Here is a 59414-nt window from a genome sequence, read left to right on the forward strand (position 1 = left end):
CTCTTTTTTTTTTGTTTTGTTCGGTTTGTACTTCATGAATTTTTGCACTTGTTGTGTTGTTTTTGTTTGTTTTCATTATATTTGGATGTAATTGTTGGTTTACATGATATCCATTAAATATGTTGAAGGGGGCAGGAAAATATAAGATTTTTCTTCATCCTGCTCCTTCACAGGCATTGGTGTGTAATTGAATAATTGATGTATAATTGTCTATGATCAAAGATACACATCAATGAAGGAGATAAATACAAAAATGAAATGAAATGAAATAGAGCTCTGCTAGGCCGCCATTTTGGATCATATTTAGACTTGTGAATATTCTCAAATATCTAAGTCATTGTAAAAAAATACAAATAAATATAATGTATAAGTACATCCACGACAAATTATTTAAAAGGAATAATAATAATAAATGTACCTTGTTGCAGCACGCCTTGAGTATTGCAATTAGCTTCCAGTAGTTGTCGTTGTCGCGCGTTCTCCTCTCTCGTTCGAGAAAGTTCCTCTTCGTACGACGCTATGGTTTTCTCAAATATTCCGGATATGTCATCAGAAGCCATGGACATTTGCTCCATTACAAACTCTTTGGTAAACGACATTCTGTTCAATGCCATTTTGATGTTGCCAATCCGTGACCAAACGCCATCAAACGGGCGCTTTTGTCTTCGACCCCGTTTCCGACTTCCGTCTTCACGCCTTCGATGCGCGCTTTACGGCACTTTAACGGCAGCGTGACGTCACACCGCCTCCATCTTGTGGTGGTGATAACAAAAAATCAACTGCTCAAGATGAGAGCTGAGGAAGAAAGAAGATGCTGAACAAACTATTTTCACGATTTTTGTCCATTACCACTAATAATATTTAAAAAACAGTAATAATGATGATTGTTGTTTTTTTTTCAATAAAGTTTTATTAAAAGAATAACTTTTACTACTACCTGAAGGTTTTTTCTTCCGTAAGTGTTAAATGCAAATGGCGTTTCCTGTTGAGCTTTTATTTTGAAGGTGGTGGCAGGGTTGCAACCACGTGATCTTGGGGCACTTCGTCTTCAAGATATACAAAATCAAACCCAGTTAAATTGGCACGTTGTGTAATTCGCAGAGGTGGGACCAAGTTATTGCTTTGCAAGTCACAAGTAAGTCTCAAGTCTTTGCCCTCAAGTCTCGAGTCAAGTCCCGAGTCAAGACAGGCAAGTCCCGAGTCAAGTCCAAAGTCAAGATTGGAAAGTCTCAAGTTAAGTCCCAAGTCCTGCATTTTGAGTTTCGAGTCCTTTCAAGTCCTTTTAACCACAGACTAATATATTTACACAGATTGTGTATGCTTTTAAAACGCTGTATTTATTTATTATAACAAGTGCATTTGAAATTGCAGGAACAAAAATAGTGCTGACATTGCACTTCATAATAGCACTATTAAACAGTAATTTTTGTTCCTTTACAGAACACATTTAAAAAAACAAGTGCAACTGTACTTATTTGTACAAAAGTGTTAACATTGTATTTCCATGGCATATTGCATTGTAACTAGTTCCACAGCAGTTTCTATTCTGTTCTTACCTTATCTCATACTGTATGTGTGTTGATGTGTGCGTACACATGAAAAACATTAATACATGAACATAACAATGAACAGAGTTGTACTTTTTAGATGTCAGGGCCCTATGCAATATGTACACATATTCTTAATATAGTATACATTTTAACTGACCTTTATTTGACTATGTTTGTTTTTTTGTAGGTGGCTAAAATACATGGTGCTGCTGACCGCCGTCTAACGTTACGTTACTGTGTGTGATACATTGACTAACATAACGTTAAGTCTAGGTACCTCATGCAACCCTGCTTAAAAAAAATCGCATGACAAAAAGTATGAATAAGGTAGCGAACTGCAGTAGACGCAACAGATTGCCGTGTTTGCAATGACGTTATAACTATAGACATCTTATAAGTAGACGCATCATTGGCAATTTGGCCGCCATCTTGAAGTGGTGATGAGGAGTCGGCGAGCAGCCTAAACTGACAGTTGACAGGTAGAAAACAAAGATGCCTGGCTGGTGTTCAGCGTTTTCCTACTCAAATGAGCGGACTGTTGAAAATAGGAATCGGGGGATTACTTTTCACAAGTAAGATTTAACATTAACGTACTATTGGTTGTATTTTGTGAAAATAATATTACCACAGAGTTGAGAAGGAGCAAAGATCTTCAATATTTGTATGTGAAAATCACAAATAAATCTTCTGGGGGAGGATGACGCCCCTACAGGGGTTTGGTTTACAAACTTTCAGCCCCACCTAAAACAAAATTCACCATCCGCCACTGATTATGATGCATTCTCATTTTTGGCAAAGTATAAGACAATACTTTCTTAACAGTATAATTGTAACCAGGAATAAGTCTTCAAGTAACAATATTCAAATACTAACATTGTTGGGTAAGACAGAATTTGGTTTTATTCTGAATCCAGTGAAACAGATCGGTGGTTTTAGCTGATATAAAGACTGTAAGGTGTTTATATATGTTTAAGTATTTGGCAGACGCTTTTATCCAAAGCGACATACATCAAAAATACATATATAACAATCAGTGTAAACATTATCATTTAAGGGAAGAATGTAATACAAAATATCAATACAAAGTGTCAAGACAGAATAAACTCTCTGCTGCTGCAGCAACAGAGATACAGTCTATAAGATATATAGATATCTAATGTATTCATACATTGTTTATGTAGGATATACGCATGTATATATAACCTAATCATATTGTTTCTTCAATTTAAAAATAGCTGACCATTTTTCCCCCCTTCTCTGGGATTATATTCCCAGTTTTGATCTCGGACGTCTGGTCACTTATAGCGTATAAGAATATTATATTACTGTTAAGCAAACTATGAATAATAAAACATGCCAAAACATGTGTCCGTTATCATAGCTACACGTATGACAAAAAAGCGCGTGGAAATCAGTGGTATTCAGTGAGGTAAAATGAATTAAATGCGCTGACAGTTCATTGCTCCTGCCAAATGAATTGCACTGAGTGGAGTGGATCACCACTCCAAGATGGCGGCCCCGCGTCTCGTCTGCGCCAGTAGGCAGTAGCGCTCCATGCTGAGTCTACTTATAAGATGTCTATGATTATAACGTTAGCAGTGAGTTTACAGCCTCACTCATTTAACTACACAGCAAATAAAAGTTAAGTTACTTAGCCAATAAACGTTATCTTACATTCAAAACTTACCCTTCTTTGTGCAACTTCAAATGTCGAACGAAGTTGGAAGTTGTTGCGTCTTCGTCTGTAATATTCGAACTGCGTGATTTGCATACGGCAATTCGTTTTTTGTTGACCAAGTCGTAGTTTTTATACCCGAACGAAACCAACTTTGGCATAATTTTTTCTCACTAGCGCGTTGTTTGACAACTCGTCTCATTGGTTCTCCTGCAATTTGATTGGATGAATGCTGTGTGATGAAAACAACGTATAACTAATTTGATTGGCTGTTGTACTGACAGCACACCAGCTGACAGGAACAACACGCTGATAGACACAGACGAAGGAAATGAAAAATACGGAGCGCTCCTAAATAACTTTTTAAGCTTTGGGTTTTGGGGAAAGTAGCAAGTCATGTCAAGTCAAAAGGCTCAAGTCCAAGTGAAGTCACAAGTCATTGATGTTAAAGTCTAAGTCGAGTTGCAAGTCTCTTTACATTTTGTCAAGTCGAGTCTAAAGTCATCAAATTCATGACTCGAGTCTGACTCGAGTCCAAGTCATGTGACTCGAGTCCACACCTATGGTAATTCGTAAATAAAAACAGAATAAAATGATATGCAAATCCTTTTCAACTTATATTCAATTGAATAGACTGCAAAGACAAGACATTTAATGTTCGAACTGAGAAACTTTTTTTTGTGTGTGTTTAAATAATCATTAACTTAGAATTTAATGGCAGCAACACATTGCAAAAAAGTTGGCACAGGGGCATTTTTACCACTGTGTTACATGGCCTTTCCTTTTAACAACACTCAGTAAACGTTTGGGAACTGAGGAGACACATTTTTGAAGCTTCTCAGGTGGAATTCTTTCCCATTCTTGCTTGATGTACAGCTTAAGTTGTTCAACAGTCCGGGGGTCTCCCTTGTGCTATTTTAGGCTTCATAATGTGCCACACATTTTCAATAGGAGACAGGTCTGGACTACAGGCAGGCCAGTCTAGTACCCACACTCTTTTACTATGAAGCCACGTTGATGTAACACGTGGCTCGGCATTGTCTTGCTGAAATAAGCAGGGGCGTCCATGGTAACGTTGCTTGGATGGCAACATATGTTGCTCCAAAACCTGTATGTACCTTTCAGCATTAATGGCGCCTTCACAGATGTGTAAGTTACCCATGTCTTGGGCACTAATACACCCCCATACCATCACACATGCTGGCTTTTCAACTTTGCGCCTATAACAATCCGGATGGTTCTTTTCCTCTTTGGTCCGGAGGACACGACGTCCACAGTTTCCAAAAACAATTTGAAATGTGGACTCGTCAGACCACAGAACACTTTTCCACTTTGTATCAGTCCATCTTAGATGAGCTCAGGCCCAGCGAAGCAGACGGCGTTTCTGGGTGTTGTTGATAAACGGTTTTCGCCTTGCATAGGAGAGTTTTAACTTGCACTTACAGATGTAGCGACCAACTGTGGTTACTGACAGTGGGTTTCTGAAGTGTTCCTGAGCCCCTGTGGTGATATCCTTTACACACTGGTGACGCTTTTTCATGCAGTACCGCCTGAGGGATCGAAGGTCCGTAATATCATCGCTTATGTGCAGTGATTTCTCCAGATTCTCTGAACCTTTTGATGATATTACGGACCGTAGATGGTGAAATCAATAGCTTGTTGAGAAATGTTGTTCTTAAACTGTTCGACAATTTGCTCACGCATTTGTTCACAAACTGTTGATCCTCGCCCCATCCTTGTTTGTGAAAGACTGAGCATTTCATGGAAGCTGCTTTTATACCCAATCATGGCACCCACCTGTTCCCAATTAGCCTGTTCACCTGTGGGATGTTCCAAATAAGTGTTTGATGAGCATTCCTCAACTTTCTCAGTCTTTTTTGCCACTTGTGCCAGCTTTTTTGAAACATCAAAATTCCACATGAGCTAATATTTGCAAAAAATAACAAAGGTTTCCAGGTCAAACGTTAAATATCTTGTCTTTGCAGTTTATTCAATTGAATATAGTTTGAAAAGGATTTGCACATCATTGTATTCTGTTTTTATTGACCATTTACACAACGTGCCAACTTCACTGGTTTTGGGTTTTTGTATTAAAAATCCAGAAACAAATGCAGCATAGTACAAAATATGTCAGTTTTAGTATAATTGTCACAAACGGTAGACCACCATGCGTGAGACTAATCAGAGTTCTTCCAAAAAAATGTCTATCCTCATGACAAATTTAACATCAAAAAGGTTTTTCTCTGACAGTAAGTTTGCCTTTCAAGACCTTTTCTGACCACTGTCTGTGCAGCTGTACAAAAGTTTCTCTCCAGTGTGCGTCCTCATGTGTGACAGCATGTTGGTCTTCCAGGAGAATCTCCGATCGCAAACGGAGCAGCTGAAGGGTTTTTCGCCCGTGTGCGTCCTCATGTGCCGCACCAAAGTGGACCTCTGGGCGAACGTCTTGGCGCAGACGGAGCACCCGAACGGTCTCTCCCCGGTGTGCGTTCTCATGTGTATCGACATGTGTGACTTCTCCGAGAACCCTTTGCCGCAAAGTGAACAACGGAACGGTTTTTCCCCCGTGTGCGTTCTCATGTGTCGGGTCATATCCTTGTTGTAAGGAAAGCTTTTATCGCAAACTGCGCAGGTCAAACATTTTTTAGCCGTCTCCCTTTGGTAGCAGTAAGAATAATCCATGCTGCTGCTCAAAGGTTCTTGGGTGTCTTCATCCTCAGGAGGGTGTGACGTGGTGTCCTCACTATTTGACGGGTGAGCTAGGAGGTTGTCCACTTGTGGTTTGTCTTCTGTCTTCTCAGAGACACCAGTCAGGGGCATCTTGGCGAGATCGGCCTCTTCTGGCCCGGCCTGAGTGATCCACAGCTCCTCAGCTTCCTCTTTAATGTGGGGGGGCTGTGGATCCTCCTCCTTTGAAGTAGAGTTCCCCCCCTGCGGTTGAGGGGAACTTTCTTCTCGATGACCAATAAGCTGCTGGACGTCTGCGGGACGCAAACAACACAAACACTTTAAAGGCACCTGTGATATGTTACTCATACTCGTTTGATATAGAGATGTCCGATAATGGCTTTTTTGCCGATATCCGATATTCCGATATTTCCCAACTCTTAAATACCGATTCCGATATCAACCGATACCGATATATACAGTCGTGAAATTAACACATTATTATGCGGGTGGACTACGAGATATAATGACTGATGAACACCTTCGTTGGATAATGAAGGTTGCCTCAGCTCAAAGCCTGAGCCCCGACATTAATGAACTAGCATCCAAGAAAAGATGGCAGCTATCTGGCTTGGGCACATCAGATTAGATCAGTGTGTTGCAAATTGAGCAGTTTAAAGCCCTGAATGGTTGGTTTATTCATTGTTATTTTATTTTCAAATGTATTAGCCTGTGGAAAAAGTTAATGTTGATATTTACCTCAGAAGGCTGCAAATAAAAAAGAGGCATTCAATTTTTATTGCTATTTTTTTAATTATTAGGGACCGCAATGTCCCTTTGGGACAGAGGACCCTATTGTATTTTGTGCGTTTTATTCTTTATTATTATACCGCCGCCTCTTTGAGCTGTAGTTTGACCCCCTTAACATGCTTCAAAACTCACCATATTTGACACACACACATCAGGGCGAAAATTGCGATCTAATCAAAAAACCAAACCCCATAACTCAAAATTGCGCTCTAGCGCCCCCTAGGAAAAAACACAGACAAAACTGCTTGTAACCTCCGATAGGAATGTCGTAGAGACATGAAACAAAAACCTCTATGTAGGTCTCACTTAGACCTAGATTTCATACATTGACATCCATCAGCAAAAATCAACAGGAAGTTAGCAATTCCCCCTTCAAAACAAAAGTTTACTAAAAACAGTCACTTTTGCCTCTTTGAGCTGTAATTTGACCCCCTTAACATGCTTCAAAACTCACCAAACTGGGGACACACATCAGGACTGGCAGAAATTGCGATCTAATAAAAAAAAAAACAACCCCAAAACTCAAAATTGGGCTTTAGCGCCCCCCTAAGAAGAAAACACAGACACAACTGCTCCTAGGAAGAAAACTCAGACAAAACTGCCTGTAACTTCCAGTAGGAATGTCATTTAGACATGAAACAAAAACCTCTACGTAGGTCTCACTTAGACCTACATTTCATTCATTGACAGCCCCCAGCAAAAATCAACAGGAAGTTTGACATTCCCCCTTCAAAACTAATGTTTTGTAAAAACCGGTCACCTTTTTTCAAACATTATCTCCTCTGAGCGCGTTTGTCGTGTCGGCTTCAAACTAGCACAGGGGAGAGATTGAACCCTTCTGATTAAAAGTTGACCAAAGAGTTGTAATTACTGCTCTGGTTTGGATTTTATGTGCCGTCAAAGTCGGTCCCGTCCATCGCTGCTTGCAGCTTTAATTATTATTATTATTTGAAACTCGATATTGCATGTCACTATAAAGTTATATAAGCCTTGCTTGTGCAATATTCAATGCAAAACTTGTTTGGGTCCCTATTAAAAGGTTCATTTGTTCAACCTTGGCCCGCTTCAGTTCAGTTTAAAATTTTGGCCCACTCTGTATTTGAGTTTGACACCCCTGATAAGTCTGTAATGATGTGCTGTACATGGAGTATCATTGTTGTGTATTTTAAATATGTAGTAGGTTAGTAGACATGTAAACATTAAAGATGTAGTAGGTTAGTAGACATGTAAACATTAAAGATGTAGTAGGTTAGTAGACATGTAAACATTAAAGATGTAGTAGGTTAGTAAACATGTAAACATTAAAGATGTAGTAGGTTAGTAGACATGTAAACATTAAAGATGTAGTAGGTTAGTAAACATGTAAACATTAAAGATGTAGTAGGTTAGTAGACATGTAAACATTAAAGATGTAGTAGGTTAGTAGACATTTAAACGTTAAACATGTAGTAGGTTAGTAGACATGTAAACGTTAAAGATGTAGTAGGTTAGTGGACATGTAAACGTTAAAGATGTAGTAGGTTAGTAGACATGTAAACATTAAAGATGTAGTAGGTTGGTAGACATGTAAACGTTAAAGATGTAGTAGGTTAGTAGACATGTAAACATTAAAGATGTAGTAGGTTGGTAGACATGTAAACATTAAAGATGTAGTAGGTTAGTAGACATGTAAACATTAAAGATGTAGTAGGTTGGTAGACATGTAAACGTTAAAGATGTAGTAGGTTAGTAGACATGTAAACATTAAAGATGTAGTAGGTTGGTAGACATGAAAACGTTAAAGATGTAGTAGGTTAGTAGACATGTAAACGTTAAAGATGTAGTAGGTTAGTAGACATGTAAACGTTAAAGATGTAGTAGGTTGGTAGACATGTAAACATTAAAGATGTAGTAGGTTGGTAGACATGTAAACGTTAAAGATGTAGTAGGTTAGTAGACATGTAAACATTAAATATGTAGTAGGTTAGTAGACATGTAAACATTAAAGATGTAGTAGGTTAGTAGACATGTAAACATTAAAGATGTAGTAGGTTAGTAGACATGTAAACATACCTTTAGTAGACATGAAAACATACCTTTAGTAGACATGTAAACACACCTTTAGTAGACATGTAAATATACCTTTAGTAGACATGTAAACATACCTTTAGTAGACATGTAAACATACCTTTAGTAGACATGTAAACACACCTTTAGTAGACATGTAAACATACCTTTAGTAGACATGTAAACATACCTTTAGTAGACATGTAAACACACCTTTAGTAGACATGTAAACATACCTTTAGTAGACATGTAAACATACCTTTAGTAGACATGTAAACACACCTTTAGTAGACATGTAAACACACCTTTAGTAGACATGTAAACACACCTTTAGTAGACATGTAAACACACCTTTAGTAGACATGTAAACACACCTTTAGTAGACATGTAAACATACCTTCAATGCGCAACACTATTTGGGTCTTGCCAACAGCTTCCAGACGTTGTCGATATCGCTCCTTCTCCTCTCTTGTTCGACAAAGTTCCCCCTCGTACGACGCTATCGTTCTTTCAAACAGCGCGAATATTTCATCGGCTGCCACCATTAGTCGCTCCTTCACCAATTCTTTCAACATTCTGAATGTTTTAGTCGATAAATTCCGAAAAGTGGGCGATTTGTCACGGGTCCTTTTTCCTAACTTCCGCCTTATCGGTTTAATCATTTGGCGTAACTTCCGGAACTTGACCGCAGTTTTTACAAAATAAAGGCATTTTTTTTAACAACGGTTCGCAATTTTTTTTACTGATAACCTTAAATAATCAACAACTACATTTTGAAACGTTAAAATATTTCTTATTTATTCACGTCGTTCACTACTCAAATAATTGAAGTGCTCTTATTTTCGCCATCCAAATACTTGGACTGCAATTACGTTGCTGTTATTTTGGTAACACTTTTTACGACTCTTTACGACAGCAATGTGTTGTTTACGTAAAACGGGTTTGCGGGTTTTGTACTGATCTTCGTCTCTCGGACGCCATTTGATTTGTGTTATTGTTATTATTTGCATTTAATATTTTTTTTTATAATGAATTCAAAATAAATGAATTAAAAAAAATCCATATAGTAAATCGGGAAGACGCGCCTTTTTATTTTACGAATATACGCCGAAGCGTTCACGACGTTCCAATGCTGCCATCTTGTGGCGGTATTGAAAACCGCTCAAAATGAGGGCATTTAATGAAGCATGTTAAGGGCGTGAAATTACAGCTCAACGAGGCAAAGGTGACTATTTTTACGAAACTTTTGTTTTGAAGGGGGAATTGCCAACTTCCTGTTTTTTGCTGAAGGATGTCAGTGTATGAAATCTAGGTCTAAGTGAGACCTACATAGTGGTTTTTGTTTCATGTCTCTACGACATTCCTACTGGAAGTTACAGGCAGTTTTGTCTGTATTTTCTTCCTAGGAGCAGTTTTGTCTGCGTTTTATTCCTAGAGGGCGCTACAGCGCAATTTTGAGTTTGGGTTGTTGTTGTTTTTATTAGATCGCAATTTTCCCCAGTCCTGATGTATGTGTCCAGTTTGGTGAGTTTTGAAGCATGTTAAGGGCGTCAAATTACAGCTCAACGAGGCAAAGGTGACTCTTTTTACGAAACTTTTGTTTTGAAGGGAGAATTGCCAACTTCCTGTTTTTTGCTGAAGGATGTCAGTGTATGAAATCTAGGTCTAAGTGAGACCTACATAGTGGTTTTTGTTTCATGTGTCTGCGACATTCCTACTGGAAGTTACAGGCAGTTTTGTCTGTATTTTCTTCCTAGGAGCAGTTTTGTCTGCGTTTTATTCCTAGAGGGCGCTACAGCGCAATTTTGAGTTTGGGTTGTTGTTGTTTTTATTAGATCGCAATTTTCCCCAGTCCTGATGTATGTGTCCAGTTTGGTGAGTTTTGAAGCATGTTAAGGGCGTCAAATTACAGCTCAACGAGGCAAAGGTGACTCTTTTTACGAAACTTTTGTTTTGAAGGGAGAATTGCCAACTTCCTGTTTTTTGCTGAAGGATGTCAGTGTATGAAATCTAGGTCTAAGTGAGACCTACATAGTGGTTTTTGTTTCATGTGTCTGCGACATTCCTACTGGAAGTTACAGGCAGTTTTGTCTGTATTTTCTTCCTAGGAGCAGTTTTGTCTGCATTTTATTCCTAGGGGGCGCTAGAGCGCAATGTTGAGTTTTGGGGTTGGCTTTTTTTTATTAGATCGCAATTGTCGCCAGTCCTGATGTGTGTGTCCAGTTTGGTGAGTTTTGAAGCATGTTCAGGGCGTCAAATTACAGCTCAACGAGGCAAAGGTGACTGTTTTTAATGAAACTTTTGTTTTGAAGGGGGAATTGCCAACTTCCTGTTGATTTTTGCTGAAGGATGTCAGTGTATGAAATCTAGGTCTAAGTGAGACCTACATAGTGGTTTTTGTTTCATGTCTCTGCGACATTCCTACTGGAAGTTACGGGCAGTTTTGTCTGTATTTTCTTCCTAGGAGCAGTTTTGTCTGCATTTTATTCCTAGGGGGCGCTAGAGCGCAATGTTGAGTTTTGGGGTTGGCTTTTTTTTATTAGATCGCAATTTTCGCCAGTCCTGATGTGTGTGTCCAGTTTGGTGAGTTTTGAAGCATGTTAAGGGCGTCAAATTACAGCTCAACGAGGCAAAGGTGACTGTTTTTAACGAAACTTTTGTTTTGAAGGGGGAATTGCCAACTTCCTGTTGATTTTTGCTGAAGGATGTCAGTGTATGAAATCTAGGTCTAAGTGAGACCTACATAGTGGTTTTTGTTTCATGTCTCTGCGACATTCCTACTGGAAGTTACAGGCAGTTTTGTCTGTATTTTCTTCCTAGGAGCAGTTTTGTCTGCATTTTATTCCTAGGGGGCGCTAGAGCGCAATGTTGAGTTTTGGGGTTGGCTTTTTTTTATTAGATCGCAATTGTCGCCAGTCCTGATGTGTGTGTCCAGTTTGGTGAGTTTTGAAGCATGTTAAGGGCGTCAAATTACAGCTCAACGAGGCAAAGGTGACTGTTTTTAACGAAACTTTTGTTTTGAAGGGGGAATTGCCAACTTCCTGTTGATTTTTGCTGAAGGATGTCAGTGTATGAAATCTAGGTCTAAGTGAGACCTACATAGAGGTTTCATGTCGCTACGACATTCCTACTGGAAGTTACAAGCAGTTTTGTTTGTGTTTTTTCCTAGGGGGCGCTAGAGCGCAATTTTGAGTTTTGGGGTTTAGTTTTTTTTATTAAAGATGGCAATTTGCGCCAGTCCTGATGTGTGTGTCAAATATGGTGAGTTTTGAAGCATGTTAAGGGGGTCAAATTACAGCTCAAAGAGGCGGCGGTATAATAATAATAATAAAGAATAATAATAAAACCTTACAAATACAATAGGGTCCTCTGTCCCAAAGGGACACTGCGGTCCCTAATTATTAGTTAATCTACAGAACTAAAGGTTTAAGCCTCCCCCAGTCTTTAAAAAAAACTAGTGACACTCTGTTTGGAACTCTAACCAGGTGTTCCTTGAACGCACCACCGTTGTGTGCAATGAGAGGCAAAGGTGAAATGCAAACATAACTTGGTCTGATGTAGCCACAAATAGATTTATGATATTTTTTTTTACCGTTCTTCCATCACCTCATCTTTGTTCCCAAATATTGCGTGCGAATGCATAAACGCGAGCTTTGATGACGTAATGTATTTTGTATTTGCAGCGTTCCATTCTGGGCATTCTGTCTTTTTTTTGTGTGTGACACATAATTTGATTCGAGCAACTTTATTATTGAACATTAAAAGCACCAATTCTATATATAACTCAACTGTTATGACGTCGTATTTTCTAATTTAGTAATAGTAGTAAAGACAATATAACATACATCCATAAACGTGGATGCATGTGCAAAAGTGCAATATTTTTATCTGTACAGTAATCTATTTATTTATATCTGCACCTTATTGCTTTTTTTATCCTGCACTACCATGAGCTAATGCAACGAAATTTCCTTCTTATCCGTACTGTAAAGTTCAAATTTGAATGACAATAAAAAGGACGTCTAAGTCTATTTAAATGAAAGAAAACAACCTTTACAAGGCCTTGAACATGTGATTGTGGTCCTAAATACACACAACGAGAATACCTATTAATAACAACACAAAACCATACATACTGTCCATAGATACTAATTGAAGACATCTCACAACAATAAATATTCTAAATTATTATTAAATATAACTTCACAAAACAATTTACTGCTTTGTTTTGTTCCTGCAAGTTCTTCCTCGTCCAGGTGGTGGCAGTAATGCACCCCACGTTGCTTCTCCAGCGTCATAAACCAAAGAAGAAGAAGTAAACACTCGGCACTACCTGCAGTGTTGGTATTTTACTGAGAAAACGCGCGGATTAACGCTTACAAATATCCATTATAGACATTTTTGATTTATTTTTGGTGCGAATTTAGGTTGCAAAATGACTTGTGTACCGCCATTGAGGTTCTATAAAGACTTACCCGTGTGGATAGTGGAGGACCACCACAATGTAAGCACATGCTTTTTTTCCCCCTGTTTGAGACATTCGTGGTGTGGTTCTTCAATTACATCTCACTAAACGTTTTATTTCACTAAACTTGTCCCGTTAAGCATATAAAGTACGTGCATTGCCGATAAGCTTACGTCCGAGCGTTGTATTGTGTGTGTGTTAGCCATTTTCCCCTTTTGTTAGCGCAGCTGGGCCGGATGTGACGGGTAGCGCTTTTATTGTGAAACCGGAAATGTGTTATTGATTCAAGAGAATGTGCCTTGACGGTTGGAAGACACTCGAGAGGCACGCCCCTTGAAACAATCGCACGCTTCCTGCTTCACAATAAGAGCGCGGCGTCTCACATCCGGTCCATGGACATTCAAAGTACCATTTTTCCACATTCAACAAATTTCCAGGAATTCCCGTTTTTTGGTAACCTATTTCCACCCTTAAGTTCCACTACTCCTTTCACATTTTTCAATCCATTTCATCCGTTCCACCGTCAAAACACTCCTCATGTTCAGGACAAAAAACAAGTTGGTTAAGTAAGTAGGAAAATTCCCGGTTTTACCGACATTCCAGGAATTACTCCATTAAAAACTGTTACTAATTCAACATTTTTTGACCGATTTAAACAATTCCAACACCAACAAATTCAGCTCATTCAGGCCATCCATGCTCCTAATCATTTTCAAAAAAATCCTGCTTTTCCCCAAATTTCCAGGAAGTTCCCATTGAAATGAATGGGACATTTTTCAATCTTCCACCATTTCCACATTTTTCAATAGATTCAAACCATTCCACCTTCAACACATTCCACCATCCTGGAAATTTAAACTACCTTTTTTCCCCAAGTTCAAAAAAATTCCAGGTATTTCCAGAATTCCTGTTTTTTCCAAAGCCCTATTTCCACCCTTTTTTCTGGCGACTACTCCTTCTACATTTTTCAACCCACTTCAACCGTTCCACCGTCAAAACATTTCTCTTAATCAGCACAAAACATTAAGTTGTTTTTTTAACTGGAAAAGTTCATGGTTTTCACGAAATTCCAGGAATTCCGTAATACAATTTCTCAAGTCACCATGTTACTACTTCAACATTTCTCGACCGATTTGGAGACCTTTTAAGGTTTTTACAATTTTCCCCAAAATTCCTGCTTTTCCCGAAATTCCCAATTTTTCTGAAATTCCCATTGAAATCAATTGGTACCAATTTGGTAACCTATTTCCACCCTTAAGTTCCACTACTCCTTTCACATTTTTCAATCCATTTCATCCGTTCCACCGTCACAACACTCCTCATGTTCAGGACAAAAACCAAGTTGGTTAAGGAAGTAGAAAAATTCCCGGTTTTCCCGAAATTCCAGGAATTACTCCATTAAAAACTGTTACTAATTCAACATTTTTTGACCGATTTAAACAATTCCAACACCAACAAATTCAGCTCATTCAGGCCATTCATGCTCCTAATCATTTTTTTTTTTTTTAATTCTGCTTTTCCCAAAATATCCAAATTTCCAGGAAGTTCCCATTGGAATGAATGGGACATTTTTCAATCTTCCACCATTTCCACATTTTTCAACCGATTCAAACCATTCCACCTTCAACACATTCCACCATCCTGGAAATTCAAACTACCTTTTTTCCCAAGTTAAAAAAAATTCCAGGATTTTCCAGAATTCCTGTTTTTTCCAAAGCCGTATTTCCACCCTTTTTTCTGGCGACTACTCCTTCTACATTTTTCAACCCACTTCAACCGTTCCACCCTCAAAACATTTCTCTTAATCAGGACTAAAGACTAAGTTGTCTTTTGAACTGGAAAAATTCCTTGTTTTCACGAAATTCCAGGAATTCGGTAATACAATTTCTCAAGTCACCATGTTACTACTTCAACATTTCTCGACCGATTTGGAGACCATTCAAGTTTTTTACCATTTTCCCAAAAATTTCCGCTTTTCCCGAAATTCCCAATTTTTCTGAAATTCCCATTAAAATCAATTGGTACCAATTTGGTAACCTATTTCCACCCTTAAGTTCCACTACTCCTTTCACATTTTCAACCCATTTCATCCGTTCCACCGTCACAACACTCCTCATGTTCAGGACAAAAACCAAGTTGGTTAAGGAAGTAGGAAAATTCCCGGTTTTACCGAAATTCCAGGAATTACTCCATTAAAAACTGTTACTAATTCAACATTTTTTGACCGATTTAAACAATTCCAACACCAACAAATTCAGCTCATTCAGGCCATTCATGCTCCTAACCATTTTTTTTTTAAAATCCTGCTTTTCCAAAATATCCAAATTTCCAGGAAGTTCCCATTGAAATGAATGGGACGTTTTTCAATCTTCCACCATTTCCAAATTTTTTAACCGATTCAAACCATTCCACCTTCAACACATTCCACCATCCTGGAAATTTAAACTACCTTTTTTCCCAAGTTCAAAACAATTCCAGGATTTTCCAGAGTTCCTGTTTTTTCCAAAGCCCTATTTCCACCCTTTTTTCTGGCGACTACTCCTTCTACATTTTTCAACCCACTTCAACCGTTCCACCCTCAAAATATTTCTCTTAATCAGGACAAAACATTAAGTTGTTTTTTGAACTGGAAAAATTCCTTGTTTTCACGAAATTCCAGGAATTCCGTAATACAATTTCTCAAGTCACCATGTTGCTACTTCAACATTTCTCGACCGATTTGGAGACCATTCAAGTTTTTGACCATTTTCCCAAAAATTCCTGCTTTTCCCGAAATTCCCAATTTTTCTGAAATTCCCATTGAAATCAATTGGTACCAATTTGGTAACCTATTTCCACCCTTAAGTTCCACTACTCCTTTCACATTTTTCAACCCATTTCAACCGTTCCACCGTCACAACACTCCTCGTGTTCAGGACAAAAACCAAGTTGGTTAAGGAAGTAGGAAAATTCCCGGTTTTACCAAAATTCCAGGAATTACTCCATTAAAAACTGTTGCTATTTCAACATTTTTGACGGATTTAAACAATTCAAACACCAACAAATTCGGCTCATTCATGCTCCTAATCATTTTCAAAAAAATCCTGCTTTTCCCCAAATTCCCAAATTTCCAGGAAGTTCCCATTGAAATGAATGGGACATTTTTCCAAGTTGCACAATTCCCACATTTTTCAACCTATTCAAACCATTCTACCTTCAATACATTCAACTCATCCTGGACATTCAAACTACCATTTTTCCACATTCAACAAATTTCCAGGAATTCCCATTTTTTTGGTAACCTATTTCCACCCTTAAGTTCGACTAGTCCTTTCACATTCTCAACCCATTTCATCCGTTCCACCGTCACAACACTCCTCATATTCAGGACAAAAACCAAGTTGGTTAAAGAAGTAGAAAAATTCCCGGTTTTCCCGAAATTCCAGGAATTACTCCATTAAAAACATTTACTAATTCAACATTTCTTGACCGATTTAAACAATTCCAACACCAACCAACTCAGCTCATTCAGGCCATTCATGCTCCTAATAATTTTCCCCAAATCCCCAAATTTCCAGGAAGTTCCCATCGAAATGAATGGGACATTTTTCCAAGTTGCACAATTCCCACATTTTTCAACCCATTCAAACCATTCTACCTTCAACACATTCAACTCATCCTGGACATTCAAACTACAATTTTTCCACATTCAACAAATTTCCAGGAATTTCCATTTTTTTGGTAGCCTATTTCCACCCTTAAGTTCGACTACTCCTTTCACATTCTCAACCCATTTCAACCGTTCCACCGTCACAACACTCCTCATATTCAGGACAAAAACCAAGTTGGTTAAAGAAGTAGAAAAATTCCCGGTTTTCCCGAAATTCCAGGAATTACTCCATTAAAAACGTTTACTAATTCAAAATTTCTTGACCGATTTAAACAATTCCAACACCAACCAATTCAGCTCATTCAGGCCATTCATGCTCCTAATAATTTTCCCCAAATCCCCAAATTTCCAGGAAGTTCCCATTGAAATGAATGGGACATTTTTCCAAGTTGCACAATTCCCACATTTTTCAACCTATTCAAACCATTCTACCTTGAACACATTCAACTCATCCTGGACATTCAAACTACGATTTTTCCACTTTCAACAAATTTCCAGGAATTCCTATTTTTTTGGTAACCTATTTCCACCCTTAAGTTCGACTACACCTTTCACATTCTCAACCCTTTTCGACCGTTCCACCGTCACAACACTCCTTATATTCAGGACAAAAACCAAGTTGGTTAAAGAAGTAGAAAAATTCCCGGTTTTCCCGAAATTCCAGGAATTACTCCATTAACAACTGTTACTAATTCAACATTTTTTGACCGATTTAAACAATTCCAACACCAACAAATCCAGCTCATTCAGGCCATTCATGCTCCTAATCATTTTCAAAAAAATCCTGCTTTTCCCCAAATATCCAGGAAGTTCCCATTGAAATGAATGGGACATTTTTCCAAGTTGCACAATTCCCACATTTTTCAACCTATTCAAACCATTCTACCTTCAACACATTCAACTCATCCTGGACATTCAAACTACAATTTTTCCACATTCAACAAATTTCCAGGAATTCCCATTTTTTGGTAACCTATTTCCACCCTCAGGTTCGACTACACCTTTCACATTCTCAACCCATTTCGACCGTTCCACCGTCACAACACTCCTTATATTCAGGACAAAAACCAAGTTGGTTAAGGAAGTAGAAAAATTCCCGGTTTTCACATAATTCCAGGAATTACTCCATTAAAAACGTTTACTAATTCAACATTTCTTGACCGATTTAAACAATTCCAACACCAACAAATTCAGCTCATTCAGGCCATTCATGCTCCTAATCATTTTCAAAAAAATCCTGCTTTTCCCCAAATTTCCAGGAAGTTCCCATTGAAATAAATGGGACATTTGTCCAAGTTGCACAATTCCCACATTTTTCAACCTATTCAAACCATTCCACCTTCAACACATTCCACTCATCCTGGACATTCAAACTAACGCTTTCCCAAGTTCCAAACCAAATTCCGATTTTTCCTGGAAATTCAAACTCTTCAACATTCAAACCATTCCAACATTCAAACTACCGTATTTCCTTGAATTGGCGCAGGGAATATAGTATTCGCACGTCTAGAATTACTGCCGGGTCAAACTCGTTTTTCAAAATAATTAACGCATGCTTGGCCTTATCGCCGGTTTATTATTGAAGCTGGATCAAATTCGTTTCGCAAAATATTAATTTTATTATCGCATGTCTATAATTTTCGCCGGGTCTAACTCGTTTCGCAAAATATTTAACATATGGCTAGAACTTCCACCGGGTCAAATTCGTTACGTCACGAGTGACGCATCTGTCCTCATTTTCAAAATGGAGGAAGCTGCTTTCAGATTGAGTGAGCCTATGGCTTTGCACTTTGTTTATATTATAAATATGTTTTTTTGCATTCTATTTTAGTTACTTTGAATTTATAACCCCCTGGTGCTGCTTTGTATTCTTTTTGTACTGTTTTGTACTACTTTTGTACTTATTTGATTGTTGAAATGTTGAAATGTATAAATAAAACTTTAAAAAAAAAAAAAAAAAAAAAAAGGAAGCTGCTTTCAGTAGTTTACAATCGCACAAAGGAAAAAAGATAAAGAGCTTTTCAGTAGGATTTAAGGTCCAAGCTATTGAATACCGGTACAGTATGCTAAAGAGAACAGTAAGCAGCTATGTTTTATTAATATACCGTAGCTGCGTGTGTAAAATACTGTATAAGTCATTAAATGACTCCCGCCTCCTGGTGGTAGAGGGCGCTGCCGCGCTAGTGATCCTTCTTGTGACTTCCGGTACTGCAGAAGAAGTGAACACACGCAGCAAGAGATTTTTTTTCTTTTAACAAGGATTACATACCGGTATCTAAAATAAAACAGTTTTCTAAACTGGACTTTCAATCGAAGCAGGATGTAATAATTAAAGGAATATCTCCATCAAAACAGAGACTTTTAAAACTGAAGAAAGAAAATAAGGAAGACTTCTATAAACAAGTTATCGATGCTTTTGGTCAGAAGGAGCTGCAAATGGACTCCATTTATGAGTACAGGTAAGACCATAATAACGTTTTTTTAATTAAATGTGCTTTTCATGATGGTATGCTTACATCACACTCAAAGCGCACGCCTAAATTTTATGGATTCCTTTTGGTAAACGCCGGAGTGAGAAGAGGTTTTAAAATAATTACCGCATGCACGGCCATCCCGCCGGTTTCCGGTAAACGCAGGTGTGACAGGAGGTTTTAAATTAATTAACGCCCCTGCGGCTATTCAAGGAAATACGGTATTCTTACATTCATTCTACATTCTGTCAGCATTTCAGTTCAACGTCAGCATTGGAGCATTCACACGCTATTCCTTCACGACATTCCTCATCTCGTTTACATTTACTATTCCTTTTTAAGTGCACCTTCTCTTGTCTCCACTAGGTGGTTTGTCATATCTACCGCGCCATTGCGTCGCGACATCTCCCCATGAAGAACATTAAGCTTGTTCATTTGGACTCCCACCCAGATATGTTGATCCCTGTCAACATGTGTGCTGACACCGTATTCCATAAGGACAAGTTGTTTAGGTATGTGGATTGTATTGACATTTATAATAAAGTTCGCTAAAATGTGCCAAACATGGATAAGTATGGAGAGTGTTTAGCATTTTTTCCCATGCATTGTAATGGATTTAAATGGGTGTACTTTCGAATTATGTGTTGTGTTTGGACATTTATTTTATTTTACAATAATATCCACAAAGTTCAGTGGTCAGGTTGTGTTATGTGTGGCCGAATGTGTTGACAAGTGTAGTTTTACTTGAGGAAACCGCTTTTTAACGACTGATAGTTACGTGAAAATCGGATGCCAGCCGACAACAGAACAAAATTCCGGGCCCCTGTACACAAGACTCTCAAAGGCCCCCTATCCTAGGAAAAACACAAAACATTTGTTGTGTGGAATGTAGAAATGTAGTGTGGTACGTCAAGTGAAATTGATTCAAGGAGTTGACTGATGCGGACACATTCGTTACTGGATACGTTCTAATACACTTCTGCCTTGGATACTTTGTATGTGTAAGTAATATTCAACTATAATTATTTGATACTTGTTTAAATTGACAGATGTCATGTATTGGACTGCAATATGAAGCTTATATGGCCTAGCATGTTTACCTTTTGTAAATGACTTGACCAAAAGAGAAGAAAGTGTGTGCTTTTTGGAGGACATTTAGATGTCAACTGTCCAGCATTGCACAAGTAAACACGCTGCAGGACTGCTTATATCGCACATGATGTCATACACAAGTAAACATGCTGTAGGACTGCTTATGTCGCACATGATGTCACACACAAGTAAATAAGCTGCAGGACTGCTTGTATCGCACATGATATTGCACGCGAGTAAACATGCTGCAGGACAGGTTGTATTGCACATGATGTCGCACACAAGTAAACACCTTGCAGGACTGCTCGTATCGCACATGATGTCACACGCAAGTAAACACGCTGCAGGACTGCTTGTATCGCACATGATATCACACACAAGTAAACACGCTGCAGGACTGCTTGCATCACACATGATATAACACGCAAGTAAACACGCTGCAGGACTGCTCTTATCGCACATGATACCGCACGCAAGTAAACGCGCTGCAGGACTGCTTGCATCGCACATGATATCACACACAAGTAAACACGCTGCAGAACTGTTTGTATCGCACATGATATTGCACACAAGTAAACATGCTGCAGGAATGCTCGTATCGCACATGATATCACACGCAAGTAAACACGCTGCAGGACTGCTTGTATCGCACATGATATCACACACTAGTAAACACGCTGCAGGACTGCTTATATCGCACATGATGCAGAACTACTTGTATCACACATGATATAATAATAATAATAATACCTGGGATTTATATAGCGCTTTTCTAAGTACCCAAAGTCGCTTTACATGTTAAAAACCCATCATTCATTCACACCTGGTGGTGGTAAGCTACTTTCATAGCCACAGCTGCCCTGGGGTAGACTGACGGAAGCGTGGCTGCCAATTTGCGCCTACGGCCCCTCCGACCACCACCTATCATTCATTCAACATTCATTCACCGGTGTGAGCGGCACTGGGGGAAAGGGTGAAGTGTCCTGCCCAAGGACACAACGGCATGGTAAGAGGCGGGGAGCGAACCTGCAACCCTCAGGTTTCTGACACGGGCGCTCAACCCACTACGCCATGCCGCCCCACATACACACATATACACGCTCAAGTAAACATGCTGCAGGACTGCTTATATCGCACATGATGTCACACACAAGTAAACACGCTGCAGAACTGCTTGTATCACACGTGATATCACACACAACTAAACATGCTGCAGAACTGCTTGTACCGCACATGATATCACACGCAAGTAAACATGCTGCAGGACAGGTTGTATCGCACATATCGCACAGAAGTAAACACGCTGCAAGACTGCTTGTATCGCACATGATATCACACGCAAGTAAACACGCTGCAGGACAGGTTGTATCGCACATTATATCACACACAAGTAAACACGCTGCAGGACTGCTTGCATCGCACATGATATCGCACACAAGTAAACGCGCTGCAGGACTGCTTGTATCGCACATTATATCACACGAATGTAAACATGCTGCAGGACAGGTTGTATCGCACATTATATCACACGCAAGTAAACACGCTGCAGGACTGCTTATATCGCACATGATGCAGAACTACTTGTATCGCACATGATATCACACGCAAGTAAACACGCTGCAGGACTGTTTGTATCGCACATGATATCACACACAAGTAAACACGCTGCAGAACTGTTTGTATCGCACATGATATTGCACACAGGCAAACACGCTGCACCACTGCTTGTATCCGTATGATATCACACACAAGTAAACATGCTGCAGGAATGCTCGTATCGCACATGATATCACACACAAGTAAACACGCTGCAGGCCCATGAAATCTTATACGTCTAGTCTCTTACGTGAATGAGCTAAATAATATTATTTGATATTTTACGCTAATGTGTTAATCATTTCACACATAAGTCGCTCCTGAGTATAAGTCGGCCAAACTATGAAAAAAACTGCGACTTATAGTCAGAAAAATCCGGTAATACAATGTGTTGTATTCTCCGCAAGAAGTCACGCAAAGTCTGACGCGGTTTTTAACTTTTATTGCCAATCTTATGCTAACAGGTTTTATCAATGCACTCCAGTAAAAAAAGTGCAGTAATAAGAGTATCCATCTTTCCCCCTAGTGAGCTGAGTATAGAGAACTGGATTATGCCCATGGTTTATGCGGGCCATGTGTCGTGTGTGGCATGGCTGCATCCTTACTGGGCTCAGCAAATCAGGGAAGGCGACCACACGATGACCGTGGGCAAGGACTTATCCACCACCACCATCAGGTACGCCTGAGGTCACCTGTGCGGGGTTGTTTCCTGGTTCTCTTTGACTGATTCCTTGTCCCCACCTTCTTCCCACAGAGTGACGAGCAAAGATCATTACTTCCTCAGCGACGGCTTGTATGTTCCGGAGGACCAACTCCAGAACTCCAAACCTCTCCGCTTAAATGTCATCAGAGTCAATCCGGTCCATGGTCAGCAGTCTTCACCAGGTTTGTGTGGCCCGGGCGATCGATTAGGACCCCAAGTAACAAGTGCAAACTAAAAAACTACAGGTACTATTACTGGGCGTCACCATGGAGACAGTCATTTACCACCTTGGGGGCCGTAATGGGCTAAAAAAATTGTCTGGCTGCATATATATATATGTGTACATATTGTATTAATACAAACCCCGTTTCCATATGAGTTGGGAAATTGTGTTAGATGTAAATATAAACGGAATACAATGATTTGCAAATCCTTTTCAACCCATATTCAGTTGAATATGCTACAAAGACAACATATTTGATGTTCAAACTCATAAACATTTTTTTTTTGTTGCAAATAATCATTAACTTTAGAATTTGATGCCAGCAACACGTGACAAAGAAGTTGGGAAAGGTGGCAATAAATACTGATAAAGTTGAGGAATGCTCATCAAACACTTATTTGGAACATCCCACAGGTGAACAGGCAAATTGGGAACAGGTGGGTGCCATGATTGGGTATAAAAGTAGATTCCATGAAATGCTCAGTCATTCACAAACAAGGATGGGGCGAGGGTCACCACTTTGTCAACAAATGCGTGAGCAAATTGTTGAACAGTTTAAGAACAACATTTCTCAACCAGCTACTGCAAGGAATTTAGGGATTTCACCATTTACCGTCCGTAATATCATCAAAAGGTTCAGAGAATCTGGAGATATCACTGCACGTAAGCGATGATGTTACGGACCTTCGATCCCTCAGGCCAAACTGCATTAAAAAGCGACATCAGTGTGTAAAAAATATCACCACATGGGCTCAGGAACACTTCAGAAACCCAACGTCAGTAACTACAGTTGGTCGCTACATCTGTAAGTAGGGCTGGGTATCGAGTATCGATTGGAACCGGGACTAACTTTCCGATTCTCCCGGTATCGTTCAAAAGTTTAAATTTCGATTCCTATTTTCGATACCCAGTCCGCCGACCGGAAAAAAAAAAAAAACATGTCCGCCGAACCGGAAGAAGAAGCCGCTGAGCACCAACGAAAAAGCACCCACCGCCGGAAGTGTTAGCATAGCCGAGCGAGTCAGTCAAGCTCAAGCATGGATAGCAGGCGTCGGCGGTCGAAAGTGTGGCTTTACTTTACAACTGAGCTCCATGTCCATCAAGAAACGAGTGGAGAGAGAGCTGCAGATGTACCAGGACGTTCCACCGATACTTATGTCTGACGACCCTGCTGCATGGTGGTGGAACCAACAAAAGACTTATACTTTGCTGTCATATTGCGCTTTCTCCTATTTATGCGTTCAAGCTTCTTCCACAACCAGCGAACGTGTATTTTCCACAGCAGGAGACACTATCTGTCCAGAACGCTCACGTATCCTGCCTGAGAAGGCGGATATGGTCATTTTCCTAAACAAGAACTGTCTCTGATTTTATACTGTACCTGCTGCTAATCTGGACTGGGTTTTGCAAGTTGTTTCTTATTGTTTATTTGCTTTTCTGCACCAGGTTAGCCCATCAGTGGGAGCACGGTAACATTTTTGAGTACCTGCAGCATCATACACTTGTGTGTGTAAATGTGTTTTCATGAGGTTTCCTGCAGCATCATACACTTGTGTGTGGAAATGTGTTTTCATGAGGTTTCCTGCAGCATCATACACTTATGTGTAAATGTGTTTTCATGAGGTTTTCAAAAATAAAGCTCTCTTGGAGAAAGTGTACCCCTGGGAAAATGTATTCATAATTTATAATATTTATATTCAAGTTCATAGATTTGATATTTATATTCTAGTTGAAAACAACCCTGTGAGGAATTTATAGTAAAGTTCATAAAAAGTTAATAGAATTAAAATTGATGGAGAATGTCGGACTATTTCATTCAGAAAGACTGTAGGTTAGCTAGCTCATTTAAAATATCCTAAACTTTTTTTTGACCCTGCCTCTTAAAAGAATCGGAATCGAGGATCGTCAGGAATCGGAATCGAAACAAAGAACCGGAATCGGTATCGGAATCGTTCGAATTCAAACGATACCCAACCCTATCTGTAAGTGCAAGTGATAACTCTAATATGCAAAGCGAAAGCCATTTATCAACAACACCCAGAAACGCCACCGGCTTCGCTGGACCTGAGCTCATCTAAGATGGACTGATGCAAAGTAGAAAGGTGTTCTGTGGTCTGATGAGTCCACATTTCAAATTGTTTTTGGAGACTATGGACGTCGTGTCCTCCGGACCAAAGAGGAAAAGAATCATCCGGATTGTTCTAGGCGCAAAGTGTAAAAGCCAGCATGTGTGATGGTATGGGGGTGTATTAGTGCCCAAGACATGGGTAACTTACACATCTGTGAAGGCGCCATTAATGCTGAAAGGTACATACAGGTTTTGGAGCAACATATGTTGCCATCCAAGCAACGTTATCAAAGACGCCCCTGCTTATTTCAGCAAGACAATGCCAAGCCACGTGTTACAACAGCGTGGCTTCATAGTAAAAAAGTGCGGGTACTAGACTGGCCTGCCTGTAGTCCAGACCTGTCTCCCATTGAAAATGTGTGGCGCATTATGAAGCCTAAAATACCACAACGGAGTCTCTTCAGTTCCCAAACGTTTACTGAGTGTTGTTAAAAGGAAAGGCCATGTAACACAGTGGTAAAAATGCACCTGTGCCAACTTGTTTGCATTGTGTTGCTGCCATTAAATTCTAAGTTGATGATTACTTGCAAAAAAAAATGTGTTTCTCAGTTTGAAAATTAAATATCTTGTCTTTTGCGCACAATGGCGGAAGTGCAAAACTTGGCTATAAAAACAAAAACTCGCACAAAGGGAGAACTATGGACAAAAAACAAAACTTGCAAACTATGGCATGAATAAAGAAAACTTACTTGGACAAGAAAAGGGCATGAAAAAGAGCAGCATGGATGATAAGGGTGTGTAGAGAGTGTGATGTCGCCAGCCTGACTTCCTGTCGCCAGTGGGCTTAAATAATAGTGACATGATTAGTGAAAACAGGTGCGTGACTCAAAACGTGAAACAGGTGCGTGACATGACAGGTGAAAACTAATAAGTAGTCATGGAAACAAAACAAGCAAGAGTGCACAACCAGGAACTAAAAAGAGTCCAAAAAATAAACAGCACATGGCCAAACAAAAACATGATCAACAGACATGACAGAACCGAGTAACGACATCTCCAGCAAGCCCCAAGACTGCGCGAGGGTCTTAAAAGTGTTTTATCTCGGGAGAAAAAAGAGACCAGCGCGGTGAAGACAACGCCGCACCCACAAACACTTCCACTCAAACTGTCATTATAGATAAGAGATGACAAAAATATAAATTTTGCCATTGCAGATCTCTGAAGTCTCAACCAAGCATCGGATCGCAGCAAAAATAAGGGTGTACTTTCACTAGGACAGGGATATTCAACTTGATTGTTTTAGAAAGGTAAGGAACAGGGATTTGGGGGGCGGGGGGGTCAGAGTTGCTAAATCTAATCAAAGATCATCTCTATGACAGCACTCGAGTGTTTTTAAGAATCGAGGGACACCAGTTGAAAAGTCCAAATGACGAAAAAGAGAGGACCTAAGGTGGAACCTTGAGGAACACCACTAGTCTAGCTAAAGAAGTTGAACAAATGACTGAAGCTACAGTTACATAAATCAAATTACGAAAAAAAAAAAATGCTACAGCTAAAAAGGAGAGGACTTAAAGGTGTGCCTTGAGGAACGCCTCAGTTATGTAAATCACAAGTTTGAACCCCGGTGTTCTGTTTGCTAGCCAGGTTAAAATGTTACTGCAAGGATCTGCCAATGTGTTTCCGCTTGTCCAAGCTCCTCTGCACAACAGGAGCACTCTAGTGCAGGGGTGCTCACACTTTTTCTGCAGGCGAGCTACTTTTCAATTGATCAAGTCGCGGGGATCTACCTCATTCATATATATAATTTATATTTACTTATTTATGAAATATATGTTTTTGTTCACAAGTTAAAGTTGTTTAATGATAATGCAAGCATGTTTAACACATATAGTTAATATTGTTGATCAATTAAAGGTGTTTAATGGTAATACAAGAATGTTTAATACATATAGTTAATATTGTTAACAAATTAAAGGTGTTTAAAGATAACGCAAGCATGTTTAACACATATAGTTAATATTGTTAACAAGTTAAAGGTGTTTAAAGATAATACAAGTATGTTTAACACATATAGTTAATATTGTTAATAAGTTAAAGGTGATTAAAGATAATTCAAGCATGTTTAACACATATAGTTAATATTGTTAACAAGTTAAAGGTGTTTAAAGATAATACAAGTATGTTTAAAACATATAGTTAATATTGTTAATAAGTTAAAGGTGATTAAAGATAATTCAAACATGTTTAACACATATAGTTAATATTGTTAACAAGTTAAAGGTGTTTAAAGATAAAGAAAGCATGTTTAACACGTATAGTTAATATTGTTAACAAGTTAAAGGTGTTTAAAGATAATGCAAGCATGTTTAACACATATAGTTAATATTGTTAACAAGTTAAAGGTGTTTAAAGATAATACAAGTATGTTTAACACATATAGTTAATATTGTTAATAAGTTAAAGGTGATTAAAGATAACGCAAGCATGTTTAACACATATAGTTAATATTGTTAACAAGTTAAAGGTGTTTAAAGATAATACAAGTATGTTTAACACATATAGTTAATATTGTTAATAAGTTAAAGGTGATTAAAGATAATTCAAACATGTTTAACACATATAGTTAATATTGTTAACAAGTTAAAGGTGTTTAAAGATAATGCAAGCATGTTTAACACGTATAGTTAATATTGTTAACAAGTTAAAGGTGTTTAAAGATAATACAAGCATGTTTAACACATATAGTTAATATTGTTAACAAGTTAAAGGTGTTTAATGATAATGCAAGCATGTTTAACACATATAGTTAATATTGGTAATAAGATAAAGGTGTTTAATGATAATACAAGCATGTTTAACACATATAGTTAATATTGTTAATAAGTTAAAGGTGTTTAAAGATAATGCAAGCATATAGTTAATATTGTTAATAAATTAAAGGTGTTTAAAGATAATGCAAGCATGTTTAACACATATAGTGAATATTGCTAACAAGTTAAAGGTTTTTAATGATAATACAAGCATGTTTAACACATATAGTTCATATTGTTATCAAGTTAAAGGTGTTTAAAGATAATGCAAGCATGTTTAACACATATAGTTAATATTGTTAACAAGTTAAATGTGTTTAAAGATAAGACAAGCATTTTAACACATATAGTTAATATTGTTAATAAATTAAAGGTGTTTAATTATAATACAAGAATGTTTAATACATATAGTTAATATTTTTAACAAGTTAAAGGTGTTTAAAGATAATGCAAGCATGTTTAACACAAATAGTTAATATTGTTAACAAGTTAAAGGTGTTTAATGATAATGCAAGCATGTTTAACACATATAGTTAATATTGTTAATAAATTAAAGGTGTTTAAAGATAATGCAAGCATGTTTAACACATATAGTTAATATTGTTAACAAGTTAAAGGTGTTTAAAGATAATGCAAGCATGTTTAACACATATAGTTAATATTGTTAACAAGTTAAAGGTGTTTAAAGATAATACAAGCATTTTTAACACATATAGTTAATATTGTTAATAAATTGTAACAAACGCACCCAAGTTCCCCGGGTGTCTTTGCCACTACGCATTTAAGGAGTCACGGGTGGGACCTGATATTCAGCTGGGAATGATTAATACATTAAATAAACACAAGACATGTATAACTATCATCCACAAAACGAACAGGCTTATATTTAATATGCCACAAATTAATCCCGCATAGCAAACAACTCCCCCCTCCCGTCCATATAACCCGCCAATTTAAATCAAACACCCACACAACACACTCAATCCCACACCCCAAAGTTCATACAACACATATATTTCCCCAAAGTCCCAAAAGTTACGTACGTGACATGCACGTAGCGTGACATGCACGTACGGGCAAGCGATGAAATGTTTGAAAGCTGCAGCAGTGTACTCACGGTACCGAGACTGCGCATCCAACTCAAAGTCCTCCTGGAAAGAGTCCCTGTTCTCCCGGTTCTCCACAGGCCAATGGAAAGCACACCAAAAAAGTCAAAAAGGCAGATTATTCCAAGAAGTGGCTCCGTGGCAAAAACACTGCGTCTGACAGGTGCTCCAGGTGGTTAGTGACGTCACTTTCCGCTTCCGCCCGGTCTGATAGAACCGGATGCCTTTTATATCCCCACATATTATTTACGTACATATTTAATATTAACATGATTATTAAATACGCCTGTAACAGTTTATAATAAGTAAATGGATGACATAATAAGTATATATATATATTTATTTTCCCAGCTGAGCACAAGTTAACTGTGACTGGCAATTTATTATATATATATCGATGGACCCCTATGGCCATTACATTACTTGAAGCTTTGGAAAGTGGGTGCGCCCTAATCCAGACCAGATCCCCAACTAAAAAGTGTACATCTTTGTGTCGTGCATTATAATATCTGGCTTGTCGAGCTTTGGACGCGCCTACATGTCTCTCCACTTCCTCCTTTAGGTGTGTGTGTGTGTAAGTATGGTGTGATATGCAGATGTGTGTGGTGGTGGAGCTTTGTGCACCAGTCGTTCCAGGGGTCCCATCAGATTCCGCCCGAGAGTCAACCTGGCAGGGGTTGAACCAGTCGTCTCATGGACAGCGGTGTTAAGGGCAAACCGGAATTCATGCAGCCATTTATCCCAGTCCTGATGATGGTTCCCTACGAAGGCGCCAATCATGGTCTTGAGGGTGCGATTGACTCGTTCTGTCATGTTGGTTTGTGGGTGGTAAGCTGTGGTTAGTTTATGGGTTACCCCCCAGGATTCGCACAGACGGGACATCAGTTGGCTTGTGAACTGTGGCCCTCGGTCAGACACAAGATATGTGGGAACTCCCCAGCGAGTGAAAATGTCATTTTTTAGAATTTGGCAGACCTTGGGAGTTTTGGCGTCTTTCAGGGCAAAAAGCTCTACCCACTTGGAGTAGTAGTCCACCACCACCATCAGCACAGAGTTCCGGTCCTTACTGAGGGGAAAAGGTCCCATGAAGTCCACCCCCAGCATCTCTCCTGGGGCGTTGACAGTAGAGGACTGGAGTTGTCCAGCTGGCTTGTCGTTGGGGTTTTTGTATTGTTGACAAGTCCTGGATGCTTGGACGTGACTCCAGACGTCTTTCCTTACTGTCGGCCACCAAGCTACTTCCAGAATCTTCAAGAGCGTCTTCATTCTCCCCAGATGTCCTCCGAATGGACTGTCATGAAAGTAGGCCAGGAACTGCGGCACCAGAGACAATGGCACTACCAGCTGATAATCGAAGCCGCCATACTTAGATGGTACTCCCCGGTACCACACCCCTTGCTGAAGTTGATAGTGGATCCGGCCAGGTGTAGGTTGGTCAACAGAAGGTCCACATTCCAGACATGTTGTATCAGTTTTTTGAGCCTCAGAAAGATCTTGCAGTGTGCTGGGGAGATCTGACCAGTAGGTTTTCGGAACAACAAGGCAAATCTTCCCTTCTGGTTATTGGGGTGCCCGTGACAATGCATCCGGTACCACATTGCAGCAGCCCTTCTTGTAATGGACTCTGAATGTGAATCCCTGGAGTCTCAGCGTCCATCGTGTAAGTCGGGACGAAGTCTTAGGGCAGTTGAATGCCCAGGCAAGAGCACTGTGGTCCGTGAAGACATCAAAAGTTTTTCCCTCGAGGAAATGTCTCCACTTCTCAACTGCCCACACCACAGCCAAGCACTCTTTTTCGGCAGTGGAGTAGCGGACTTCAGCTCCTTGGAGCGCTCTGGAGGCAAAGGCAATTGGACGTTCTTCACCTTCAAGGCGTTGCATCAGGACCGCGCCGAGGCCCAAGTCACTGGCATCACAGTGAACCTGGAAACTGATTTGTGGATGGGGCTGAGCAAGCACTGGTGGAGACTGTAAAAGGGATTTGAGGTGGTCGAAGGCCTCCTGGCAGGTAGGACTCCACTCCCAAGGAACATCCTTCTTCTTTAGTTGGTTTAGAGGAGACGAAATGTCGGCCAGCCTGGGGATGAACTTGTGGTACCAGCCGACCATGCCAAGAAACCTCTGAAGACTCTTCAGGTCTGTGGGAGGGGGGTATGCAGTTATTGCTGATATTTTTCTGGATCTACTTCCACTCCTTTGCCTGATATTAGGTGTCCAAGAAAACTGAGCTGATGTTGAAGCAGGTGACATTTGTTGAGAGTGAGGTTTGCTTGTTGTAATTTTGCAAACACCACTTCAAGGTCTAGCAGGTGTTGTTCTTCTGTTTGCGAAAACACAATGATGTCATCAATATACACAAAACAGTTTCTTCCCCTAAGCTCCCCCAGCACTGTCTCCATTAAGCGCTGGAAGGTCACCCCAGCATTGCGCAGTCCAAATGGCATGACTTTAAATTGATATAGGCCCAGATGTGTGATCATGGCAGTCTTTGGCTTGCTATCCTCATCCATGGCAACCTGCCAGTAGCCACTCTGCAGGTCAAGGGAGCTGAAATATTTTGCACCTTGCAATGACTCCAGGATCTCATGTATGAGGGGCATGGGATAGGCGTCATGCTGGGTTTTGGCGTTCAAGCCCCTGTAGTCCACACAGAATCGGGGTGTTCCGTCCTTCCTGGGTGTCAGAACAACAGGAGAGGCCCACGGAGATGTTGATGGCTCTATCACTCCAGTGCTGATAATTTTTTTGATTTGTTCTTCGATTATTTCTTGTTTTTGACTGGACACTCTGTAAGCCCGCTTCCTCACAGGCATCTCATCCATGGTGGTGATTTGATGTTTAATTACCCTGGTGGCCCCAGTAGTCTCAGTCCACACAGTGGCAGAAGTGGTCGCACCACCTCAGGTTGGGATTCGAGGAGGGGGATGGCAGACTGATTAACTTGGGGTTCTTCATTTATGGCCATGTAAAAATTAATGGAGGGACCAGGGTGAGTCCAGCGAAGCATTTGTCTGCCTTTGGGGAGAAATTTGAATTCTCTCCCTCCGGGCATGACATACCTCCTGAGATGAGGTTTGAGTACCATTTGTGATGAGGTCATGAAGTCGAGACCTAACAACAAGGGCATACATAAGTGGCCATCAGCCATCACATGAATCTGTAGGGTGGTATGACAGTCATGCAGATTGAGGAGCATGGTGGCTTTTCCAACTGCTTGGTTTATTTGTCCATTTGCCATGACAAACTTTGGAATGCCGCTTGGCTCCAGAACCTCGCCGCACTTCCTCAAAGCCTTCCACAGCGTATGACTCATTAGTGAGTACGTGCATCCGGAGTCCAGGACTCCATCTCCTTTAGAGCCGCGCATGCTAATAGGGACCACCAGGAGGGATTGTTCGCCCATAGCAGCGGCAAGGTCGGCCCCACTTCGACTCGGCCCATGCTCCATCTTCTTGCCAGATCTTTTTGGAGGGTTGCTTTGTTGGACACGACTCCAATAGTCTTTACTATTTGTCCAATCTCGTTCAATCAGGGAGCCCACCTTGACCAGCTGTTCTACCGTTGTCACGATTCCACGTAGACTACTGGCCAACCTGGGATTGCAGGCACCGAGTATGCGGCGCACGATCTCGGCTTCCTCCATGTCATGTCTCCACTTCAGGCAGAGGGCACGATAATCATATGCGAAATCTCGCAAGCACTGATTAGGAGTTTGAAGAATGGAGTGGAGCTGCATCTCAATCTCGGATTGGTAGTCAGTTGGCAAAAAGGCTTCCAGGAAAGACTGCTTAAATGTAGACCAGCTGGTTATGGTACTGCGGGCTGCCGACCACCAACTCCTGGCAGGACCTTTTAAGACAGCATTGAGTGTTCCCACCAGCTCAGCATCGCTCAGAGGGCGGAGTGCTAAAAAGTTTTCACACTGTTCGATGAAATCGGTGACATCGGCTGAGCCTCTGGACTCTCCAAACTGGGGAAATTCCATCCTGATGGGTGGTCTGGCGGTGACAGCAGGTGTAATGGCGGTGACAGCAGGTGCAGTGGTGGTGACAGCAGGTGCAGTGGTGGTGACAGCAGGTGCGATGGTGGTGACAGCAGGTGCGATGGTGACAGCAGGTGTAATAGGGAAGGTGATGTCTCTGACAGGCGGGTGGTGGCGGACTGGTATGGCGGCTGCAGGAGTGGAGAAGCTAGCTGGTCGCCAAAACCTTCGGGTTTTAGCAAGGGTATTTTTCAATTCCTCTCCCCACCTTTCATCTCTTCGACGCAGACATGCTGCGACAGCTTGGTCGAAGTTCTGCACCTTCGTGTCCACATACGCTTTCATCTCTGCCGCCATGGCCTCCATCGCTGCCCTAAGTCCATCCTCCCGGTTAAGGGTGCTGTCGACCGCTTCTGTGAGTCGGTTCTCCAGAATGTCCATTCGTTGTTGCAGCGTTAGAAGTTGCTCCAGGACAGCTTCTGGTTCCACCCCATCCTCTTCCCCTGCTGCCGCATCCTGTCTGGACTGTTCTAAATACATAGAGTCCAGCAAGTTAGTCAGCTCAGCAACATCATTTGGATTGGGCCTACTGGTGACATGGCGGAAAGGGTCAAGGGGCGGAGTTGAGTCCTGGGCTGCATCAGCAAAGTCCTGTCTGTCATCTTCCTCCATTAGGGAGTGGCTGCTGGTTGACATTGCTCCAATTAACCTAATTATGTGTAAGTATTTATTAACTGTCGTATATGTAAGTGTCTATGTGTGTAAATGTATAATTTAAAAAAAATGGTATGTATTTATGTACCAGAAAATAGATGTATATATATATATATATATATATATATATATATATATATATATATATATATATATATATATATATATATATATATATATATCACAATGTAGAAAAAATGGTGACACAATAGGAGTGTGTGTCACACTGCTGACTATTTAGGGAAAAAAGTGAACCCAATATACATTTATATTTTAACAAGACAAATAATGTTTATGTACTACTTATTCCCCTTAACGTGTTTCGCAAAAAACAACGAAAATATGAGCCGCTGATATCAATGATACACTAAGCCCCGCTCCCCCGTACGGGCCACCACTCTGTAACAAACGCACCCAAGTTCCCCGGGTGTCTTTGCCACTACGCATTTAAGGAGTCACGGGTGGGACCTGATATTCAGCTGGGAATGATTAATACATTAAATAAACACAAGACATGTATAACTATCATCCACAAAACGAACAGGCTTATATTTAATATGCCACAAATTAATCCCGCATAGCAAACAACTCCCCCCTCCCGTCCATATAACCCGCCAATTTAAATCAAACACCCACACAACACACTCAATCCCACACCCCAAAGTTCATACAACACATATATTTCCCCAAAGTCCCAAAAGTTACGTACGTGACATGCACGTAGCGTGACATGCACGTACGGGCAAGCGATGAAATGTTTGAAAGCCGCAGCAGTGTACTCACGGTACCGAGACTGCGCATCCAACTCAAAGTCCTCCTGGAAAGAGTCCCTGTTCTCCCGGTTCTCCACAGGCCAATGGAAAGCACACCAAAAAAGTCAAAAAGGCAGATTATTCCAAGAAGTGGCTCCGTGGCAAAAACACTGCGTCTGACAGGTGCTCCAGGCGGAAGCGGAAAGTGACGTCACTAACTGGTTTTTGGCATCTTATTTGTCCAGCTTCCGTACTCCTTTCTATACACTTTACAAGAAATACATTGGCGGCAAACTCCGTAGCTTGCTAGCTTGTGCACGCCAGCTTTCTGAGACTCTTATTTTGTTAGGAATTTTCTGACAGAATGTTTGTCTCCCAAGTTTTGAACTGAACTCAGGGGCCACCAGTTGAAAAGCCCAAATGATGACCAAGAGAGGACCTAAGTTTTTGTTGTTGTTTGATTTTGATATTTTTGCCAGCTGTGGAAGCATCTGCTGCCAAATAAATGTGCTCCCGTTTGTCTTGACAGAAAAGAAATGCGAGGACGACCCGGAGACATGTCTCGCCAAGAGACCCAGGAGAGAGGGCTCACGTCTTGGCGAGGCCGGCTGCTCGAGAAGAGCCGAGGCGCAGGTCAGCCATGACGCCACGAGAAGCCATTGTGGTGGGGGAGATGAAGAAGGATCCACGAGTTACGTCGTGAAGAGAATATCGACATTGCTGAGTCAGGCAGAGCCATACATCCTGGATATCGATTTGGATTTTTTTTCCTGTAAGAATCCATTCAAGGAACTGTACACTCAGGTATGGCCGCACCATCTTTTTATAGACTTTCTTAAAAAATGTGTTAAAGCACATTTTGAGGGGATGTTTGCATTGTTTTGACTATTTTACCAGTTCACTTATGCACACGGAAAAGCATTCGACAACTAGGAGACTAGTCAGGATAGAGGGAAAGGCGAATGCAGCTATGTACAGAGACATCCTGGATGAAAACCAACGCTTCCCATCCAACCTGACGGAGCTTGAGAAATACATTGACGCAAACTCCGTAGCTTGCTAGCTTCCTGAGGATCTTATTTTGTTAGCGTAGGCAGGATGGAGCAGTGCTTTTATTGTAAAGACAGTGTCTTATTGTTCATAGTTAATATTGAAAATCCCACATAAAAGAGGAGCGACGTTCATATGTTGTTAATATTCAGTGTTTTATTGTTCATAGTTAATGTTGTAAATCCCACTTAAAAGAGGAGCAACGTTCATATGTTGTTAATATTCAGTGTTTTATTGTTCGTAGTTATGTTGTAAATCCCACTTAAAAGAGGAGCAACGTTCATATGTTGTTGATATTCAGTGTTTTATTGTTCATAATTAATATTGTTAATCCCACGTAGAAGAGGAGCTATGTTCATATGTTGTTAATATTCAGTGTTTTATTGTTCATAATTAATATTGTTAATCCCACGTAGAAGAGGAGCTACGTTCATATGTTGTTGATATTCAGTGTTTTATTGTTCATAGTTAATATTGTAAATCCCACGTAAAAGAAGAGCGATGTTTATATGTTGTTAATATTCAGTGTTTTATTGTTCATACTTAATATTGTAAATCCCACGTAAAAGAGGAGTGATGTTCATATGTTGTTAATATTCAGTGTTTTATTGTTCATAGTTAATGTTGTAAATCCCACTTAAAAGAGGAGCGACGGTCATATGTTGTTAATATTCAGTGTTTTATTGTTCATAGTTAATATTGTTAATCCCACGTAAAAGAGGAGTGATGTTTATATGTTCTTAACATTCAGTGTTTTATTGTTCATAGTTAATATTGTAAATCCCACGTAAAAGAGGAGCGATGTCCATATGTTGTTAATATTCAGTGTTTTATTGTTCATAGTTAATCATTTTAATCCCACGTAAAAGAGGAGTGATGTTTATATGTTGTTAATATTCAGTGTTTTATTGTTCATACTTAATATTGTAAATCCCACGTAAAAGAGGAGTGATGTTCATATGTTGTTAATATTCAGTGTTTTATTGTTCATAGTTAATGTTGTAAATCCCACTTAAAAGAGGAACGATGTTTATATGTTGTTAATATTCAGTGTTTTATTGTTCATAATTAATATTGTAAATCCCACGTAGAAGAGGAGCTACGTTCAATGTTGTTAATATTCAGTGTTTCATTGTTCATAATTAATATTGTAAATCCCACGTAAAAGAGGAGTGATGTTCATATGTTGTTAATGTTCAGTGTTTTATTGTTCATAGTTCATATTGTAAATTCCACTTTTGCGCTTAAGAAACTTCTCTATGACTTTAGGTCCAGTTTGAATGTCAGTAAAAAACTGTAAAATTCCATTCCGTTTTTTTTAGGTGGTCTGTCATAACGTTTTTAGAACTCTAGCGGACATTTTGACTTTTGGTATTAGTGTTCCTGAAAAAAAGGTACACACACACACATACTGTACGGCAGATTTTTACAGCTAAATGTGTACATATAATTTATACACATTGGCCCCCCCAGACACATACATTTTTCTCTCAATGTGGCCCCCGAGTCCAAAAATGTGCCCAGCTCTGAGTGAAACCATATTTAAGTCATTCTATTTTATTAGTCATTTTGAGGAACGTAACAATTACCAGTTTTCATGAAAGGTCTCGGTAAAAACTCATGACAGTTAAAATGTATTTTGTAAAACTGTGATTAAGGCTGGCCATTTCCCGGAGAAGCAAGCTAGCGTGCTAATCGCCAGCTAGCTGAAATGCTAACAGGACTTACAAGGGTTACAAATGTCCTACACCAATCTAAACTTTTGGTAAAAACACACTACCGTCTGAGCAGTTAGAGGCCGTGCTCTCTTAGCGCAGAGTGGTCCATGTGAAGATCCATACACGACGTATCTACAACAGGAAGTGAACCTGCATGACGTCTTATATTTCCTGTGAAAGGTCGACAAAGTAAACTGACATTCTTTCTCTCTGATGCTCCCAATGTAGGAAGAATACGTCATCCTTCAGGAACTCTATAGCTTCAGAGGACCTGGTGCTGATGCTAACGAGGTAATCCTTTTTATAACTCGAGAAGTCCGTGTAGGCTAGCTACTCCTAAACTACTAATCACCTCCATTACGGCAAACAAACTGCATTTCTTAGTGTTATCACTGAAGGACGAGGCTAAACATGTTACACGCCGAGTGAGCAGGCATGCTAATAGCTAAGCTAACTGCTAGGCTAAATTTAAACGACACCATGAAATAAATTATAAGTGAAGCTTGAGAAGACTTAGACAAACTTTACACCTGGAGTCGAACTTTTGCTTGCATGCAGCTCGGCCTCAGTCTATGAACATTACATCATCACACCCAAGACAATGGGCACATACACACACACACACACACACACACACACACACACTCCCCCACCCCACGCCTTCACCACCGCTTGTTTCCCTTCGGGGTGATGGACGGCTGGCAGCGCTTCATAGCAGCAGTCGACCTCCAGGGGCCCAACTCCCCACCCCTCTGTTGCGAGTAGTCGTGATTAAATGTAACGTGTTTATGTGTGCATTGCATGGAGGTTTACAACCGTGTCAAATGATTCATTGATTTGATTTATCTAACACATAAATCTTAGGCTTAGGTCAGGCTGATTGGAAAAAATCGGTACTAACCAACTAAATAACTGATTAAAAACACTGACATTCAATTATGTAGTGCTAAAATAAGTCAACTAAAGTAATAATAATATATATGTTATTAAAGCGCAAATAAAAATATATTTTCATCCCTTTAGTCATCATTTTTGTGTTTCTTGACTTCAGCTCCAGACTTCTTCTGGATATTGTCAATACTGCCACAAGTGGTGGAAAAGTGTATTACAACAGAGTAACTCTGCGCCCCAAACGGACCAGATATTTTTTGGGGGGGCCCAACAATGGTTAAGAACCACTACTCTAACACAAATCGGAGACGGTGACGTTGTTGTTCGGATAGCTTAGCCTTCTAATCTTGCATTTTGTAGACTGGACTATCCTTGTTGCAAGAAGGTTTTAGAAAAATGTCAAAGTTGTTGACGTGTTGACGTCCACGCTTGTGTGTCCAGGAGGAGCTGGGCGAGTGTGTGGACCAGCGGACACGTCAGTTGGAGGACTTGGAAGCAGCCTTCGCTGACCTCCTGGAAGACGACACAGAAGAGATTGTTGCTCAGTGGGTCAGCAAACTGGGGTGAGGTTTTTTTTTATTTTTTATGTTTTCATTTGAAGGAAGTTCTTGTCACCCATTTTATTACATCAAACCTCAGTTATTCAGCTCTTTTTAACTGACTTCATTAAGGATGTTCCGATCAGGGGTTTATGAAGCAGATTCCAATCATCTAGGACTAAGACGGGCCGATACCGATACCGATCACGTGTATTAACTGTAACCTTTTCAATGTATTTATTGTGAAATATCGATACAGCCGATACCAGATCTTTATGCTCTAATTTCGCCTCTCAAATCAAAATATCGATACTTTGAGGGGTGTCCAAACTTTTTCCACCAGGGCAATACTGAAAAGGGGTTCATATTGATATAATTATTTTTTTTATGCTAAAAACAGATATTGTGTCAGCTTAGTATAATATATGACTGATGGAGGCCAGGTTTATTGATAATTGAAAGGGTGAAACTGTAAAACACATACATTGTAAATGTAAATGCATGGATTAAATGAATTTAATAATGTCATAACACAGACCACAGATTATCAAGTATTCCATTTGAAATAAATCTAAGTTTAACTTTGTCACACACCACTGTATGTGTTGTTATGATTAATAATATCAGTAAAATATGCTATGATTAATAATATCAGTAAAAATGCTTTCTACAGTTTAAATTGCCTTAAGTAACAGTACAACAAAACGTCCACTAGATGGCGGCAGATGACAACAAATGAAAGTTAGCCGACATGAACAGGTAATGCAATCAGAGATCGTCTAACATCGTAAAACACACACATTTCACAGCTAAATATGACTCATTGTGTACTATAAACATTAAATATGGGTACATACCAACGATGCCACGAACAGCATAAGATGTGATAGTTGTTTGCTGTGTAACACGAGGAGTGAAGCGGAGTCATATATAATATATATATATATTATTATGAATTATTACTTCAAACATTGCAGCTTTTTGTCATTACACGATGATTTTTTTTTCTTAAATTTTTTGCTGTTGTTGTTTTCCCCTGTAGGAGTAAAATACAAATAAAGAAAATAATAGTAATAATACAATTGTGTAACTGCATAACCTAGTGTGACCCCGGGAGAATCACTGATGATGTGTCCAGGTTGCACCATGGGGTGTATTATAGAACTAGAACTAAAACTTCTGCCTGCGTGGAACTAATAATGTTCAGTTACACATTTAAGTGTTTATCAGAATCAGAATCAGAATCAGCTTTATTGTCATTACGCAGGGTAATGAGATTGAGGCCATTCCATACAGTGCGATAAAACAAATGTACACTCTATACAGAGGGTGAAATGAATATGTACATGAATATCTACATGACAGGGTGGTTGGTGGAATGGGTTATTGCACCGAAGAGAAGGCAGTTATGAGGGTCAATGGGGAAGACTGTTCAGGGTGGTTATGGCCCTAGGGAAGAAGATGTTCTTTAGCCTGTTCATCTTGGTTTTAATGCACCTGTAGCGCTTCCCAGAGGGCAGCAGGTGGAACAGGTCAGAACCAGGGTGGGTGCTGTCCTTGATGATGGCACTGGCTCTGTTGAGGCAGCGGGAGGTGTAGATTTCCATCAGAGAGGGGAGAGGGCGGCCGATGATCTTCTGAGCCGTCTTGACCACTCTTTGCAGTCTCTCCCTGTCTGCTGCAGTGCAGCTGCCGTACCATACTGTAATACAGTAGGTCAGCAGGCTCTCGATGGACGAGCGGTAGAAGGTCAGCAGCAGGTCAGGCTTCAGGTTGTACTTCCCGAGGACTCTCAGGAAGTGTAGCCGCTGCTGAGCCTTCTTGATGATTGCTGTGGTGTTGACTGTCCAGGAAAAGTCGTTGGAGATGTGGACTCCAAGGTACCTGAAGGTGTTGACCCCCTCCACACGCTCGCCGTTGATGTAGAGGGGGGCAGGGTCTGTGCTGCTCCTCCTGAAGTCGACGATGATCTCTCTGGTCTTGTTGGTGTTGAGAGCGAGGTTGTTCTCCGAAGACCAGGCCGTCAGCTTCAGGACCTCCTCCCTGTAGGCAGCCTCGTCACCCCTGGAGATGAGCCCGACCACTGTGGTATCGTCAGCGAACTTGACGATAAGGTTGTCACTGTGGGCTGGACTGCAGTCATGGGTGTAGAGGCAGTAGAGGAGGGGGCTCAGCACACAGCCCTGTGGGGAGCCGATGCTCAGCGTGCGGGTGGATGAGAGGTGGGGGCCAAGTCTCACATTCTGGGGTCGGTCCGTTAGGAAGTCCCTTATCCAGGCGTTTGTGAGAGGGGGGAGGCCAAGAGTGTCCAGTTTATTGCAGAGTCTGTCCGGGATTATTGTATTGAAGGCAGAACTATAATCCACAGAGAGCATCCGGACGTAGCTCTGCTGCTGCTCCAGGTGGTTCAGAGCAGAGTGGAGAGCAACAGCGATGGCGTCCTCTGTGGATCTGTTCGCCCGGTATGTGAACTGGTGGGGGTCAAAGACTGGAGGGATATGGTCCTTGATGTGCTGGAGAACCAGTCTCTCGAAGCACTTCATGATTACCGGAGTGAGGGCCACTGGTCGGTAATCATTCAGGCTGGTGATGGGAGACTTCTTCGGCACCAGGATTATTGTAGATGACTTCAGGCAGGATGGGATGACTGCCTGAGCCAGGGAGAGGTTGAAGATCCTGGTGAGGGGGGGAGCGAGCTGGTGGGCGCACGCCCTGAGCACCTTTCCAGGTACTCCGTCTGGTCCGGCAGCCTTCCTGGGGTTCACAGCCAGGAGCACTCGTCTGACACTGTCCTCCTGTACAGTGAGTGGAGTGGAGTGGTGCCGGAGCCCGGTGGGGGCAGGGGCAGGGCTGGAGCAGATGAGTGTCGCTGGGGGGTATCGAAACTGGCAAAGAAACAGTTAAGCTCCTCTGCCAGTGTCGCACTCTGATCTGCAGTTGTCACATTGCAGCCTCTGTAGTTCGTGATGTCATGAATGCCCCGCCACACCTCCCGTGAGTTATTGCTGGACAGATGGGACTCTATGCACCTCCTGTGGTCCGCCTTTGCTTTTTGAATCCCTCTCTTCAGGTCGGCTCTAGCAGCACTGTACAGTGCCCTGTCCCCTGACCTGAAGGCTGCGTCGCGGGCCCTGAGGAGTGTGCGGATCTGGCTGGTCATCCAGGGTTTCTTGTTGGGGTAAACCCGGATGTTTTTTTCCACAGTCACATTCCCGATGCAGAACTGTATGTAGTCCAGCACCGTTCCTGTGGCTGTCTCCAGGTCCTGTTGTTGGAAGAGGTCCCAGTCTGTGTGTTGGAAGCAGTCCTGGAGTTTGGGGAGTGCATCGTCAGGCCAGGTCATAACAGTCTTTGTGATGGGCCTGGCCTGGCGTCTGATGGGGAGCAGGAGGGAAAGATGGTCTGACTGTCCAAGCTGGGGGAGGGGTGTAGCTCTGTACGTGTGCTTCATGTTGGTATACACGTGGTCCAGTGTGTTCTTACCCCTTGTAGAACACTTCACGTGCTGGTAGAACTTAGGGAGTACAGTCTTCAGATTGGCCTTATTAAAATCCCCTGCTATGATATGAATACCGTCGGGGTGGGCCCGCTGCTGTTCGTTGACGGTGTTCAGCAGAAGAGAGAGCGCTGTGTTTACTTTGGCGTCCGGTGGAATATACACAGCCGTGATGATAACAACAGACAGCTCTCTCGGGAGAAAAAAAGGCCGACATCTAACAGACGTGTACTCCACGTCCGGGCAACAGTGCTGTTCAATGATTGTCCCGTTGTTGCACCAGTTCTCATGCACGTAAATACAGAGCCCCCCTCCTCTGCTCTTACCGGAGTCCTTAGTTCTGTCCCGGCGGAGCAGAGTGCGGCCGGCTAGCTGCATGCTAGCATCGGGTATTTCCGGGTGAAGCCAGGTTTCGGTGATAATCATAGCACAACAGTCCCTAACATAGCGGTTTCCAGCGAGTTGTAACTCCAGGTCGTCCATCTTCTGTACGAGGGATCTGGCATTGGAGAGGAACAGGCTCGGTAGAGGTGGCTTGTGGAGTTGTTTCCTAAGCCTGAGCAAGACGCCGGACCTGCGGCCACGCTTCTGCTTCCTCTCCCTCCTCCGTCTGCGCCGTCTCCCAGACCCGACAACAAACCACAGAGAGCCCGGTGCTCTTGCTATGTCGTCTGGGATGTTGTGCTCGTGGTGAAAGTCGCTCGAAACAGATATCTGGTGCGAGTTCCCGATATCCAAGAGTGACTGGCGGGTGTACCGGGTGTTTGCAGTACAGGTGGTGCACAAAAGGAAAAAAAACAAGAAGAAAAGAAGGAGGAAAGAGCACTGAAAAGGAGAGCCGTAAACCGCTGCGTCTGTGCGCGCCGCCATCTTGGGAAAAAAATAATATATATATGGTTGTTGTGGTTGTTGTAATGCAGGGGTGTCCAAAGTGCGGCCCGCAGCTAATTGTTTACCGGCATTACCTGACAATCATTGGTACTTTAACTTTAACTTAACTTACTTTTTCAGAAAGGCCTGTTTTGCCCACCTGGTCTCCAGTTTGAAGTCGAGAAATCCTCAACCGGACTACGAAATGGTGAGAACGGTCAACTATGACACAACATTATCTTTTCTCTTTGAAGAAAATGTGTGACAGTACAATTATTTCATGTCGTTTAAACTTCAATGTGTATGTGTGTATAAATAATATATTCACATTTATCTGTAAAAACCTGCTGTACAGTGTGTGTGCTTGGGTCCCTTTTTTTCAGGAACACTAATACCAAAAGTCACAATGTCCGATAGAATTCTAAAAACGTTATGACAACACTTGCCAACCCTCCCGATTTTCCCGGGAGACTCACGAATTTCAGTACCCCTCCCGGAAATCTCCCGGGGCAACCATTCTCCCGAATTTCTCCCGATTTCCACCCGGACAACATTATTGTGGGCGTGCCTTAAAGGCACTGCCTTTAGCGTCCTCTACAACCTGTCGTCACGTCCGCTTTTCCTCCATACAAACAGCGTGCCGGCCCAGTCACATCATATATGCGGCTTTTACACACACATAAGTGAATGCAAGACATACTTGATCAACAGCCATACAGGTCACACTGGGGGTGGCTGTATAAACAACTTTAACACTGTTACAAATATGCGCCACACTGTGAACCCACACCAAACAAGAATGACAAACACATTTCGGGAGAACATCCGCACCGTAACACAACATAAACACAACAGAACAAATACCCAGAACCCCTTGCAGCACTAACTTTTCCGGGACGCTACAATATACACCTCCTCCCCGCTACCACCAAACCCCGAAATTGTGTTAGATGTAAATATAAATGGAATACAATGATTTGCAAATCATTTTCAACCCATATTCAGTTGAATATGCTACAAAGACAACATATTTGATGTTCAAACTGATAAACATTTTTTTTACCAATAGTCAAACAGTTTAAGAACAACGTTTCTCAAAGTGCAATTGCAAGAAATTTAGGGATTTTAACATCTACAGTCCATAATATCATCAAAAGGTTCTGAGAATCTGGAGAAATCACTCCACGTAAGCGGCATGGCCGGAAACCAACATTGAATGACCGTGACCTTCGATCCCTCAGATGGCACTGTATCAAAAACCGACATCAATCTCTAAAGGATATCACCACATGGGCTCAGGAACACTTCAGAAAACCACTGTCACTAAATACAGTTGGTCGCTACATCTGTAAGTGCAAATTAAAGCTCTACTATGCAAAGCCAAAGCCATTTATCAACAACACCCAGAAACGCCGCCGGCTTCTCTGGGCCCGAGATCATCTAAGATGGACTCATGCAAAGTGGAAAAGTGTTCTGTGGTCTGACGAGTCCACATTTCAAATTGTTTTTGGAAATAATCGACATCGTGTCATCCTGACCAAAGGGGAAGCAAACCATCCAGACTGTTATCGACGCAAAGTTCAAAAGCCAGCATGTGTGATGGTATGGGGGTGCATTAGTGCCCAAGGCATGGGTAAATTACACATCTGTGAAGGCACCGTTAATGCTGAAAGGTACATACAGCTTTTGGAACAACATATGCTGCCATCTAAGCGCCGTCTTTTTCATGGACGCCCCTGCTTATTTCAGCCAGACAATGCCAAGCCACATTCAGCACGTGTTACAACAGCGTGGCTTCGTAAAAAAAAAGAGTGCGGGTACTAGACTGGCCCGCCTGCAGTCCAGACCTGTCTCCCATCGAAAATGTGTGGCGCATTATGAAGCCTAAAATACGACAGCGGAGACCCCCCGGACTGTTGAACGACTGAAGCTCTACATAAAACAAAAATGGGAAAGAATTCCACTTTCAAAGCTTCAACAATTAGTTTCCTCAGTTCCCAATCATTTATTGAGTGTTGTTAAAAGAAATGTAACACAGTGGTGAACATGCCCTTTCCCAACTACTTTGGCACGTGTTGCAGCCATGAAATTCTAAGTTAATTATTATTTGCAGAAAAAAAAATAAAGTTTATGAGTTCGAACATCAAATATGTTGTCTTTGTAGCATATTCAATTGAATATGGGTTGAAAAGGATTTGCACATCATTGTATTCCTTTTATGTTTACATCTAACACAATTTCCCGACTCATATGGAAACGGGGTTTGTAGTAACAAACTAGGTAATAATAAACATGGCAGTAGTTAACGAGGTAGTAAGTAGTACACAAGGTGGTCGTGAAGAAAGAGACCAGGTACAGTGTTTCCCATAAACTGCCAAGATACCTGTGGCGGTGGGGGCGTGGCTATGGGCACATCATCGAGTAATTTGCATAATTTACTACAAAATATGATTTTCTCTAAAAAGGCTCAAAAAATGTATACTTACTAATTAATAATAACAGTTTTGTTTTAAACGTCCATCCATCCATCCATTTTACAATATAATTACAACACTTTATGTACATATTTATATACAGATTTAAACAATAAGTTATTCACTGAAATATATTTATTAATTGTGGTTCTTACAAAAAATATATCTTATAAAATATAAAAGCTAAAATGTCTCTTAAAGCTCTGCCCCTTTAATTAGTGCATACTAAATAATTTTACTTTAGCCTACTACTACAACCGTATTATTTACCAGCAACATAATGTGAAACAGAGGCAGAGGTGTCCTGCCACAGTCAGTAACAAATAAACAGAAAACAGTAGTGGTCAAATACAAATAATCAATCAATCAATCAATCAATGTTTATTTATATAGCCCTAAATCACAAGTGTCTCAAAGGGCTGTACAAGCCACAACGACATCCTCGGTACAGAGCCCACATACGGGCAAGGAAAACTCACCCCAGTGGGACGTCGATGTGAATGACTATGAGAAACCTTGGAGAGGACCGCATATGTGGGTAACCCCCCCCCCCCCCTCTAGGGGAGACCGAAAGCAATGGATGTCGAGTGGGTCTGACATAATATTGTGAAAGTCCAACACATCAGCGAAAGTCCAGTCCATAGTGGGGCCAGCAGGAACCATCCCGAGTGGAGACGGGTCAGCAGCGTAGAGATGTCCCCATCTGATGGACAGGCTAGCGGTCCACCCCCGGTTGGGAGCAGAGTAGAAAAGAAAAGAAAAGAAACGGCAGATCAACTGGTCTAAAAAGGGAGTCTATTTAAAGGCTAGAGTATAAAATGAGTTTTAAGATGAGACTTAAATGCTTCTACTGAGGTAGCATCTCTAACTTTTACCGGGAGGGCATTCCATAGTATTGGAGCCCGAATAGAAAACGCTCTATAGCCCGCAGACTTTTTTTGGGCTCTGTGAATCACTAATAAGCCGGAGTTCTTTGAACGCAGATTTCTTGCCGGGACATATGGTACAATACAATCGGCAAGATAGGCAGGAGCTTGACCCTGTAGTATTTTATACGTAAGTAGTGAAACCTTAAAGTCGCATCTTAGGTGCACAGGAAGCCAGTGCAAGTGAGCCAGTATAGGCGTAATATGATCAAACTTTCTTGTTTTTGTCAAAAGTCTAGCAGCCGCATTTTGTACCATCTGTAATCTTTTAATGCTAGACATAGGGAGACCCGAAAACAAGACGTTACAGTAATCGAGACGAGATGTAACGAACGCATGGATAATGATCTCAGCATCGCTTGTGGACAAAATGGAACGAATTTTAGCGATATTGCGGAGATGAAAGAAGGCCGTTTTAGTAACACTCTTAATGTGTGACTCAAACGAGAGAGTTGGGTCGAAGATAATACCCACATTCTTTACCGAGTCGCCTTGTTTAATTGTTTGGTTGTCAAATGTTAAGGTGGTATTATTAAATAGATGTCGGTGTTGAGCAGGACCGATAATCAGCATTTCCGTTTTCTTAGCGTTGAGTTGCAAAAAGTTAGCGGACATCCATTGTTTAATTTCATTAAGACACGCCTCCAGCTGACTACAATCCGGCGTGTTGGTCAGCTTTAGGGGCATGTAGAGTTGGGTGTCATCAGCATAACAGTGAAAGCTAACACCGTATTTGCGTATGATGTCACCTAGCGGCAGCATGTAAATACTAAAGAGTGCAGGGCCAAGAACCGAACCCTGGGGAACTCCGCACGTTACCTTAACATAGTCCGAGGTCACATTGTTATGGGAGACACACTGCATCCTGTCAGTAAGATAAGAGTTAAACCAAGATAAGGCTAAGTCTGACATCCCAATACGCGTTTTGATACGCTCTAATAAAATATTATGATCAACAGTATCGAAAGCGGCGCTAAGATCAAGAAGCAGCAACATAGATGACGCATCAGAATCCATCGTTAGCAATAGATCATTAGTCATTTTTGCGAGGGCTGTCTCCGTAGAGTGATTTGCCCTGAAACCGGATTGAAAAGGTTCACAGAGATTGTTAGATGCTAAGTGTTCATTTAGCTGCTGTGCTACAATTTTTTCAAGGATTTTCGAGATAAACGGAAGGTGGGACACCGGCCGGTAGTTTACCAGGAGATCAGGATCGAGGTTAGGTCTTTTGAGTAGAGGATGAATAACCGCTTTTTTGAATGCTAGGGGAACAGTGCCAGAGGAAAGTGATAAGTTTATAATATTTAACACTGATGGACCTAATAATACAAAAAGCTCCTTGATAAGTTTCCCAGGAATTGGGTCAAGTAAACATGTTGTTTGTTTTGTCCCATTTACACATTTTGACAATTCCTCCAATGTTATTTCATCAAAGAGAGAGAAACTATTTTGGAGGGCGGTATCCGTCGTATATACAGTCGTATTTGTGTTAATAGAACCCAGTTGTAGCTGAGATGCATTGTCTTTAATCTCTTTTCTAATGACTTCAATTTTCTTATTAAACAAATTCATAAAGTCATCTGCTGAGTGGGTGGAGTTACTGGGAGGAGTCCCTTGTTGGGTTAGCGATGCTACTGTACTAAACAGAAATTTAGGATCATTTTTGTTGAGGTGGATGAGATTTGAGTAATATTTAGCTTTAGCTGAGGTAAGCATGCGTTTATAAGTTATTCAACTGTCACACCATGCTTGATGGAAAACCTCAAGTTTAGTCGCACGCCATTTGCGTTCCAGCTTTCTACATGATAATTTCTGGGCTTTAGTTTCTTCTGTAAACCATGGGGTACGCCTTTTAGGGGCCCTTTTTAGCTTTAGCGGTGCTACACTATCAATGGTGTCGCGCAGGGCGTCATTAAAGTTGTTAGTGAGGTTATCAATAGAGCCCACATAATTTGGGAATGGTGCCATTACCGAAGGCAGTAGGTTAGTAAGAGTCGTCGTTGTGGCAGCATTAATGTTGCGGCTGCTATAGTAGTTATTATTATTATTATTAGTTTGTTGACAATGAGTCAGAACTTCGAATTTTATAAGGTAATGATCGGACATTACTTTAGTGTACGGGAGTATCGTAACTTTAGAGGTGGTGACACCCCTGACAAGCACTAGATCTATTGTATTACCGTTGCGATGCGTGGGTTCATTTATTATTTGTGTAAGACCACAGCTATCAATTATAGTCTGGAGCGCCACGCATGGAGGGTCCGATGGGGTATTCATATGGATATTAAAGTCCCCCATTATGATTATATTGTCGGCGTGCGTCACTAGATCAGCAACAAACTCTGAGAATTCACTGATGAAGTCCGAATAGGGCCCAGGGGGGCGGTAGATAACAGCCAGGTGGAGAGGCAGCGGTGTGACAAACCTCAAAGTGAGCACCTCAAACGAGTTATATTTATTATTTAGGTTAGGTGTAAGATTATAGTTTTCATTGTATATTAGTGCGACACCCTCTCCCCTTTTAAGAGGTCGGGCAACATGTGTATTGGTATAGTTAGTAGGAGATGCCTCATTTAGCGCAAAAAAATCGTCTGGTTTGAGCCAGGTCTCGGCGAGACCAACGACGTCAAGTTTGTTGTCTCTAATGACTTCATTAACTAATAACGTTTTGGAAGATAATGATCTTATGTTTAAAAAGCCCATATTATAGGTAGTGGGCTGTTTTGAGGATTGTTTGTTGAAATTATCCGAAGTAGCAATATTAATAATGTTGCGTTTATTATGCGTAGTGCACTTTAAATAGTTTCGACCATATCTAGGAATTGATACGACGGGGATATTCAGATTGTTTGCTTGATATTGCGATAAACTGAACGCATCATAGTTAGCTACCTCAGTACAATGTATGTCTGCCTCTGACACGGTCACAAAAGAAAAAACATTATGTGAGTTGTGTTTTATTCTAAGAGAATTGCTATGTGTGCAGGGATTATCCAGCCTGACGCCGGCTAGTTCTAGTTTAAATGGCTTCTTACCCGGAGACTCCACGCTTCTTTGGTTAGCTTTTCTCTTTGTTGTTAGCCCAGCTCGGCATCCCCGCTTCTGCTTCCGCTCGCACCGCTTACGTCGTCTCTATTGGCGGTCACCGCTAGCACTTGACTCCGCTGCTACAAAGGCCGCTCGATGTAGCCCACGAAGTATTCCCATGCTAGCGAGGAGGTCCACCGTACATGCATCTTTCAGTCTATAACGACCCGATCCATCCACATCCAGAATTGTCTGTCGGTCGTATGTGATCACAGAGTGTTCACGCTTTGAGCCAGCCATGAAATTGACAGAAATGACGGGTGTTTTTTGCCAAATCGCTCTACACTCCCAAGAGCGTTAGCAAAGCCGCAGCATCGCCATCGCCATGCGCCGCCATTTTTTAATAAGGCAACAAGAGAAGTATCCTACACTTCTCTTTTGTAGAGTAAATCTGAACAGCCTATATGGGCATCTACATCAACTATATGATTTGCCTGAGAAGCTGGACAGGACAAAAAAAATATTTATTTATTTGTGGCGGACGTAATTCTTTCGTGGCGGGCCGCCACAAATAAATGAATGTGTGGGAAACACTGAGGTATGCAGAAGGTGACAGAAAGCAAGGAGAAAAAGATCTCACTCATTAAGTAGCTGTTTTTGATGGTACTGGTACTACAACTGTAGTATGTCATAACAGGCAATTTATCCAAAATATTACTACAATAAATGTAACTTTGACAAAATAAAAAGACCAAAATCAAAGGTCTACAAAATAAGAGTAATAGTGGAGGGAGAAGTCTGGTCCCCCGGTCTTTAGCTTTCTGGAAATGTGGCCCCTAAACCGTCAAGTTGATCTCCCTGCCTTCCATCGGTCACTCCCTCGCCTCGGTCTTGAGTAACAGTACTTTATCGGTCTGTTTTCCCACTCAGGTGCATCAGGCCGGTTTAACCTGCGACTCGTCCGAGTTGCCTCACCATATCAGCTCCGATGACGAGATCGACCGGCTCGTGTCGGCCGTGCAACTGTTCCTGGCGCACCTGCCCAAGCCCACCCTGGTGACCATGTCCAGGTAAACCACCGTGTCAAGTGGAGAACACAAGCCCTGGATAAAAAGTGATGTAGTCAGCAGACTTGGAGTTCATTTTAATTTTGAAGAACAAAAACATAACAGACATAACACTAAACTATAGTCATTTGAAAGGGCAACTGCACTTTTTGGGGGGGAATTTTGCCGATCGTTCACAATCATTATGACGATGGATATATTTTTTGATGCATTCTAACTATAAAATAAATGTGATCAAAAGTCCACTTACAATGTACAGTGTTTCCCATAAACTGCCAAGATACCTGTGGCGGTGGGGGCGTGGCTATGGGCGTGGTCACCAAGACATCATTGAGTAATTTGCATAATTTACTACAATGAAATGATTTTCTCTAAAAAGGCTCAAAAAATGTATACTTACTAATTAATAATAACAGTTTTGTTTTAAACGTCCATCCATCCATCCATTTTACAATATAATTACAACACTATGTAGATATTTATATACAGATTTGAACAATAAGTTATTCACTGAAATATATTTATTAATTGTGGTTCTTACAAAAAATATATCTTATAAAAATATAAAAGCTAAAATGTCTCTTAAAGCTCTGCCCCTTTAATTAGTGCATACTAAATAATTGAACTTTATCCTACTACTACAACCATATTATTTACCAGCAACATAAAGTGAAACAGAGGCAGAGGTGTCCTGCCACAGTCAGTAACAAATAAACAGAAAACAGTAGTGGTGGTAGATAGACACAGAGCTTCATCAAACATCTGATTCACTGAACAAAAAGCTCCAAAAATCTTGAACTTTAGACTGCCATCAGTTTTACTCCCTACACTTAACCATGTGTTTCCTACTGCCTGCAGACTTTGCACCCTTTGTTATATACACATGTTGTGTTTCTAATAGAAATATATTTAATAAAGTCAAATACAAATAAGGCAACAAGAGAAGTATCCTACACTTCTCTTTTGTAAAGTAAATCTGAACAGCCTATATGGGCATCTACATCAACTATATGATTTGCCTGTGAAGCTGGACAGGACAAAAAAAAAATTTAAAAAAAAAAAAAAAAAAAAATTTTTTTTCATTTTTTAAAATATTTTTGGCGGACGTAATTCTTTCGTGGCGGGCCGCCACAAATAAATGAATGTGTGGGAAACACTGATGTAGCCTCTAGGAGTCGCTCAATTCTGCCTATAAAGCCCTGAAAAAACATCCAAACACCTTCATTAGGGTTTTATATACACGATGTAATATGTTATGTAGTAACATTTATAATAACATTTAATATTTACGTATTTTGATCACTTTAATTTGATTTCAAAAACGCATCACAACATTCACATTTTTTTCTTTCTTCATCACCGATTATTACTCACTGCAGACTTCATGAGAGCCAACAAACATAATAAAACATCACTTACTGTACAAGGTCTGCTGTCATTAGGATGCCGACTGCTAGGATGTTTTTTTATTTTTTTTATTTTATTTATTTATTTCAGGCAATGACATAAAAAAGTACAAAGTTGACAACACATAATAATATAAATGAATATAGTGCAAAAGGTAATGTATAGTACGGGATTAAATAAGTTATCTTCTTCCTACTCCCTTTCAGGCAAAACTGGACAATCATGCATTACATACTGTACATTACCTTTTGCACTATATTAATTTATATTATTATGTGTTGTCAACTTTGTACTTTTTTATGTCATTGCCTGAAATAAATTTAAAAAAAATTTTTTTAAATCCAACAATTGCGACAACGACTTTTTAATGTCTACCGAGTTTCATTTTTTAATGATTTCTGCTGGTTTTCAATGGAAAAAAATGCGCCTCGGCTCAAAAAAGGTTGGAAAACACTTGTTTCTTCGGCATTGTCCACACGTTTAAGTCAGGACTTTGGGAAGGCCATTCTATAACCTTAATTCTAGCCTGAGTTAGCCATTCCTTTACCACTTTACATCTACACTACCGTTCAAAAGTTTGGGGTCACCCAAACAATTTTGTGGAATAGCTTACATTTCTAAGAACAAGAATAGACTGTCGCGTTTCAGAAGAAAGTTCTCTTTTTCTGGCCATTTTGAGCGATTAATTGACCCCACAAATGTGATGCTCCAGAAACTCAATCTGCTCAAAGGAAGGTCAGTTTTGTAGCTTCTGTAACGAGCTAAACTGTTTTCAGATGTGTGAACATGATTGCACAAGGGTTTTCTAATCATCAATTAGCCTTCTGAGCCAATGAGCAAACACATTGTACCATTAGAACACTGGACTGATAGTTTCTGGAAATGGGCCTCTATACACCTATGTAGATATTGCACCAAAAAACAGACATTTGCAGCTAGAATAGTCATTTACCACATTAGCAATGTATAGAGTGTATTTCTTTAAAGTTAAGACTAGTTTAAAGTTATCTTCATTGAAAAGTACAGTGCTTTTCCTCCAAAAATAAGGACATTTCAATGTGACCCCAAACTTTTGAACGGTAGCGTATATCTACAGTGTAGATCAGGGGTGTCCAAAATTTTTCCACTGAGGGCCGCACACTGAAAAATCAAAGCAAGCGGGGGCCATTTTGATATTTTTTATTTTAAAAACCAATACAATATATGTATAAAAAAGATACATTTAGGCCTCCACTCAGGCTTGATCCCGGGGACCCCAAAAGGTTTTGGTCAAAAAAAATATTACAAATGTGTCATTATTCAGTATTATTATTATTATTATTATTATTATTCAAGGTTTAAATCTCTAGATCAACATTAGGTCTATCTGTCAATAAAACGCTTTTAAAGATTTAAGTTGTATGCCATTTTTGTCAAGGAAAACCCTGTTTTTTATGGAAAAAAACACAAAATATGCAATATTTTCCCCAAATAAAATTTTTAAGTGGAATATTTGAGATCATATAATAATTGGAGCCTTAAAAAGGTCAATAACTCATAACAACATTGATTTTAATTCATTATTTTTTTGAGCAATGACCCACTAAAATGATTGGGGATCCAAAAGGGTACTGCTCAGTAAAGTTTAAAAAAATAAATCCAACATTTTTTTTATCTTTTACCACAATAGTCTCGAGATCAACTTCAGATCTATCCGTCAATTAGAAGTTTTATTGTTGTTTATGTGTTTTGTTTGTTCGTTTTAGGCCCTTCTTTAAAAAATGTTGTTTTTTAAATGGCAACCAAAAAATATGCAACATTTTCCCCCCCAAAATATCTCAAAGTGGAATATTTAATGTGAAGTAATTGGAGCCTTGAATAGGTCAATAATTCATAATGACATTGATTTTGATTCATTATTATTTTTTAAAGAAAGAAACAGCCTGCATGGCAGCTTTGTGTTATTAGAGTAAATAATGCAACATTTTCTTGTTACATTTCACCTGTTTGCTCTTTTATACCACTTTTTATGTTTTTTATTTTTTCATCGTATTTTTAAAATGTGCAGTGGGGCCGTTAAAAAATGGCCCCCGGGCCGCACTTTGGACACCCCTGGTGTAGATCCTGTCATTACCAATTAGCATACTTGCCAACCCTCCCGATTTTCAGTGCCCCTCCCGGAAATCTCCCGTGGGCAACCATTCTTCCGAATTTGTCCCGATTTCCACCCGGACAACAATATTGGGGGCGTGCCTTAAAGGCACTGCCGTTAGCGTCCTCTACAACCTGTCGTCACGTCCGCTTTTCCTCCATACAAACAGCGTGCCGGCCCAGTCACATAATATATTCACTGCTGACTTCATGAGAGCCAACAAACATAATAAAACATCACTTACTGTACAAGGTCTGCTGTCATTAGGATGCCGACTGCTATGATGTTCATATATTCCCGTTTAGATGAAGAATCACTCATAATCCTCCTAAAAAGGGGGTTGGAACCAAGCGTCTTTTTCGTGTCGTTCTCAACATTTCCGGGTATAAATTGTAAATTATAAAAGCTAAAATGTCTCTTAAAGCTCTGCCCCTTTAATTAGTGCATACTAAATAATTTAACTTTAGCCTACTACTACAACCATATTATTTACCAGCAACATAAAGTGAAACAGAGGCAGAGGTGTCCTGCCACAGTCGGAAACAGGACAAAAAAACAAAAAAAAAACTTTTTATTTTTATTTGTGGCGGACGTAATTCTTTCGTGGTGGGCCGCCACAAATAAATGAATGTGTGGGAAACACTGCAATATTCATGACACCAAATGTAAATGGAGTATTGTTGGCGCTTTTTGAATGGGTATTTATTGGATTTTATGGGCAAAATAGAGGACCTCCCTTTGGGTTTGCTGTAAGTGGACTAGCCAACAATCATAATAAAACATCACTTACTGTACAAGGTGTGCTGTCATTAGGATGCCGACTGCTAGGATGTTCATATATTCCTGTTTAGATGAAGAATCACTCATAATCCTCCTAAAAAGGGAGTTGGAACCAAGCGTCTTTTTGTGTCGTTCTCGCCATTTCCGGGTATAAATTGACCGTCAAAGTCTACCAACTTGTCTAAGTATGTCCTCATCCTTCTACTATCCAGGTGAGAGGCACGATTTATGATCTAGAATAAACTTCCAGGGAGCAAGGACGCGAGGAAACACCTCACCAGTCGATCATGTGGAAGTTGTACACATGCTGATCACGGCGCTGCTAAAAATAGTTTGTCTGCGTTAGCGCTTATAATAACAATATCACTAATCCTTGTCAATATTCATGACAGCAAATGTAAGTGGAGTTTTGTTGGCGCTTTTTGAATGGGTATTTATTGGATTTCATGGGCAAAATAGAAGACCTCCCTTTGGGTTTGTGGATTTTTATTTATTTAATATTTAGAAGACATTGAAAAAAATCCATCTGTCGTCATGTCTTTCATAATGATTGTGAACAATAGGCAAAATACCCCAAAAAAGTGTAGTTCCCCTTTAAAGGCCTACTGAAAGCCACTACTACCGACCACGCAGTCTGATAGTTTATATATCAATGATGAAATCTTAACATTGCAACACATGCCAATACAGCCGGGTTAACTTATAAAGTGCAATTTTAAATTTCCCGCGAAACTTCCGGATGAAAACGTCTATGTATGATGACGTATGCGCGTGACGTCAATGGTTGATACGGAAGTATTCGGACACCATTGTATCCAATACAAAAAACTCGGTTTTCATCTCAAAATTCCACAGTATTCTGGACATCTGTGTTGGTGAATCTTTTGCAATTTGTTTAATGAACAATGAAGACTGCAAAGAAGAAAGCTGTAGGTGGAATCGGTGTATTATGCGGCTGGCTGCAGCAACACAGCCAGGAGGACTTTGACTTGGATAGCAGACGCGCTATCCGACGCTGATCGATGATCGGGTGAAGTCCTTCGTCGCTCCGTCGATTGCTGGAACGCAGGTGAGCACGGGTGTTGATGAGCAGATGAGGGCTGGCTGGCGTAGGTGGATAGCTAATGTTTTTAGCATCGCTCTGTCGAGGTCCCGTAGCTAAGTTAGCTAAGTTAGCTTCAATGGCAACGTTAGCAACAGCATTGCTAGGCTTCGCCAGGCGGTACAGCATTAACCGTGTAGTTACATGTCCATGGTTTAATAGTTTTGTTGATTTTCTGTCTATCCTTCCAGTCAGGGGTTTATTTCTTTTGTTTCTATCTGCAGTTAAGCCTGATGCTATCACGTTAGCTCCGTAGCTAAAGTGCTTCGCCGATGTATTGTCGTGGAGATAAAAGTCACTGTAAATGTCCATTTCGCGTTCTCGACTCTCATTTTCAAGAGGATATAGTATCCGAGGTGGTTTAAAATACAAATCCGTGATCCACAATAGAAAAAGGAGAAAGGGTGGAATCCAATGAGCCAGCTTGTACCTAAGTTACGGTCAGAGCGAAAAAAGATACGTCCTGCACTGCACTCTAGTCCTTCACTCTCACGTTCCTCATCCACGAATCTTTCATCCTCGCTGAAATTAATGGGGTAATCGTCGCTTTCTCGGTCCGAATCGCTCTCGCTGCTGGTGTAAACAATGGGGAAATGTGAGGAGCCTTTCAACCTGTGACGTCACGCTACTTCCGGTACAGGCAAGGCTTTTTTATCAGCGACCAAAAGTTGCGAACTTTTTCGTCGATGTTCTCTACTAAATCCTTTCAGCAAAAATATGGCAATATCGCGAAATGATCAAGTACGACACATAGAACGGATCTGCTATCCCCGTTTAAATAACAACATTTCATTTCAGTAGGCCTTTAAAATGGCAACTTTCTGACTTTAAGAAACACACGAGAATATAAATTATGTTAGTTACAGTTTCCTTTTTAGACCAAGCACAGTGAAAATATTGGAATCACTCAATTCTGAGGGGAAAAAAAGTGTGAACCCTCCTTTGGAGCGCTGTTGCAGCAGGTGGATTGACATGAATCATGGCTCCAGCACGAGAGATGAGAGAGGATTATCAAACTTCTTCAAGAAGGTAAATCATCACGCAATGTTGCAAGAGGTGTTGATTGTTCACAGTCAGCTGTGTCTAAAGTCTGGACCAGGTACAAATGTGGTACACCAAGGAAAACATCAGAAAACTTCAAGCAAAAGTGGTCATTGACACCTAAACAGTAAAAAAACAAGGTTCCAATGGACTAAAGAAAATCAATGGTGGACTATGGATGACTGGATGAATGCAAGGTGATGATGCTGGGACTTTGGTTTGGTTTTGGTTCCAATGAGATTTATGAAGACGACTGCCTGAAGAAAACATCTGCCCAGTCAGGTAATGATGGCTGTCATTACATCTTCAAATCTTGACTTTCTGTCGATGGAATAAGTTCTCCAAGTCTGCGGACTCCCATCATTTTTTTCCCAGGGCTCACAGTTGCTAACATAAAGTTGACATCACAAACTTAGCTCCTGGTAAAAATGTTAATGTTTGTTAACCTGTCTTATGTGTTTCAGATCCAGTTTGGATGAGTACTGCCCCGCAGAACAAGTGGACTCAGTCCAAGGCAGAGTACTGGCTGTGCTTGAGAAGCAATATGGATCATTGGACATACAAAAGGACTACGACAATACTAACACAGAACTCCCTGCTTTTCAGAGTCTGGCACAATGAGCCGGGCAATATCAGTGCAGAAAGTTTGTGAACAATGTGAGTGATTAAGATTATTGACCGTGAATTGCACTTTGAAGTGTTTTTTGATATATGACCCAATCCAAACAACCTTCCCTAGTCATAGCGCCACAACAAAACAATACATTTTAAATATCTGACAATATAATTGCTCAAGGTTTGCCACATTCTTCTGAACAATGTGAGTAATGCAGGTTATTTACCATGAATTGCACTTTGAGGTGTACACAGCACAGCATTTTTATATATGGCCCAATCCAAACAACCTACCCTAGTCATGGCGCAACAACAACAAAATGCAACCAACACAAAAAGTCAACAGTCATGGTCACTGAACTTTGTAGATGTAAAAAAACACCATACAAAATTCTAAGTTACTCCCATTTAAATACATTACAATGCATGATGGGAAAAATGCAAAACACTCTCCAAACGTATCCGTGTTTGGCACATTTTAGCTGCTTGATATTTCTGAATGATTACAAAACTTGAAGGAGTAAACAAGGTCGGAGTCGAACTTTCACATACTTTTAATATATAATTATATTAATTATTAATTATACATCCATTATATTATATAATATGTACACACATTAATATATATGTACACACTTATGTTGATAGACTATATGTGTATGCATATACTGTGTATATATATGTATGTAAATATATATGCATATATATATATATATATAAAAAATATATATATATATATATATATTTGTATATATATAACCAAAAAACAGAGAAGTTGGCACATTGTATTAATCGTAAATAAAAACAGAATACAATGATTTTCAAATCCTTGTTATAGGCGCAAAGTGTAAAAGCCAGCATGTGTGATGGTATGGGGGTGTATTAGTGCCCAAGACATGGCTAACTTACACATCTGTGAAGGCGCCATTAATGCTGAAAGGTACATACAGGTTTTGGAGCAACATATGTTGCCATCCAAGCAACGTTATCATGGACGCCCCTGCTTATTTCAGCAAGACAATGCCAAGCCACTTTTTTGCAATGTGTTACTGCCATTAAATTCTAAGTTGATTATTTGCAAAAATAAATAAGTTTCTCAGTTCAGACATTAAATATCTTGTCTTTGCAGTCTATTCAATTGAATATAAGTTGAAAAGGATTTGCAAATCATTGTATTCTGTTTTTGTTTACCATTTACACAACGTACCAACTTCACTGGTTTTTGGGTTTTGTAAAACTAATAAATAATAATAACATAATAAGTCACCTACAAAAAAATATAAAAATGGCTTTGACTTTTCAGTATGGTGCCCGTGGTAAAAAAAAAAGTTCAGACACCCCTGATCTAAAATATCAGAAGCTTTTGAAAAGTGTTATTTATGGGCGTATGTCCGTGTGTAACCTGTGAGTGAAGGTGCACAGCGATAAGTGATGCCCGGTTACCCCCGAGATGTCAGCTCACGCTAAAAAAAGAAAAGTTGATGAGGAATGGCGTGTTTCCAACAAGACATGGACTGCCAAGTATTTCTTTACAGAAAATAAAGGTAAAGCCGTGTGCTTAATTTGTGGTACACAGGTTGCTGTGTTTAAAGAATATCATTTGAATCGCCACTGCACGACGAAGAACAGCTTCCCAAAAAATGCTCAGTCTTTCACAAACAAGGATGGGGCGAGGGTCACCACTTTGTCCACAACTGCGTGAGCAAATAGTCAAACAGTTTAAGAACAACGTTTCTCAAAGTGCAATTGCAAGAAATTTAGGGATTTCAACATCTACGGTCCATAATATCATCAAAAGGTTCAGAGAATCTGGAGAAATCACTCCACGTAAGCGGCATGGCCGGAAACCAACATTGAATGACCGTGACCTTCGATCCCTACACTGTATCAAAAACCGACAT

The 59414-nt window shown here is 40.4% G+C and overlaps 2 protein-coding genes across 4 annotated transcripts; one reads left to right on the forward strand and one right to left on the reverse strand.

The window, feature by feature from the left end:
• Window positions 1-5220: 5220 nt before the first annotated feature.
• On the reverse strand, window positions 5221-9405 carry LOC133664711 (zinc finger protein 572-like). Its single transcript, XM_062069557.1, has 2 exons — window positions 9146-9405; window positions 5221-6206 (listed from the first exon to the last, which is right to left on the reverse strand). Exons 1-2 carry the CDS (start codon window positions 9321-9323, stop codon window positions 5488-5490), a joined length of 897 nt encoding a protein of 298 aa, XP_061925541.1. The 5' UTR covers window positions 9324-9405; the 3' UTR covers window positions 5221-5487.
• A 1890-nt stretch (window positions 9406-11295) lies between these two features.
• lg14h5orf22 (linkage group 14 C5orf22 homolog) lies at window positions 11296-57583 on the forward strand. 3 transcript variants are annotated; one of them, XM_062069555.1, is made up of 10 exons: window positions 11296-11331; window positions 19700-19845; window positions 22548-22697; window positions 22776-22906; window positions 34909-35183; window positions 37376-37438; window positions 38480-38601; window positions 43085-43151; window positions 50301-50440; window positions 57363-57583. In XM_062069555.1, exons 1-10 carry the CDS (start codon window positions 11314-11316, stop codon window positions 57517-57519), a joined length of 1269 nt encoding a protein of 422 aa, XP_061925539.1. In that variant the 5' UTR covers window positions 11296-11313; the 3' UTR covers window positions 57520-57583. The 3 variants fall into 3 exon arrangements, with proteins under 3 accessions (XP_061925539.1, XP_061925538.1, XP_061925540.1); XM_062069554.1 differs by lacking the exon at window positions 11296-11331 and adding an exon at window positions 13024-13252; XM_062069556.1 differs by lacking the exons at window positions 11296-11331; window positions 19700-19845 and adding an exon at window positions 13031-13252.
• Window positions 57584-59414: the final 1831 nt, after the last annotated feature.

This window comes from Entelurus aequoreus, linkage group LG14, assembly GCF_033978785.1.
Source record: "Entelurus aequoreus isolate RoL-2023_Sb linkage group LG14, RoL_Eaeq_v1.1, whole genome shotgun sequence".
Classification (NCBI taxonomy): Eukaryota; Metazoa; Chordata; class Actinopteri; order Syngnathiformes; family Syngnathidae; genus Entelurus; species Entelurus aequoreus.

Excerpts from the sequence above, each read along its gene's own strand:
- lg14h5orf22 (XM_062069554.1), top strand. The coding sequence starts at position 13,184 with ATGACTTGTGTACCGCCATTGAGGTTCTATAAAGACTTACCCGTGTGG. Across the intron at positions 22,907-34,908 it reads TGGTCAGCAGTCTTCACCAG|AAAAGAAATGCGAGGACGAC; the intron begins GTTTGTGTGGCC and ends TTGTCTTGACAG. Across the intron at positions 50,441-57,362 it reads ACCCTGGTGACCATGTCCAG|ATCCAGTTTGGATGAGTACT; the intron begins GTAAACCACCGT and ends TATGTGTTTCAG.
- LOC133664711 (XM_062069557.1), bottom strand. The coding sequence starts at position 9,323 with ATGTTGAAAGAATTGGTGAAGGAGCGACTAATGGTGGCAGCCGATGAA. Across the intron at positions 6,207-9,145 it reads AATAGTGTTGCGCATTGAAG|ACGTCCAGCAGCTTATTGGT; the intron begins GTATGTTTACAT and ends TGCGTCCCGCAG.